Genomic DNA, 71,521 nt, shown 5'->3' on the forward strand with positions numbered 1-71,521 from the left:
AAAAATGGAGGAAGTATAAAGTACGTACATTATTACATATGCTTGATTTAAAAACTTGCTAAAGGAGTAAAGGCTACGCACATTGGCAATTTTGGGGCTATTTGATCCCACTTAATTGATAGGCCTAATGAGTATTTTTTACAAAAATTAGATCATACGTACTTTCTCTGCTCTATTTTATGTAACTTGTTTCTTTTATCACTTTTGTTAATGCAAAAATTTAATGATCAATAACTTTAATTCTCCATAAGAAAAAAAAAAGTTATATATAATGATAGTACTTATTAAGACGAATTCAAAAAAATCCAACATAAATATGTTTTTCCTTACATATTATTCACAAAAGACGTACGGTCAAAGGAGGAGTGGTGAATAGTGTAAAATTCAAAGCGGGTCAAGTAAAAAGAACAAAAAAGTATTAAAAAAAATTTACAAGATTTTTTTTAAAATTTTGATTAAAGTAAATATATAAATGTGAAAAAATTAACAAGAATAATCTCAATTATTTAAGTTCTTTTTTCATCTTAATCAAAATTACAATAAAATTTTAACTTAAATTAATGTCAACTATGTGGGGACCCTCCCAAGATTACTTGCAATTTTTAGACATTTTAGAACAAGTTAACACAAAAGAAACTACTTTGAGAAGTGTCATCACATCATAAAATGTAATTGGATTACAATGAGAAGAAGCTCAATACTTTGGATTGTTCATGTTAATTTTAGCTATATTTTCAAGACCCGTCATTATAATTATGATGGGATTGATATTGGTGTCATCGTCAATAGTCATTGATGTTGTTTAAAAGGGTACAGATAAAATTAGACACTTATAGAGCATTCCATTATGTTGCAACGGCCTAAAAACGAAAAGATAAGCTCTTTAGTTAAACACAAGAGAGTTTTCAAACAATGCGCAAGTTTTTGGGTGGAAAGTTGATTAGCAATTTTGCTTAGAATTCAAAGATATACTTGCGTCAAAGTTAGATAGTGCAACAATATTTTATGGAGGTATCTTGTGGTAGTCGTGTGAAGGGCACACTCCCTTGATTATAATAAATATTAAACGCAGCACTAATCAAGGATTTTAGTGCGTCTAATCCTTGTTGAAATTCCATTATCCAATAAAACAAGTAACCTTTTTGCAAATGTAATAAATTAAAGTTTAAAAAAGATTAGAAAGATTTTATTTGTTGAATTATAAATGAATATGCATTGTTCTATCTTTTTACTAGCAAAAGTTGTCCACCATGTCTATTAGAATATTGGCTAAAAAAATTCAAGTTGTTTACTTAGAGCCTTAGAGATCTAGAGTATATTCTTGGTTGTATTCACCCACCTAATTTCTTTTATTAAAAAAAAAAATAAATAAATAAAATTTAAATGGGGGTGAAGAGTTAATTTTTAAACTCCTTTTCTTATCATTTTAGCTAGGATTATGTTAATTTCAATGAAGATTCTTAGGTGAAACTTGACCTAGGTTACTAGGTATATACAGTACATATTTTTATGTTCATTAATTATCATTAATTATGTTAAGAACTTCATTATCATTAAAGTTTGAGTAGATGATTGTGATAAAAAAAAAAAGTTGCCCCTTTTCACTATCGCTGCATCTTTAATATACAGTGTATATTGTTTCGGGTTCAGTAAATATTTAAGGCCATGCATTTGTTTAATTCAATCTGTACCTTCACGTTTCATGAAATTTAAAGTTTTTGTTTCCATAATGCTTACTTGAGTTGTTGATTGAGTTTAGTATAGTACAAATATGACGTATATGTTAATCGAAATTATAAGGTGCCGAAATATATTTAAATAATCAATTTTTAATACAACTAGATGAATTATATGGAAATCACCTTCACTATTACTAATTGACAATAACTATAACATTATAGTTCTCATTAAATAATTGATAACAAAACACTTTGTATTTTAGCAATATAAAGTTATGGTGTCAACCAAAATTGACCTAATTTTTTTACAAGCAAAATTTACCTAATTAATTAGCCAACTCTTGAGTAGAGTAATGTATTAATTATATCTTTTAGACTAAAGAGTAGTACATGAATCTCAAAAATTTGTTGCGTACAATTTTGTCATACCCGTAAGAGTGGACAAGGTAAGTTAGTTATTTTTTGAGAATATATAATTCATGAGAAATATATCAATTAAGGACACTCCAAAAATTAGTTGGGTACAAGTTAAAGTTGGACACTCCAAAAAATGAATCAAATAAGGGGACCTTCGTGGTGTTCGTGTGGATAACACACTCCTAGTTGATAAAAAAATGCTTAAAAGTTGCATTTGACTTGGCTCCTACTATTAATTTGGTGCTCTCACACTCAGCAATCCATCTCTAGTATGTCTTTTTTCTGTTATTAGTGGAAATTTAAAGGAGTATAAAGAATTTAAAAGAATAAATACAACTTACTAGGGCTTGGATATATTTAAGTATCTCTTCCCTTGGTTTGTTGAATCTTTTACACCCAAAAGTGGGATTACTTAGCTTACATCATGCTTACTAATACATGTTTCAAGTTGGACATTAGTTATACGGTTGTTATTCGATTTAGAAATTGTTATTCGATTTAGAAATCCATTTCAAGTTTGTGTTATGTATGAAATTGATAACTTTTTTAGAGTCAATTTAAGGCTTTCTCGGAGTAGAGTCGGATTACATATAAATCAAAAGACGTTCTAGTCTTCCTCTCAGCTCATTCAATCACCAATATATACTCTCAACATGTGCATTGTTATTAGTTGTATATCTTACTCGTATTATTTCACCTTAAATCTTCTAGCTAATTAATTAAGGAATTTGAATACTAAGAATCCATTGAAACACATAAAGTTAATTCTTAGCCATGAGTTGTCAAACAAATACCATTGTTTAAACAATGAAGGAGGTTTTAAGCAAATAAATAGATTATTTGTAATAATAAGTGCAATTATGGTTTTCCTTGAGAGGAAGAAATATAATACCTTTGCTGAAATCCCATGTTCACAAATGTGATTTGTTTCACGTCGGATACAATGAGAGATCAGATTAGATATAAACCATTTAGATGGTTCTGTAAGAAGCTACGTAACTCCCTTCATTGCATGAATTGGTTATAGGGGTGTAACTACTTATAAGCTTGTAACTTGTAAGTGTGTGGTCCATTTAACTCTTCCCCTTGTTTTTGGATATTCCAAGCCCATTTTCAATATTATTCAAAATATATATATAATACTTCCTCAGTTTTTATTTTATTTTATTTTATTTTATTTTTTTATTTTTATGTTTGCAACACATCTTTTATCACGCTTATCGATGAGGTGATTAAACTAGGTAAACGAATGAATTAGCTAAGAAATTTAAACTGTAGCAACTTATCCATTTCTTCTTATAAGTGTTAAAATTTTGTAAATTAATTTATCCGTTTACCTAGTCTAATATCTTACTTAACATGCGTGTCAAAGGGGTGTGTTTCAAGTAAATAAAAGCGGAGGAAGTATGATAGTAGAACCAATGTTAATGTTTTTCCCCCCCTTAAAATCTAACCTTAACATAAGCAATTATGGTAGACGATAGTAATTTACCTCAACATGATGTCCAACCCCTAAATATAATGACCTCACATTTGATTTGAGAGGGTGGCCTTGGGATCAGAGAGAGCGAGTATAAAATACATGTTGTGCAGTATGTGCGCCTATGACTTATACTAAGTGAAAAAAAGAGAAATTGTTAAACCAACTATATCATTATATGTTTGAGGAGATCATAATTTATTGTTGCTAAATAATTTCGGATGAATTTTCAATCAATTCTATAAGACTATAACTTAAAAACCTCAATTTGCATGATTAAGTGAAAAGCTAAGCATAAAACAAAGTGTCAAAAGGAGAAACCAAATTTCATTACTTTTCCATTTACGTTATTCAGAAGCATTTTCCATGCAATTAGTTATCTTAGTGGACAACTCAATAACCACCCACTTACGTAGTTTATATATTATCAAATTATCAACCTACAAGTATAAATAACATGGTTTTAGCCATTTACAAAGCACATTCACTATTACCTTTCAACTCTTCAAAACCTACAATTTTCAAACTTATCTAATAACAAAACAATCACTTATTTTTCTTCCTTACAAATGGAGCCTGGACAAACCGTGCATCGTAACACCGTTGAACTAGAAACAATTCGAGCAAACAGCGTGTATGAAGACAACAATCAAGGTCAAAAACGCGCTGACAAGGGGGAAAACGACGACTTAGACTACACGAAACGAGCTCAGTGGCTACGTGCTGCGGTCCTAGGGGCTAATGATGGGCTTATTACTACAGCCTCTCTAATGATGGGTGTAGGTGCAGTGAAGCAAGATGTTAAGGCCATGATACTCACTGGTTTCGCCGGCCTTGTTGCCGCTGCTTGCAGCATGGCCATCGGAGAGTACGTGTCGGTCTACTCGCAAGTAGACATCGAGCTAGCTCAAAGGAAAAGAGAGAAGAAGGAGAAGGATGAGGAGGAGGAGGAGAGCTTGCCAAGCCCTATACAAGCGGCGTTTGCTTCTGCCCTAGCCGTTGCTGTGGGGGCCGTGGTGCCGCTTCTGGCGGCATTGAGTGTAAAGAATCATAAGGTGAGGCTCGGGGTTGTGCCGGCGGCTGTTACGGTGGCTTTGGTGGTATTTGGGTGGTTAGGGGCGTATCTAGGAAAAGCTCCTATTTTAAGGGCTTCTTTGAGGGTTTTGTTGGGTGGTTGGTTTGCAATGGGTATTACCTTTGGCCTAACTAAGTTGATTGGGTCCCATGGGCTGTAACTTAATTACTACGAACCCCTAGCATCGCGAGTTCTTCAATAAAAGTAGCCGTCGTAAGACCTTCAGAAGGGGGCATTGCGTATCCAAAAGAGTCGGACTTTGTTTCAAGCAGCAATATTTGAAAAGAAAGATACTTATTGTCGATTTAATGTGGGATAGTCCTTATTTTTTGGTCTAGATATTGTCTAAATGTATTTTTTTATGGGAAAATCCCTGTTTCTCATGGTAAGAAACGAAATTTGTTTCTCATAGTGATATTTTCGTGAATAAATCAACAACTTTTTCATTATTGTGGGCTCCACAATTGAATAAAGTTGTTGATTTATTTACAAATATGCCATGTGAGAAGAAACAACTTTGTTTCTCACCATGACAAAATAGGGCACCCTCTTTTTTTACCAAATTGTCGCATACGGTCTTTGTTTTAAAAAAAAAAAAAATTTTAAATTGTCGAAAGAGAATTATTTCTTTATGAATGTTTTTAATACCATATAGATAACAATGTTGTGATAGTATGTATTATTTCTTTATGGATGTTTTCACTGATGTATTAAGGTAATCTATGGTCAAAACTAAATCACAAATAATGAAAACGACATTTAGCTTGGAAATGCATGCATAAATTTGATTCATCTTTAGTCCTATATATATTACTCCATCGTCCAAAGCTTATGGTTGGGGGTGACCCAATTGTATAGGCCCATTCTTTTGGTTAAGTATTTATGTGTGTTCTAAATTTTTCTAAACACATCTTGCATGGTTAGTACAACTCATCATTTTCCCGTCAAAAAAAAGTATAACTCATCGTTTCTCTAGATTTTTCTATTAACTTGTATGATGTAAGCCATTTAAATGATTTAGAGAACTTTTGAAATTCAAAGCAACTAAAAAATACTTGTATGATTTGTGATAGAATATTATGACTGGAATTAAAGAATGATGAAGAGAACTCTATAAAATTCTAGCCATTTCTTTCAACCTTCATTTTTTATAAAAGCCCCAAGCACCAAGACTGTAGCAATTTTACTGTTCCTTATGAACAGGAAATTGACGGTTTTGCCGTTCCTGCCCCTTAGCACCCTTCTCTGGTTGACCAAGTTGACCGGGCTATTTCGGTCTTTTTGCTTTGACATTGCATGTGGTCTCAGTGGGCTGACGCGTGGCAATTCCTCTTTCTTTGTCGGTGTTCTGCAGCTTACTCTCTTTCTTTCTTTCCTGCTTTCTTTTCCCATTAGCTATGTCTTTCTTCCTTTCGTTTGTTTTTATATGGCTAGGGTATTTCTTTTTCGTTTTTCCTTTTTCTTTCTTAGTAAATTAATTGTTGATTTTTGATTGTGTGTGGGTGTTGCAGCGGCTGTGTCAATGACGGAATTTCAAGGAGTTGGTGGTGGTGTAGTTGCGCGATTTCGAAGAGTTAATGGTGGTGTTGTTGCGCGAATTTGCGGAGCTGATGGTGGTGTATATGCCCAATTTGAAGGACCTGGTGGTGGTATTTGTTTGGATCTGGTTGTTTTGTGCTATAAGGTATTCTCCTCTTGAGTATTTGTCAGTAGGAAATTTGTTAAATCAAAATCAAAATATCAATTCAAAATCAAAATATCAATTATAAAATAAAGACGTGAGAAGTGTTTTTAAGCAAATCTAATTATAGAATTAGTACCATTTCAATTTACCTGTAGTATCTCATTGATTAAAAACATGAGTTAGCTAATTTAAATAAAATTAGAATTAGCATTGTGTAATAAAAATTAATTTCTCTTATAAATTTTGTTTAAGGATTTTATAAAGAGATTATGAACGAAATACAGTGATATCTCTTGTAAATTTGTCTTATTAGTTTATTATTTAAATATAAACTTAGCTTCAGAAACTACAGTGATAGGGGAAATTGCTTTTGGAGAGTTTGGTGTTGTAATGTGTATCTATGTGTATTTAAAAATTTATAGAGGGGTTTTAGTGTGTACTAACTTCCTTTTTTTCTGAAGAGATAAAAATACCTTTTTTTTTTTTACTATAAATAATGCTAAAAATAAACTAGAGTATATTTCAGATGTCTTTTTTGGTTGCAATGTATTATTTAATAATTTTTGAGGAGAAGATATTTTTTTATGATGTACTAGAACAATTTATATGGTCTGGTTTTTTTGGCTAATAAAATATATGGGATATGTTCTTTGCTTTATTCTTTATTATATATGTGTTCTGCATGTTTGGTTTGTTTCAATTTTCTGACTTGCTTCTTCTTTATCTTCTGTCTGAAAGAAAAGGTTTGTATGTGAAACTTTGCTGGGGTAATTGGTTAATTAGATTTTGATAAAAATATAATATCATGGGTTTAATTCCTTATGGATCTCATTTGTACAGACAACATTGGATATTGACTTAATGAATCTTGAACTTTTATACACCATAATTTCCTGGACATACATTAATGTACAATATTTGAATTTACAGTTATACATTTTTTATAGGAAAGTAAATTAGAACAATTACTTGAAATTAGTTGTTTATGCATTTGTGTTATTTCTGAAGCATTCAATTTGGTTACATAGCTTAATTTTTTTTGCCCTTGTGTTTTTTGTTTTTCTTCTTTCTTTTTTTTGGATAAAAAAAAGGGAAAAAAAATAATAATTGTAGGTGTATGCACTTGGAGCTGGCTGTGCTGGTAAAATTAATTGCAGCTACTGATGGTAAGTTTATTGTTAGTGATTTAACTTGGAATATTATAAGGTGGCTTGGTTTTCTTACATATGTTACCTTAGTTGTTGCACTTTGATTGTAGTTTAAGTTTAGAGGATGTATATGTTAATTTTTTTTTTCCCGGTTACAGGTTATGGCTATTCAGTCAAGCAAAATTGCCATTCCATTTCGACCTCTTTTAGGTCAATTGATTGATTGTTTAAATTTTCCTAAACCGGTTTATGGTTTCATAGATAGGGATAGGAATAATGCTTGTGTTCGTATTAAGACTGAATGTGGGAAGTCTGAATTTGTATTTTTCAGTGGGGAAGCTAACACAGTTGAGGAGTCCCAAGAAAGAGCAGCTCAAAAAGCTGTGCAGAAATTGATGAACCAGTTTGGGGTGCGGGTGAATGATTTTACATCCGATAGAGCAAGGATGTATCAGCTATGCAGTAAGCTTTTTAAGCATAAGGTGGTTGAGTTATGTAGTGAAAAAGGGATAGTGATGCCTGGTGCACAGAAGATTTTGGGCAAAAAACCATCTGGTGATGTTGTTCATGTGACGATTGACTTTGTAGGCTTTTTAGGAGCTGTTGTTACAAGGACTGGAGCAGAGGTGAGTCCATTAGAGACTATTTGGGTTGAAAATTTGGGCTTTGTGTCTTGGCTAACAGTGTCTTGCCCACATAATGGAGGTGAAATGGAATGCATATATAGTGATGCTTGTCCTGAGTTAGCTGATGCGAGGCAAAAGGTTGCCAAAAGAACTATTCATTACTTGGTGACTAAGTATAATCTAGAGATCATTGATGCTAATTATGGTGCAATTTCGGAGAAGCATGTTGCTTGCAGTGCTCTAAAGAGAAGGTTTTACCAATTAAAGGAGCATTTGGCTGCCAGAGAGGAAAACTTTGCTACTGATGAATGCTTGACTCCTACTTCTGAGAGGTTTCAGATCCCTAAGATTGGTTTGCCTCCAGCTGCTCCAGTTAAAAGACGTTCGGTTACAGCATTAGATGCAGCATCTTCTTCTACTGTTAGAGTTGCTGAACCTTTGGTTTCTGGCATACCTGAATTAGAGACTGTATGGAAGCGGGCAAAGTTTGTTTAGCCTATATGGAGACTTACATTAGTATTTTGGGTAGAAAGTTGTATGCCTGGATATAGGTGTTTAGATTTAGCATTGATATATGCTTATTATCTTTCCTTTTGTCTTAGAGCCTAGGTCTATGAGTAGTAATGGCTGAAATTTTTCATTAGAAAACAGACTTGAAGGCTGTAATTGAAATATAATGTAATGTGTATCTTGAGTAATGAATGGATTAACTTTTTATTGTAGTTCTCATGACTTCTTAATTTAATATTGCTCTTTGATTAATTTTATTGTTAATTGTATGTCTTCTTAATTTGACAATGCTCTTTCATGTTTGGTGTTAAATATGTTCAGTATTTTATTTTTTGAAGCTACATGGAAAATGTAAATACGGGTTTTAATTATGCATTAGCTTTTCTGTTTGCAGTAAATGGTAGCTATGTATGTATACTGATATTCAAATTTCGATTGTATAACTTAGTTCATGTATGTATATAAGCATGTGAGGGAATAGGGAGAAAAGGAAATCTTTAAAGTAGGATTAGAGTTAGAGGAAGTAACAAGATGAGGTAATGACAAGCTTCAATGGCTTTATAAAATAATACAAAGCAAGTATTGTTAATGATATGCACATGCTCTTACTAAGGTACAAAATAATGTAGTAGATTAGTAGAATTCATTTATTTTGTTTTGTGGCAGTGAAAACAGGGGGATATTGCAATTTCAACTCGAGATCAGTGTAAAATTCAGGAATTATTGTTATTGGCTTTAATCACAGAAGTTTACGCAGAGCAAATATTGGAACAGGTAATTGCTTGAGTTGAAGGAGATATGCAAGTTAGTGTATTAGATTGATCAAATTTGTGAGGATTTAAATTGCAGAGCCTTTTAAATTGCTCCTTGTTTTTTATTAAAAAAACATCTTGCTAACTGCACCTTCTGAGTATTTCTATATATGTTCTTTTTACAGTTAATGACATAAACTGGGATCATTAATAACTTGTGCAAATTGTTGAGATGTGCATGCAAATGGTTGACATGACTTGGTCTACAGCAAAGTAATATGGGTATATCTGAAAATTTTGCATGATGCTTATGATAAGTTTTTCAATTTATATGCGCATTGCTATCTTCATTTATGATATTTATTTTATGTTCGAGTTGCTGAGTTATTGTTTTAATTGTTTATATGATAGCTGGTGCACCTATTAATTTTAAGAGACCATTATTTCAAGGTCGAAAATCAAAGCGAATGAGTGCTTTGGTATCAACTCATAATTCTACTAGGTAAAATAGATGATTTAAAATAATAAAATTATTATTTTGGTGAACTAAATTCATAGGTTCTTTATTCTTTGTACAGTCAAGCAGAACAACCAAAATCGAAAAAGCCTAATCAAGACCTTCGAAATATATTGTACTTGAAAGTGGGTCCTTTGCCTTACATTGAGTTACCAAAGTGAATATATATAAGGTTTAGTAGTAATTTCAGTTTATCTATTTAGCACACATACACAGTTGCACAATCAAATTATCTCAAATATCCTTTAATGCTATTACAGAAACCCCTGCGGCAACTATAGGAAAACCATTACCTAGGCATCCCCTAGAATTATCTCCACCTACTTACTGTGATAAGTGTGGAGCTAAGAAGTTTGAGTTTGAAACTCTACATTTTTGCTGTGGCAATGGTGATATTAAAATAACTCAAAATGAATATCCCCCTGAATTAATGAGGCTTTTTACTTCAAGAGATGAAGATGCTCTCCATTTTAGAAAATATGCACGATTATACAATAACTTATTTGCTTTTAGTTCAATTGGAGGTAAAACTAATAGAGAAACATACAAAGGTATATATGTCTTTAAACTGCATGGCCAAATATATCATTCTGTACCAGACTTATTACCAGATGAGAATGGTCCAAAGTATCTGCAACTTTATTTCTATGATGGGCAAAATGAATTGAAACACAGAACAGACTGCTTTCCTGAATTAAGACAAGATGTTATTGACAAATTAATGCAAATAACTAAAGATAATCCATATGCAAGATTTTTCCGCTCTTTGAAAGAAGTAAATGTTGATGAGCGTACTAACATTATAATAAATTCAAACACTGTACCGGATCAAAGAGTATATAATTCTCCCACTTCAGATGAAGTTGCTGTTATCTGGCCTGATAGTGTTTCGTCAAGTCAGAGTTCATGGCCACATGTTCTTGTAACAGCAAAGTCTTCAAAATCTCATCGGATTGCTCATTTTTATGGGTGCTATGATCCTTTGCAGTATCCCTTGCTATTCCCAAGAGGTGAATGTGGTTGGCATCAGGGTTTAAAGAAAACTTCTTATGGTGGAGACAGACAAGTGGCAACCGAACCTGATCCGATACAGTCCTGCACAGTGCACACTCCGGCAGATTTTCTAGATGCAGAGGCTGCTCGTAAGTTCTTAAAAGAATAATGGTATTCTTTTTAAAGCTGTTTCTATTCTTGTGTTTCCTTATCGTATGCTTAATTTGAATTTTCTCTGGACTTTAATGTTTGTAGGAGCTTCTGGAAAACATACCAAAGCTGATAAGAATATCTCTGCAAGGGAATACTATTGCTATAAGCTTCAAATTAGACCAGGAAACATGCTGTTAAGAGCAGGCCGTGCATTTTTGCAGTATATCACAGACATGTATATCAAAGTTGAAAACACAAGGTTAGATTTTTTTCGGCAAAATTAAGATACAATAAGAGCGGATCTTTATAAAGGGATTCTAGACACTGTAGAGAGTGGCCAGACAAGTGCAGCTAATGTTGGTCATAAGTTCATTTTGCCACCATCATTTATAGGAGGCCCTCGTGATATGAAAAGGAGATATTTGAATGCAATGGCTCTTGTGCAGAAATACGGGAAACCTGATCTCTTTGTCACTATGACCTGCAATGCAAATTGGCCAGAGATAAAAGCTGAGCTAGAGCCTGGTGAGACCGCACAAGACCGGCCAGAATTAGTTGCTCGTATATTTCGAGCAAAGTTGATTGCTCTGAAAAACAAAATAAAAAAAGATGAAGTATTTGGTAAAGTGGCAGCAATGATATATGTCATAGAATTTCAGAAAAGAGGATTGCCACATGCTCATTTCCTATTGATTCTAGAGCAACATCATAAGATGAAGTGTCCTGCTGATTATGATAAATATGTCTGTGCAGAAATATCTCCTGTTACTCAGCCTGAGCTGCGTAAAATTGTGTTAAGGCATATGATGCATGGACCATGTGGCCACTTAAATCCAGAGTGTCCTTGTATGAGAAAGAAGGATAATGTTGTTTCTTGTAAAAATGGGTACCCAAAACAATTCACCGCACAAACAACAACAAATAAAGATGGCTATCCTTGCTATAAGAGAACTGATACTGGAGAACAATTGAAAGTCAGAAATGCTCAGTTAGATAACCGATGGGTTGTCCCTTATAACCCCTATCTCACAGCACTCTTTGATTGTCATTTGAACGTAGAAGTTTGTTCAACTATTAAAGCAGTGAAATATTTATATAAGTATGTTTACAAGGGACACGATCGAGTGGCCTTCAATATTCTGGCTGAAGATAAAAATTGTAACGATGAAATTGCTCAGTTTCAGTCGAGGAGGTGGGTGTCGCCATGTGAGGCAGCTTGGAGAATTTTTGGATTTGATTTATTTGAGATGCATCCACCAGTCTTACCTTTGTCAGTTCATATTCCAGACATGAACACAGTTTGTGTACGCCCTTATGAACGTCTGGATGTTGGTATTGCAAGCGGTGTTTATGGTAGGACTCAATTAATTGAGTTCTTCCGTATGAATGCAACTACTGATAATGGTCTTGGTTACTCATATGTAGAATTTCCTGAACACTATAAGTGGGATGCTTCATCAAAATCATGGTCCAAACGGCAAAATAAAAAAGTGATGATAGGGCGATTAACTTTTGTCGCTCCTTCGGAGGGTGAACGCTTTTACCTTCGGCTTCTATTACTGAATGTCAAAAGTCCAAAATCTTTCACAGACTTGCGCACAATTGAAGGTTATGTGTGTGCAACTTTCAAAGAAGCATGTCTAAGAGCTGGCATTTTGGAAGAGGACGATGCTGCAAGCATTTGTTTGGCAGAAGCAACTGAAATTCAGCTCCCTCGGGCTTTACGCCGGCTATTTGCAACTGTTCTTATATTTTGTCAGCCGAGTAACCCTGAAGAATTATGGTTTAAATATTATTCTGCATTATCAGAAGATTTTGCACGCCAATACCCTGGTGTTGAAAACAAAGTTAAAAGATTAACTGTCAGATCAGTAGAGCAGCATTTAGAGGCCATGGGCAAGTCATTATCTGCTTGTGGTCTGGCTGTTTTAATGGAAGACAATGATAACCAGATTGATAGAACAAAAGACATTCAAGATGCCTTAGATGCTCCGATTCCTCAAAATTGTATAGAAAGTCGTGGCTTGCTTAATACCGCATAAAAGGAAATTTTTACTTGTATTATGTAGCATATCGTAGAAGGAAAACCAGGGGCATTTTTCGTAGATGGTCCTGGTGGAACTGGTAAAACGTTCTTATATAATGCACTATATGCTGAGATCCGCCTTATGAATAAGATTGTTTTACCTACTGCTACGTCTGGAATAGCTGCAGCAAATATTCCATCAGGTAGAACAGCACACTCAAGATTCAAAATTCCATTGGACAGTGATGCTTCATTAGCTTGCAGTGTTTCTAAGCAAAGTAGCCTGGCAGCGTTAATAAAAGAAACAACTCTTATAATATGGGATGAAGAATCTATGGAAAACAAGCAAAATCTAGAATCTCTAGACCTTTTATTACAAGACATATGTGATAGTGATGTGATATTTGATGGGAAGGTAATTGTCTTCAGTGGAGACTTTCGACAAGTGTTGCCTGTTGTTCCTAACAAGACTATTAGAGAAGCAGTAGAAGCAAGTATAGTGAGTTCTTATATATGGCAGCATTTGCGGAGATTCAGGTTAACTGAAAATCTAAGAGCTAGGGAAGATCCTTCATTTTCTCAGTTTTTACTTGCACTGGGAAACGGTGAACTGCAGACCATGGAAAGTGATTTTTTTGAGTTGCCACCACAGATAGTGCAGACTTTCCAGCCTGATGCTGATCCAATAGATGAGTTACTCAAATCTTCTTTTCCAGAACTTGGTTCGGGTGCTCTGGACCCTCAAATCTTTTCAAGAAGGGCAGTTCTAACACCTATAAATGACGATGTAGATACTATAAATTCGTTCATGATTGAGAGATTCCCAGGACAAGCCATATCTTATACAAGCTATGACAGTGTCCTAGATGATAGTGGCAGCGTATATCCTACAGAATTCCTGAATAAACTATGTGCAGGTGGAATGAGCCCTCACAATCTTGTGCTCAAAGAAAACTGCCCAGTAATATTGCTTAGAAATCTTCTGCCATCTTCTGGTTTATGCAATGGAACGCGCCTTATATGTAAAAGGTTTTTCCCTAATTTAATTGAGTGCGTGATTTCTATCGGACAGTATCAAGGGGAACATGTATTTATACCCAGAATTAAACTCAGACCATCAAGTTCTCAGAAATATCCTTTCCAATTTCAGAGGAACCAGTTTCCTATCAAGCTCAGCTTTGCAATGACTATAAACAAGTCACAGGGGCAAACTTTAGATCAAGTGTTAATATATCTCCCTCGTTCGTGTTTTTCACATGGTCAGTTATATGTGGCTCTTTCACGTGCACGGTCTGCAGATAAAGTGAGAGTTGTATCAGTGGCTCCTACTTTACAGCATTCAGAAAACTCCGTTAAAAATGTCGTATCTTATGCTGTCCTAAAGCTAGCAGGAGTAATTTAGGTGATTATACATTGACTAAGCTTACTAAGTTGATTTTTCGAAATATATAATGGCAGTCCTAATTTTCGTGTTTTTCTCTTATTTTGCAGGAGTAATCTAGGTGCTGTTAGATCATTCCTAAAATAAGCTAAGTCATGTGCATTCACTTCAGCAGTGGTCCAATGTTGAATTCCATGTATGCCTTTTCTTTCCCCTATTTGCTTCATATAATATACTCTATTTTGCTGCAATCCATTTGAATGTGAATATACTAATTCATATATGGCATTAACTATGGGTGATATTTAATGACAATAATGGTTGGTTAGTGATTGTGGGTCATATCTTTCTTGCTTTAGATTGAGACTGTATATTATGTGTGTGTGTGATTGTTTTAACAGGGCTTTATGACTACTGTAATAAATTAATATGCTAATTGATTCTAATTATGCATTCTGAACTTTAATACATGTGATTTTTTTCAATGAATTCTTTTATGGGCTTTATTCTATAGCGTATGAGAAAAGATTACTTTTAGTAAATGTAGACAGTTAATTTATTACTCTAGATCATAACTTGTTTTAAAATAGGTGTTTTGTATTATATGAGTTGTTATTTGGAGAGTAATAAGTGTTTAATTTTGAGTAAATTGCTATTGGGTTTTCCGGCTTTGACATCACAAGGAAGGAGTGAACAGAAAATCTGTCTGGACTTTATTACATGTCTACTGGCAGAAAAAACCTGACTCAGGATTTATTGCTGAATATTCAATTACAGGTCTTCAGATGTACTAAATATTAACGCCATATATTTTGATTTCAAGTCCTTCAACAGTTCAGAAGATTCCTCCACAGCAATTTTGCTGGCATGGTTTTGTGATAACTAAAACATCAGACTCTGGGTTTAGAAACGAAATGTATAAGCATCTTGTTAATTGTTTCTTGATCATCAGGCAAACCATGCATAAATTGGTTTTCTGTCAAGCTTTCGCCTTACATGTTTTGATGTAGCATACACTTATAGTGGACACGATACTTTTAATAATAATTCTCCTTTGATTATAGCTGGTATTGTTTAGAGCAATTAGAATGATTGATGGTTGAAATTAAACTATGTTTGCTTCACTATTTAACATTATTGGTTGTAAGAGCAATTAGAATAATTAATGGTTGTTTCTGATTTATTTATTTAACTGAAGATCTAATGTGATTTCAAACCCTTTATTTCTTTTGCTCTATTTTGTCATGCAAGAAGATACCCTTATTGTTAGGCTTCATGGATCAACGTCAATCAGCAAACGACATAAGCAGGTCAGTGGTTTTAGTGATTTTTCAAAGGTCATTGCTCTTATTCCCTTAATACATCATTTTTATTCATGATCATTCTTTCTTTCTTTTTATTTATTTTTCATTTTTTTATTCCTGAATAAGTTAATTCATAATGCTATTTTAATTGTTAGCTGGTGCTTTATTTCTATTTTTATACAATTAATGGTCATATGGCTTTCAACTAAAATATCTGGTTTTGATTAGTTGGAACTCTGGTCTCACTCTTTCAGTTTAATACTAAGGCAGCAATTGCAGCTCATTGCATCAAGCGGATAAAGGACAATTATGAATTCAAATTCAACAGGTAGCTTAGGTAGAATCTAAAAGTTTAAATCTATTGAATTTATTTTAGACCTACTGAACTTGTACTGTAATGCTTGGGTAGAGTGATCGATGGTGTGCTTATTCATAGTACTGGTATGTTTGCTTGTAGGTTGCTGTAATAGTTTGAAGAGCTGAACAAAAGAAGAGAGTATATATTTTTTCAGATTTCTGAGCTCTGGAACCATTGAAGCCCTTAAGAAATGTGATGCTGATAGCATCATGTGGTCTACAAGTTCGTAAATCTATGGATTCATATATTTGAATTTATTCAATGAATTCAATGACATATTGACATGGAGTATTATATATTCAACCTTAGTTCTCTAAGAGTTTATATTTCTGCATGGATTTTAAACTGGAGTATTTACTTGCAGGTATTATTAGACAATGGCATTGCTCGAGTGACAATATCTAAACCACGAGAAATTGTTACTGGACTAGCTTATAATGGCATTGACAATTTGCTTGAATCTCGAAATCTTGAGGACAATAGAGGGTAAACATTCTATATAATCAGATTTGTACAGTCATTTTACTTAATGAAATCAATACTTCAATCAGTCTCTATATACAATCTAGAAACAAAATTCAAGATAATGAAAGAAAAGTTGATCATCACATGTGGAGTTTTTTATTTTTTCCGCTTGTTTAATGATATATTTAACTGTGTTATGTATGCATGTATTGGGATCTTGTTTGGAATGATGCTAATACACCAGGGACATTTGACATGTTTGTTCCTCTCGCCTTTTTCTTTCTTAGTTTACCAAAATTAAATGGATAAACTTGTAAATTTTAGGCTTTGTTTTACAGATTTGACTAAGGCTATTTGCTAACTGTATGCAAGATTAAAGCAACAACTTTTCAGGTGATTATGTCAGATGATGATCAGGTGGAAGTTTTCTTTTGTAGACAGTGGGATCCTTCACTCAAGGGCAAGTTATTCCCATTGAATACTGATAAAAGGTAGTTGCTTTAATCTTCACCATATTATATAAACTTCTACTTTTTATAGAGTACACTTCCTCCTTTATATATTAGTACCCCTCTCTCTTGAATTAGTTGTCATGTTAATAATGTAATTTAAACCAATAATCGTTAAACTTTTAGGTCTATAATGCTGCGTGGCTCATCCAGGTCATATACCTATGCAATCTATGAGCATATGAAAGATTGACCGGGCTTCAGCTTGGGTGAAACTAGGATCACATTCAAGCTCAATAAACAGTGGTATAAAGAAACTGATTTCTTTGGACAGGTTTCACGGCAAACCAAATTAATTAGAAGAAATTTAAGTAACAAAGCATGATATGTTTTGTCCTGAGGCTGTTCTGTTGACAAGCCCTGCAGAACCAAACATTAAAGGAGAGGTATCATAATTTCTTATCTCATGTAGATAAAAGTTGATTATGCATTGATTTTAAGTATTTTTATGATTTGTTCGATCATGTTTAGTGAGTATATGAATTGTTATATTATATAGGTTGATGACAAATATCAGTATTCATGTGACAACAAAGAGATAAAAAACCATATACGCTTAAATTACAGCCTACTAAGGTGAACTGTTTAAATTAAGCTTTCTAGCATAAAATAAAAGTTAATATTAAAAGCTGTACAATATTTCACATTTCTATATATATATATATATATATATATATATATATATATATATATATATATATATATATATATATATATATATATATATATAGGTCTAATTTGATTATGACTTATTGTATAAGCCAATCCCTTAAAAAAAGGAAAATTGTACTCCAACATTTTTCTAGGCTACGGTTATCTATTATATAAAATCAAGATATTATTACTTTATTACTTATAAAAACAATAAACTTTTGCAATCTTTAAAAAGTAATATAAAAGTACAATGAGCAGCTGGAATTCTTTACCTAAAGTATGGAATGAACAGTGCAAACAGTAAGAAGAAAGAAAAAAATTACCATAGTTATTCTAAACACTATTACCAGAACCTTCCCCAATTACTGTATTCTAGCTATTTCCTATTTTTAAAATTTGTACTAACTCATATAAAAAGTGTTTCATCTTTGGCATTTCGTTTTTTTCACAGAAGAAATCAAACACAATAACAGTGACTTACTCAGCCATGGCAGGTATGGTCCCTTCTTTTACACACTGCTTCCATTATCCTTTAGCTCAATTATTGTTAATGTTTTTCCTATATAAATTCCTGATTGTATGCTTGATTAAATAATATTTAATATTAAATGTTCTAGCATCTTACATTATCATCTAAAACTACTTCTATACAAAATAACAAGAAAAACATTTGTATACACAGATCAAAAATACAAAACAGCTAGACAGAAGCCAGAGTATGTGTACTTGGATCAGTTAAATGCAGAAAGCAAGACTTATATAGTAAGAGTAGTTGTTGCTGAAAAAGGAAGGGACACACTATCTTCCAAAAAAACAGTTAGATTCCAAACTTTACTTCTAAGGGATGAAAAGGTATGCATTTATTACTTTATACATGTAAATATCACACTAGCTTTATTACAATTATGATGCAACAAAAAGAATATTCCTAACTGTAATCTAAATCATATCAAGCATTAGGGTAGGATTAAAGAGTTATGGTAGACAGTACAAAAATTACATTAACTACTCTTGAAATAATCATGCTTATGCTATAATCGTACTTTTACTTATGTTATAATCTTGGTCAGATTAAGATTTAGTTAAATATAGTACACATAAAGCTAGAATATAATGCAGCCCTAATTATGTCTGAATGTTCAGGATTCAAGTGAAATATAATGTATATAGATTTATTTTACAATAAAATCTAAAACATCTTATAAGTATGCTATTCTACAAAGCTTATTATACATAGATCTTTTGTGTGACCTTTTCATACTTCTATAATATAAACTACATCAATGTTAAAATCACTTTGTTTTAGCCAAAATAATGTTAAATAAAGCACATATTCTGTGGCACTTTAATTATATCTCAAACAAAAGATGCCTTATTCTACATATATAATAGCAAATTATATATAATTAATAAGTTTAAGGACCTTATAATGTAGTTATTAAGCTCACCTTGTTTCACTATCACTTTCTGCTTTATAGGGTAATAGGATGTGTGGTACTTTATTTGGCGATCAAATTGAAGCATTTGAAGAAGCATTACAGTACCTAGGTGAATACGACATTTCTGCTGCACCTATTAAATTCATTGACGAAAAATGGAGAACTGAACTTGATCAGTTTCCGTACCAAATGGCTTTTGGTAGTAGAACTGTGATCCAGCCAGTTCATCCAGAGCTTGGACCAATTCTGCCTAACTATCAACCCATTGCAAGTATACCTCGTACAGTTGATCCTGATGAGAAATACGGTATATTGCACTCACATAACAGTTTCACATAAAAATACAATTAAAAAACACTAACAAACTTATCTGAATTCACAGATATCGTGGGTGTGGTGTTATATGTTGAAGAAGAGCCAAGGAAAATTGAAGCCAGAGATGGAAAGCGAGAGAGCTTCGTACGAGAAATAGTCGTTACTGATGAAAGGTTAAAATCAGATCACCTAAATGTTCAGGATTAGTAAAAATAATATTTGATATATATTACAATTTGAAATCACTAACAATAAGTATTTCATGTAACAGTTGCGATCAACCGCTCACCATCTCATTGTGGAATGATCTAACAGCACCCAAATTCTTCGACAAATTACCTAATTGGGCAGAAGCATTCCAGGTTATAGGTTTTAGGGCTCTTAAACCATATACTCGACGTGGTAAGACAAAAACTATTGTACTTTAGATCCTGGGTGATTTTTTACTATGACAAAATTAACACTATCTGTTTTATTTAGGTTTTTCAATGAATTCTGGTATGTCTACTCGAATAATCTATAAACCTGAAGGGGATCGAGCACGTGAGCTGTTTGACTGGTAATCACCAAAACTTAGCCTAGCAAAAACAACAACAATTACAGTATGCTGATCATCTCTATAATGAACAATGTGCAGGGCTAACCTCTTCCACCAGAAGATATTAGATAGGCAAACTAGAGTATTAGAGGTTAAGTACCCAGGTGAAAATAAAAAAATTGTTTCCATTGCTGAACTGAGACGGAAAAAGGTGAAATATAATTCATTACAACCTCTTCCAAGGTTTACAACTCACTAAAAATTAAGTGTGCATGCTCTAACTGATATTTTGTGAATTATAATACATTTGTAGCCAAGCAACACCATACAGGAAGAACTTCTATGGATAGAGGTAACCATTCAAACTGCTGGAAACGAACCAACCTTCCATTGCAGAAGCGTTATTCTTGCACTTCTTGTTATAAGAAAGAATGCATATGCACTGAGAGGTATAACACTAGCTCTTTTTAAACACCAACCTTATCTGTTAATATTGTACCTAACAAAAATTCCTGTGAATTCATGCCAGGACAACCTTTAAGTTTGAGGCTAGCGATGGCACAGGAACTATGGCATTCACCACTTTCAACGATGACACAGAAAGACTGTTTAGGAGAAGTGCAGCTGAAATTTATGCCATAAAAGAAGCGGTAAATTACAATTACCATGTACCTACCTTCTAATTTTTGAAACAGTTTATATATGCCATGTAAATTTCCAAAGAGTACTTGAAAGTTCTTACTTCATAAAATTAAAATTATAAGTAAGAAAATTAATAAGATTAGATAAGCTTAAGATAAATCTAGAATATAGATTTTCCAATAGACAATCACCCATGAGATGTTTAAAGGTCCAGTAGACTTGAAAAAGTCAAGCACTCTTATCTTATGCCTTAGAAACCAAGAACACAAAAAAACCATTATTAGTAAAATTGTCAACAGTGAAAATGCCATGCCTCAATTGACAATGAATTGTTGAGTAATGTTGCTAATCAGTCCCGCCTAGAAAGATTTATAAATAAAAAAGAAAGGTAAAAAAAAAAGCAGAAAAGAAATATAGTCATCTAATTAGATAATATTAGTGTAATACACGGTCAAAGATATATATTATAATGTTTACAAATTTTGATCTAATACTAATACTTGCCATGATGATAAATACAATGCAGGATGACCACAATGCATTCGAGGCTATTCAAGACATGCTTAGCAGCAAACCGTTCTACATTAAAGTAGGCCCTACATCGCATTTAGGCCAGAACAATGTTCTAGAATGGACTCTCAAGGGTATAGAACTTAAGGAAGATCCTGAGACACCAGAAGTTTTGCAACCATTTGATGGCACCTCCAACCAAGCAAAAGATGCAAATGAAAAGGAAAAACGGCAAAATATGGAACAAGGGAATCCAGAACCAGTCATTCCAACCCCAAACATGAAGGGTTCTTCAGAAAAACATACACAAGATAGCCCTTTCACTCAAACACTAGAGTTAGCTCAGGGAGATATCGAATCGCTTAAGCGCAAGAAAGCTTTAGGGAAAACTCCTGTCCAATTCCAAGATGAGGAAACTGAATCCGAGCCACCGCTATCACAATTCCATGCAAAAAAGAAACTTTGCTTCGGCGGAATGACTCCAGAGAAGAACAAGACAGCCCAAGGACTAGAGATATCACCAAGAAAGGATCAAGCTCAAGATGAACCTGTCCCCCTGAAAACTGACAAGAAGCAAGCCAAACCTGTAACTGTGGAGTCTGAGAAGCCGAAATAATCTTCCATCAAATCTGCCACGACAAATGATAAGGTGGTGAACTACAAAAAATATATATAATAGCCTAATGGAGTACTGCAGAACAACAATCTAAGGTGCACTACCTGCACATCATCTAAGTATTAAATATTTTGCTAGATTACAAATATATGGACAACTATAAGAAATTCTCTTTTGCTCAGAATGCTAAGCACAATAGATAGTTTCCCATGTATTTATATAAAACTCTAGCATCGTGTAGTACTTAATCTTCAACTTACTTTCAAAATTTCATGTATATAGAAGTAAGATGCTGTAGGAGTTGCTCTTTTGAGGGTTTCCCAGGAACAGTAACAACAGTTAGTGTTCCTGGCAAACACCATAAATAGATCAAGGTCTAATGTATTGCTATATTACAACGGATGTTAAATTATATCTATAAAAATATAGTATTTTATATATGTGGCTTATTTGAAATTTATTATTATACTGTTTTTTTAAAGAACTAAGTGAAATTATAAAAAAAAGGGATCAAGATAAAGAAAATAATCATCTTATGAGAATTCAAACTTAATTTATAAAACATCAATACAGATAAGTCGCATAAGCTATAAAATTCAACAATAAAAAGAAAGAAAGGAGAAATTCACAAATAAAAAGAAAACTCCTTTGAAACTTGGTCAGTGAATTTCAAACTTACATACCTATTAATCAAATCACAAATACAATAACTCCTTTGGAATTTATCAAAGTACAGCCTGATAAATAAATACAAGATAAATACTCAAATTAAAATATTAATGTTACTGCTCTATATAAAGCCAAGTAATAAAATTCAGCCACTACAAAACAAAAGCAGCATCATCAGCAATATTTAAAACGTTCCAGCATATGAATAAAGCAAACAAATTCAGCAGTAAATCTATATAAACTCAACAGTTATTAGTATTCAATAGCTATAAACTAAGCTTAAATCCTCATAAAATAATAAAAGACATTATCAAATAACAGATAATGCATCACATAGTAATTACAATTACTAAAAGATAAAGAGTACATTGTACATTATATGAGTACAATAGATAAAAACTGTAGCCATGTGAATCAAAATATGAGAAGGCACTCTTCATGGACTGCAAATACTTCAGCTTTGCAGTATAAAATCAAATCACTGTACAAAAGCTTATAAGAGATGTACACAATCTAAAATCAATCCACACACATGTATCTTCTCAAATAAGTCATACAATAATAAACCATCTAGAATTGCTGTTATATTTGTCAATTGTTTAGAAGTTCATTCAGATGATCACCCAACTAAGGATTAAAAACACAACCTTCAATCCTAGCCAGGGTAGTTGCTTAGATGAGTCTCAGTCATAATCTGACATAGCATGAACATTAGTGTAGCTAACCATGTATGGTAGTAGCACCATTCCTTCAAGATTTTGATGGATGCTCTTTAAATTAGGACAGTACAGACCTTAATAAAGCTTTAGAGTCGCAATATGAAATGTTAAAGTTTAAAGCAGCAACTTGGACTATCAAAATGGCATCAGTTAGATTTAAAGTTGGAAAAAATCTTTGAAATATTATACAAGACAAAGGAATTATAACACTTTAACCAAAATTGGGATAAATATATAAAAACTCAGAACAGAGACTAAACCCCTGATTTTAGCAATGTAGCATTGTAGTTTATAATACATAGTAATTAAATAAACCCAGTAAGGAATTGTCAAAATACACTAATGAAAAAAAATCCCAAAAAAGCTTGAAGTTTGCAAACTGGATGAGATCTTGGTGAGCAATATGGACAACAAAAAGTAGGCTGCACCTTTGGGTGCTAAAACTTCCGATGGTATGATAACGTCAAATTCTCCTTTGCCACATCATATTTAAGGCCGTCAGTTGCAATGTAAATCAGTCACTTTTGCTCACTTAATTGTCTTATGAGATCGGGACTAAGTGACCTAAATACCAAGTAGCTGAGATTGAGGCATCCCTTTACCATCAAGAAGTCCTCCAAACGAATTTATGCTCGATAAGCAGAAATCAATGGCTTCCATACATAGATTAAATCCAATTCTGCTAAGTTCCTGTAAGAACTATTCAGTAATCAACATTTCAGAAGCTCATACCTTAATTTTATAAAATCCCAAATATATCTATGATCATAACATTTATGAATTAAATCATCATCAAGTTGGAAAAATAAGCAAAATTTTAGCAAGGCAGTATAAAAATACTGAAATGTTACACTACATGATAGTTAATTCAATACCCATATAATTGACCAATTTTTTTTCCTAAGAGCCAAAAAATAATGGACACAGGTACACTACAAAGGACACATCATTAAAGTAAAAATCCCACTCAAACTACCCAGTTAATATCATGTATTATCAATACAAACAACCAAAATCACTTAATTGAAGTTCATACTTAAATATCAAAAGTCTAGCTCAATTAGCTCATATGATCCCATAATCAGAATTGAGCTATAAACATTAAATTACTACAGTATCACTCCTCAAAAACACTGATTAATCTTGATATCAGATCTTGATAGCTAATAGTGATTATATGATTTCTGATATAATCATACTATCCTTATTATTATCTCTCCTTATACCAACCACACTAATATATTAAACCACAAGTAAACTGAAACATGAATAAAGTATAGACGGAGTCCATTTCATGCGTAATAGACATAACCTATGGTTGTATGTCAATTTCGCTGAACATTCTTTAGAAATCAAAACTTAATTTGAAATGTAATGTCTTAATCCTTTGAAGTCTTATTTATTATTATCTTACACCCAATTTAAATGAACCTTTAAAACCCTCAGTATAGTTAACTCTTAAAAATAATTCACAACATTTGAACATCCCACCAAAATATACAACATAGCTAACTGCAATGGCAATATAATTTGTTCAAGATAAGACTCAACATTGCAGAATCTTGACAACAAAGTTGCATCATTAATTCCAAATTGTGAAGAAGCATGCATGTTCATACTGCAGCAAAATAAACAAGCATGCATGACACTTATTCAGAGATGACAGCAATTGCAATTTATCATGCACCATTCGTTTACAGCTGTAGCCATGTGATGCTTAAAGTGAATGCATTGTAAAATATCTCTATGAAGCAGAAGCACTATGCAAGGTATTATCAAAATAAAGGTGATGCTTAAAGCTACAATTTTTCAAAGAGAATAGCCGTAGTACTTTTAAGCCATTGAACTTTTAAACTTGCTCAATTTAATTTGAACAAATTATCAATTCATTTGCTTGTTAAAGTAAAGCTAAATTACTTATGCTAAACAAGAGTATACTTTTGGTAATGCTGATAAAGTAATCGTATCAATCGTTCTTTATGTTGAACTTTATATGGTTACTACAAGTTACATGATCTCGGAAGGAGATAATCTAAACAAGGTATTCCCGGAATTTTCAGTTGGAGTATTTGGAATCCCAATCGAAGGCAAATCATGCTTCATAGTAATCATTGCTCTAATTCTTCTCCCAACTGCTTTGTTGGATAGTCTAAGCATTTTGGCTTACATTTCTGCGGTTTATAATTAAAAATCTATTTAAAGTGATATAATTAACAGACCAATCACATAGATTATAACTGTCAAACGAACTTCGTATCATGGTGGTTCTCCAAATGCTTAAGATTCTCAATGTAACTTGTAAGTATGTAATTTCTTTAGTAATTGTTACATTATTGTATTAAGATGATGTTCTTTTACAAGAATATCATGCTGCTTAGCAATTTGATATTGGTGGGCCGTTCATACATGCATGCAATCAAATAAAAAGCAATAATGAAAGCACTACAAAACAAATTGCTCACCTAAAAAAAATTTTACCTGTAAAAAAAAAATAATAATAAAAAGGAGCATTTTCTTACTATAAATAGGACTTAACATGAATATGAGCAAACACAAAATACTTCATTCCAACACATTGCAAACCAAATAGAAACCAAAAATTCTCTACAAAAAGAAAAACACAAATTCCTTATCATCCTAACTTAAAAAATGCCTCAAACAATAACTACCAAAATATATCGACTTCCCCTTCCTATTATAAACCAAAAAACAATTTCAGTTTACATAAAAATACCGTTACATCTACACATAAAAACACAATCAACAGCAAAGTTCGTGGTAAAACAGGGAATCAGCACCAAAGTTGGTGGTAACGTATTCCCTTAAAATGCACTTTAATATAATTATGTTGCTGGTGGTTAAATTCACTGCAGAAGTAACATATTAATATTAAAGTGTATAAATAAATCCCAAGTTATGCATTAAAGCAAATGGAGTGGGTGTTTATGTCAAAGAAATGGAATTAATTTCCATCAGAAGAATCCAACTCCAACAAATAAACTTGGGAGAAGTGTGCAAATATGAGAAAATCTATAATTTTAGATATTTTTCATATTACGTACACGTATATATATCTGTTTAGGTGAGTTGTCACTAAATAAAATCACTAAAAAATGGACAACTAAACACCTAAACAGAATCCAAATTGGCCGGTAAAGCCAATGGTGTTGGTGTTTACATGAAAGAGATGGAAGAAAACTCCATAATAGAAGATCAACACCAACCGACCAACTTCATTTTGGAGGATTTTACACGTTAGATGGCTAATAGCGAAAAAAGTTTTACATATCATTAGAAAAAATTGTATCTTAAAGTATATAGTGTAAAGTCACGATATTACCATGTAATATAATTACTATTACTTAATAAATGTAATTTAATATACTTTTAAATTATTTTAAATATTGTTGGAAATCATAATAAATATGAAGCTATTTTTATGGATCATTCCACCAATAAACGAAATATTTGAAGCAATTACTCACTAGAAAAATTCGAAAGGATCTACTATTACAAAAAATGACCAAGGTAGATACATACAAAAGGTTTATAAAAATTCCACTACAACACTATACTACTGGTATAGAAAATTATTTGTCTATATATAAATTGTAAATTAGTAGCTAACTATATATAAAAGAACTAATCGCGTGAATTAAGAAGTGAACACCTAAAACTGTCCTTTATTCTAACAATATAGACAAACTTATAGTTACAATGTATTAGTAGCAAAGTGTATTAATTAATCAATATTTAAAAAATTAAACTGTCCTTTATTCTAACTATTAGTAGCAAAGTGTATTAATTAATTAACTAATTAATTAATTAATTAATTGTAATAAAGTTAAAGTAATGCTTTGCATACGTCAGTAGGTATGTATTTGTTTAAGTTTGATTTCCTTTTTAATTATTCCTTAAAGCATGAGCAAGTGACCATTATTATTAATGTATTATTTATGATATTGTAACTATTAGTTGGCGAGTTCCTAAATTTAGAAATATTATTAGTTTGAAAGTTACAGATCCAGTAATCAGGACCACTTCACCAACTCGTACTTCATATATATTTTTGTCATAATTTCTCATCTTCAAGCTAATAGGAACATTTATATATAATGTTCAACATTTTTTTTTAAGACTTAAATGCAATCATTAGTAAAAATCTAAGTGAGGTGAATGGACTATAGAGAAACACAAGTTTAAATGATGATTCTCTATTTTTTAACAAATATAACAAACGAAACTCTAATACAATATTAGCAAAATGATGATTTTGCTCCATCTATACGATGATAATCTGAGTTAAATAGTCTAAGAAAACAACACCCACCAACAATCAAATTACGGCAAATTACATTAAAGGATAAACAGCGACTAATTAGACACTAATCACCAAAGCAAAATCACCGTTGGGGGACCGCACGCGTTGTGCGCGGGCCAACAACTAGTTCAATTATAAATATTGGTGATGGGAATTCAATCAAGATCTACACATAAGAGCCATACCCATACAAAAAGTCTTGCTCAACCCTAGCATCCTTGTATAATATCCAACTTCTCTACTACGAATCTACTTTTCATTTTGTACTACTCCTTTGTGAGAGTTATTAATATACTACTATCAATAATCACTTCCTAATATTTTAGGAACTTATTTTTGTGAATTCATCTTTCCACGTTAAATAACTTTTAATAATCTCTTAAAATTTCAAATGACACAAACATTTTAAAACGGAGATAATACAAAAACTTGTCGTTGACTACGTATTTTAATAAAGTACACAATACCTAGATATTTTTACATTAATTTGAACCTATGTAAAAGAAAATATTGACATGACACTTGTCACATTGCGATGAAAAATTTTCCTTTCTATTTGTTTTTTTTTCTACAAAAATAAATTATTTTTTATGTTTAATATACTTCATACTTTTTAATAATTGGCGTTCAAATCTTTATTTTTTATTATCAAAGAAATATTTAGCATGGGTTTAACCTAATAGTAGGTATATATATATTCATTCTTGCTACATAAAAAGCATAATAAATCAAGCAAGGTTATTGAGAGTATGGATACAGCGGAGAACTCTCAGCAAAGTGGTTAGAAGGGTTTGCCAGATCATCAGAGTTTGTTACAACTCTGCTAGCTCAGCAAAAGTTGTTACAACATATTTCCTCAATTTGTTATAAGTTTATTCTAAAAGTTTTTTATGTAATAAGATCATATATAAGCTGAATTATGCTGTATTTTTCATTATTTACAAATACAATAAAATTTCTCTGATTCTAATTACATCATTTAACATTTTTCTCTCTTTTTATCTGAAACTTTCATGGTATCAAGAGTAGAATATCTTGTTTCTGCATATTTCTTGTTTCTAGATTTGATTTGTGTTTGTTGTTTTTCTCAAAATGGGTTTTATTCAATCCAAAAATGAATATAGTCTTTTCATTCAAAGAAGAAATAGCCTGATTTGCGTAGTTGTTGTCTATGTGGAAGATATCATCCTTACACGAACTGATATTGATGCTATGCAAGAACTCAAAGCAGCTTTACATATTCTTCTTAGCATCAAAGATCTTGGGAAGCTCAGTTACTTTCTAGGTATTGAGGTTGGATATTCTGATGCAGGAATTTTGCTAAGTCAAAAAAAATTTAAAAGAGAATTAATTCATGACTGTAATATACCCTTGAAGAACAGAGCTGTTACACCTTTGCCACTGGGTTTGAAACTGCAACAAGAGCCTGGTGAACCTTTGCTAGATGCAGAAGTGTATAGGTCACATGTTGGGAAATTGAACTTTTTAATCTATACAAGCAGACCTGACTTATCTTTTGTTGTCCAGTCTTTAAGTCAGTTTATGCATCACCCTTACACTTCACACTTGCAGGCTCTTATACATACTCTGAGCTATGTAGCTCAGACTGAAGTCCAAGGAATTTTACTCAGTGCTTTACCTAAGCTTTATCTTCATGCTTTTTCTGATTCAGACTAAGCAGGATGTGTAGACAGCACAAAATATGTGACATGTTACATATTGCTACTTGGAAAATCTCTTATTGCTTAGAAATCCAAGAAGCAAAGTTTGGTATCTAAGTCCTCAACTGAGGCAAAATATCGAGCCATGTCTTCAGCAACTTCTAAAGTAACATGGACAATGAGGTTATTGGAAGAAGTGGGTGTCACTAATTTGAAGCCTGTTACTCTATATTGTCACAATCAATCTGCTTTGCACATTACTCGAAAATCCTGTATTTCATGAGCGTACAAAGCATATCGAAATATATTGTCACTTCACAAGAGACAAGGTATTGGAAGGCCTATTGCAGTTAGCTTATCTTCCTACTGAAGCTCAATTGGCTGATCTTTTTACCAAAATAATTCCTTCTCCTAAAATACTTGCTGTTTTTTCCAAGTTGGGAATGCATTCACCATCTCCCAACTTGAAGGGGGGTATTGAGAGTATGGCTACATCGGAGGACTCTCAGCAAAGTGGTTATAGAAGGGTTTGCCAGGTCATCAGAGTTTGTAACAAACTCTGCCAGCTCAGCAAAAGTTGTTATAACAGATTCCCTCATTTTGTTATAAGTTTATTCTAGAAAATTTTTATGTAATGAGATCATATATAAGCTGAATTATGCTGTATTTTTCATTATTCACAAATACAATAAAATTTCTCTAATTCTAAATACATCATTCAACATTTTTCTCTCTTTTTCTTTGAAACTTTCAAAGGTAGTTCTCATATTTCCTCTGTTTTTTTTTACTTGACCTGTTTCTTTTATCACGCTTGCCAATGCAAAACTTTAACGATCAATAACTTAAATTCTCCATAAGTAAAAATTATAAAAGTTATATATTATTGTTAGGGAAATTCTCTTTGGTGAACTCCAACTTTTTAATTTTCCAAGTGGTAAACATTCTTAAATTTTATTATCAATGGTAAACTTAAAATTTTATACTAAGTCAAATATAACACTAATGATAAATATTAACTAAATATCTAACCATAGTTAGCTTTTTTTTTTTTAACATTTATTTTAGAAATATTTTTTATAATAAAAAAAACCCTCTCCTCACCGACAGCAACCACACCACCACCCATTACCCCCGTCGGCGGGCAGAGGATTTACTCGGTGCCGGCGGTACACTCCTGACCCAAAGCCCGACCGCCCAGCCCCTCCCCTTCCCCTAAACCACCTATTGAAATCCCAAATACACCACCAATGCACCACTCCTCCAACCACCAGCGCTCCACTCAGCATCTCCAACAACAAAACCACCAACTGTTGCTGCTACCCACGAAACGCCTAACCATTTTCACAGCCGCAACAAAATCGCAGCCCAATACCACCAATCGCAACCACAATTCCCACCAATCTCAACCGCAATTCGCAAAGCACCCCTATTCACAGCCACAATCACAACCAATGAGGAATTTGCGGGCATCGTTTGTGAGTGGTGTGTTTGCGAATAGAAGAGGAGTAGCAGTAGAAGCGCTAATTTCGATGGTGTTGTGGGCTGGTGCTGGGGTTGGTGGTTGTTGAAATCGGGGAGGAAAAGGGAGGGGATGGCAAGAAATGGGAGGAGAAGGGAAAGGGTGGCCAGAATTAGGAAGGGGAAGGGAGTTAGTGGTCAGAATTGGGGAGGGGAAGGAAGAGAGAAGGTAGGGCGAGGGAGATATCAGGATGGGAGAAAGAGAGAAGGTGGGGCGGGGGAGGTTAGGCGTCGCTGAACAAGGAGGGGGAGGTCAGGAGTCGTCGGCGGTGGGGGAGGTCGGGTGTCTCCGGCAGAGGAATGGCCGCCGGCAGGGGATCAGAGGGGTTGTCGCCTACTGGTGGCTAGCTAGGTTGGGTGGGGGAGGGGTTTGGTTTTTTTTTTTTTAAAAAAATTACTTTTATAATTATTTAATCATTAAAAAAAAAACTAACTAACCATAGTTTAGGATTTTTATTAAAATAACACTTATAAATGGTAATCAAAATTTTAGGTTTACCATTGATAATAAAATTTAAGAATGTTTACCACTTGGAAAACAAAAAAATTGGAGTTCACCAAAGAGAATTTCCCTTATTGTTAAATTGTGACTCGAAATCTAGTATGGCTGACTTTGAACGATTATATCTCTCAAACTACAACTGATTTTGAGGTGATTCAAGTTAGAGGTGATAGCTTGGTTCAAGAGCTTTCCAACGATAGGTCATATGCCCAATTCCAATAAGAAACGAGAAAGTTATGACCGTTTTACAAAAACGTGACGAAGCTGGAAATTTTCAACGAGGCTGCGAGCTATAGCTCTATGCGAGTGAGCTATAGCTCGGCCCTATGAAGACTTGCGGCAGGTATGAGCTAGCTGCCGAGCTATAGCTCGGTAGTTAGGTTATTCTAGGATAATTTATGGAATATTTCCTAAAATTATATCTTTTCTATGACGGCTATTTGAGTACACTTGGGGAACAATTTTAGGGTTTTATTAGGGTTTCCTTGTGTTATAAAAGGACCCTTTACTTGATCAATTAGATCATACCTTTTGAGCCATTAGATTTAAGACTCCTTGTATTATTCTCTTGTTTCTTTCTCCATTATAGTGAAGAAGCTCTCGAATTCCCCACCCGTGGATGTAGGTCTATTTTGACCGAACCACGTAAATCCTTGTGTTTTTTTGTTTATCTTCTTTATTGTTTTTCTCAATTCTTAATTTCATTGATTTGTTCCGCATTAATCAAACACAATTACACCCTAATTTCCTAACAATTATGATAGTACTTATTAAGACGAATCCAAAAAATCATACATGGATATATTTTGCCTTACATATTATTCACAAAAGACGGTCAAAGGAGGGGTGGTGAATAGTGTAAAAGTCAAAGCGGGTCAAGTAATAAAGAATGGAGGAAGTATTTCTTATTCCTCTATTTATCTTGTTTAATCCATCTTGATTTTAATACTTCAAATTAAAGATTATAAAATTAAAGGTGATTACGGATTTTTGCATCATATCATAGGAATTTTTATGAGAAACTACCAAATAAAGCCTAAATTTTGTGAGAAACTACTTAATAAAAAAAAAATGTTGTAAGAAAGTACCTGGTAAAAGATAAAATGTTGTATGATTCCACCTTTGACAAAAATTCCACCATTTACTTAATTTTACAACATCGATTTACCTTAAAACACACTTGAAACCACCGTGAGGGTTAGTTTTCAATGTGGTAAGGTCATGTTTAGGGTGGTTAGAGGATATTCCGAGTTGGAGAGGTAAATTAGTGTTTCGGGATGGTGGTTTTCTGGGTTAGAGGTGGTGGTTTTGGGGTTAAAAGGTGGTTTAGATGTGGTGGATATGATTTCAAGCAAGTTGTGTTAATTTTGAAAATGAAAGCGGTGGTTTTGAAAGTGTTTTGAGGTCAATCAACTGTGGAAATCTGGTTTAGGTAGTATTTTACAGCAATTTAACTTTTCTTAGGTAGTTTTTTTTACAACATTTTATCTTTATTAGGAAGTTTATTTCAACTTTTTTATTAGGTAGTTTCTCACAAAACATGAGTTTTATTAGGTAGTTTTTGACAAAATGCCCTTTTTTTTTTATTTTTTTTATTTACATCATAACATGAAATTTGATAAAAAAAATTAAATGTATATATTTTAGACCTCATATTTTACGTGCTAATTGAATGTTTGTTTGATGTAATTTAAATTTATTTTTTGATGCAAATTGTAATTTAAATTTGTAGGTATATATGGATCGTTCTATTAAGAAGAATGTTTATAGAATTTTGTTAATTCTACTCGTCAAGTGAAATAAAAGTAGATAAAATTTTCTAAGTGTCACTATATTTTTACTATTTTTGGTCCAAAATTATGAATAAACTGGTTTAATTAAAAATAAATATTTGGAAAATTCTCATCGGTGAATTCCAATTACTTAATTTAACAAGTGGTAAACATTCTTAAAATTAATTGTCAATGATAAACCCCAAATAGAATGATTAATCAATTGGTAACCTTAATTATGATTTAATCTAATTATTTAACTATAGTTAACATTTAAAAATGTTTTTTTTTAAAAACCCTAAAATTCCTATTTTGCCCTAATTTATTTCACCACTCGCCTAGCCACCTGACCCACCCGCCTAGCCACTTGATCTACCCACCTAGCCACTTGGCCACCCACCACCCACCTAGCCACCAGAATCACCTGCCTAGCCACATGACCCCACGCTGGCACCGACCCTACCAGCGACTAGAATTAATTGCTTTAAAAAAAAAAATCAACCCCTTTTCTGCACCCACTTAGCCACCTGACCCCTTCCCCCTGACCGACCGACGCCTAACACCCCACCCCAGCCGCTGATGCCCTACCCATGTCGAATCTCCTGCAGAATCAAAACACCAAATTAAAAACACCCAAACCAGTTGAGGGTTTTGAAACCAAAGCCAGAAAACAGGTTTGGGTTTTCAATTGATTTTGGGTAGGGTTTAAGGGCTGCGCAAAAAGGGGAGGGGAGGGGAGTCGTTGGGGAAGAGCGTTGAGATGTGGGAAATAAGATTCGTCGGAAAAGGGGAACGAATGGCTGTGAGGCGTTAGGCGGGGAAATGGGAGGTGTTGAGATGGGGTAAAGATCGAGAGAAGGTGGGTGGGGGAAGCTTGACATCGCGGCCAGTGGTGGGCCAGGGGGGTCGTGTGTTGCCGTCAGTGGCCTTGTCGCCGGTAGGGGGGAAGGGTTGCTGGTGAAGTAGTGGCTAGGTTGGGTGGAGGAGGTTTTTTTTTTATTTTTTTTATAAATAAAATTAATAAATAAAAACTAACTATAGTTAAGAATTTTTAGTAAAATAACACTTATCAATGGTAACCAATAATTTAGGTTTACCATTGATAATAGATTTTAAGAATGTTTACCACTTGTAAAATTAAGTAATTGGAGTTCACTAGTAAGAATTTTCCATAAAATTTAATTAAATATCTCATCTTATCATCTTCCCAATAAAAAGAAAGCGCCAAGCGGCATTTCAATAAAATTCATATTCTTCTTTCTTCTCTCATATTAGTCCTTATGACTTTGATTTTTAAACCTCCTAATAAAATTACACCCATTATTATCTAACTCTAATTCACCTAGTTTATCAAATTACTACCATTTTTAGAAAACTTTATAATGTATCAATTTACTCTCTATGGTTATAATATGATGTCGTCTATTCAATTAATCTGACGTCTATTCAGTTTATGTCAATGACCAAATTATTTTTCTATTTATATCGGTATCATCAAAATCATTCAACTCCCACAAAAATTTCAATCTTCAATTTATTTTTAATTTTTAATTTGGTTCACCCTACAAGTTCTTTGGCCAAGAATTCTTGCACCGGAGTTCATAGGCTTGGAGTTATGTTCTTTGGAGTGAAGAGGTCAACTAAATTTATGAGAAGAGCAAGATTAACGCAGTCTCACCTTAAGACTTTAATTCATAGCCACATCAGCCTTTTAGATTAAATTTAATTATTTTTCTAATTTATAATTATGTAAGACTCCTTAAGACTCGATAAAATTTATCTCTTCAATCGCTCAGACTCATTTTTTACATATAAATTAAATTATTAAAGTTTTTTTTTTAAAAAAAATAAATTAATTGAGTGCTTGAGTCTGAAGTTGAGTCTTGAATTTTCAAGACTCCACTTCAGATTTTATTAAGACCAAACTAACTTCATAAATGCTTTAAAATAATAAAGTCTTGTCTTAAGGCCACAAAATTTGAAAATGATGATGTCATCTAGAATCTTAAGACCTAGGGCTAATCTTGCTCTAAGAGCAAGTTTAGCCCCAAGTCTTAAGGCTTGGATGTGACATCATTTTTGATGGTCCCCATTGAAAATGATGTCATCAAATTCTTGTTAAGACTCACTAAGATTTACACAAATTTATCACTTTAGCCCTAAGACGACTTAAATATTTGACATATTATATGTAGAAAAGTGTAAGGAAGAAAAAAAGGGATAACAAAAATAAAAGTGAGGTGTGAGTAGTGGGTCCCAATCTCAAGTCTTAAGTTGAGTCTTGAAATTTCAAGACTCATTTTGAGACTTGCTTGAGATTTTTGAAGAAAAATGAAAAAAGTCTTAAGCATAAGTCTTAAGACTTAAAATGATGATGTCACCCCAAGTCTTAAGACTTGGGGCTAAACTTGCTCAAAAAGGACCCAAGTTTCTGTAAAAATTAGTAATGGTAACAATGTAACATAGAGGATTCAATTTTAAATCAATATTATTTTTTATTCTTATTGAATTACTATAGTGATAACTATTAGTGATAAGAACTTTTTATATATATATATATATATATATATATATATATATATATATATATATATACATTAAATAAACATTTATCACACCAATATACTAGTGAATTGTCGATAAATTTTTAACTTAATACTAATAAAGAAAGTGTATTAAATGAAGGGCTGCATATAACATTACATTACCCTATAATAAATAATAAAGGTACCTTTGCCTATAAAAAATGGTTCTTTAAAAAAATTTAGCCCTAAACTTTAGTGATTATAACAGGCCTCCAAATCATGGGAGACAACCTGCAACATAGCAAATAAAGACAGAATATTCATACTTGTATTCTCGCATCTATACTTAGTATTTAAAAACTCTAACCGGAAAATACACATGCCCCCATTTTATTACACTTTTCTAGCTTCTTTTACACTAGATGTGCCACATGTCTTCTTATATATATATATTTTTAATTTTTTTATTACACTATTTTAATTATTTCATTAAACTTACATTTTCATCTCTCTCATACACGCTTCAATTCATATTCATCTCCCCTATTCAATTCAACCTTTTCCTTTTCTCTCTTTAATTTTAGTCCCTTCACCTTCTTTTTTTTAAAGCCTCATTTTGAATTAGAGCCCTAAAAATCTAATTTCTTTAATTATATTTTAGATTACACATTATACCCATAATGATTTATTGGTATTTCCTCGATCATTACCTTTCAATACAATTAATTTCTATAAACAACCCGTGCATTGCACGGGTTAGAAGGCTAGTTAGTCTTGCCAAGCGTCGGTAGCAAAGCTGACAAGGTATGAGAATGGAAAACTGGAGAATTTTCTGCATCGGTTGATGAAGAATCGCGAACATCCAAATTGCTGGTTAAGCATGTTCTCAGAAAAAAGATACTTTCGAGAAACAACGAGCGATCTGGGCTGTTTCCCTCCCGACTTTGGATCTTAGGACCAATTGTTCTACTCGTAACTCTTTTCTTATTGATCGTTTGCTTAATTATTTGCAAAACTTAATGAAATTTTTTTAATGTAAACATGTACTACCTTTGTTTCTTTTTAGTTGACACGTATTCTTTTTTAGGAAGTTTTTTTTAGTTGACACGTTTCCTGTTGACAGGGTAAAGTCGTATCCCCTAATCAAAAATAATTACCTAAATCACTAACTAAAGTAGATAGGGAAGTAGGGTCGAACTCCACAGGGAAACATGTCTTTTTAATTCTAATTTATTATTATAATCTAAATTATCTAAGTAACCAATGGTTTTAGGTATGAATTCTATACTACGAAGAATAAGTTTAGGGAGAAAAGAATCAATAATAAGGAAACCTAGGGTCACAGGTTCACCAATAATTAATATTCCGGGATAGAACGAAGTAATTAATAATTAACAATGCACATATAACATGATTAACAGGCTCTCGCAATTTATTAATCAACAAAGATCTAACAGGCTCTCGCAATTTACTAGACCTAAGTTCCTATTAAAAATAGCCTTTAACATTAAATTAACATCTGCTCGATTCATCAATTCAATATTGCTAAACATTCACAATCAAATTACATCTGCTCAATTCATAATCTAATTGCAAAGAATTAAAACAATTCAATAGGAAATTATCATGCAATATCAATAATCAATAATAACAAACTATCCCTTCATATTAATTATGGATCCCCATAAACCCTAGAATGGAACTACTCACTAATCATCATAACTAAGCCAATCAAGTAAATAATTAAAAGCATAATCAAGAAAACAATTAAAATAGCTGAAATTAAAAAGGGAAGAAATTGTACCAAAAATAAATCTGGAATTAAAGGAAGTATTAAGAACAAAAGTTTAGAGAGAATTTAAGAGAGAGAAAAATACTAAGTAGAGAGAGAAAGTCTAAGAAAGAAGGTAAGCTAATTATTCCGTACATAATCGTATTTAAACCTTTCCTAAAACAAGAATTAAAACTAAACTAATCAGCTACTAAGAAAACACGCGCCCGATCGGGCGAAGGGCCACTCGATCGGGCCCGCCTTTTTGCCTTTCCCGCTGCTGGTGTGCCGCGCCCGATCGAGCTTACGCTCACCCGATCGGGCGCGCCTCTTCCTTGAGGGTCTTTATGCGCGCAGCCCCCCGATCGGGCGTATGCTTGCCCGATCGGGCCCGTTCTTCTTCTTCGAGGCTTGGATTTCGATTGGGCTCAATTCCTCGGCCCAATCTAAGTTTCCTCATTGGGTCTTGATTAATCGATCCAATAACCTCGGTATCACATACCGAGCCCTTAATCACCGGCTCTCACCGATCCTGGGCTTCAAGAGTGGTCGTGTCCTTCTAGCTTCCGTAGTCGATCCATAAAGCCCGGGAAAATGCTCCAAGAGTGAAATTTCCTGTAAAATACAACTAAAACTACGAAAACACTAGAACACACAAATTAGTAATAAAAGTGGCCCGAAAGAGCCAAAAACACTACTAATAACAACCAAGGGACGGGGATAAAACACTATATAAAATAAACATATCACCTGTAGGGGTAAATGTTTTACCTTGCATTTACAAGGTACCCCACTTAATTTTTTCATTCTCTCTCACTCTCTCTCCTCTCCTTAATAGATGTGCCTAAATCAAACGCGTCAACTAAATAAAAACTGAGTAAGTATATTAATAAGCTCATAAAATTATGAAAATTGGTGTTATTGATGACAATTTATACTAGGAGAGTGTGCCAATTATGATTCTATATATAACTGAAATAGTGTATTTAGAGGAAGAACAAATCCGTGGACAAGACACAAAATGGTTGAACAAGGCTTAAAGGTTGAATCTAAGTGATAAACGGGCCTGAGCCACACCCGTCACAACTGTCCACTTTATACGACCAAGGAGCTTCCACCTCAAAACCATATGATTATGAGGGGAGTAGCCCCTTAGCCTTATAAAGTGGACACAACTTTCGTATTTTTCTTCAATGTGGGATATACATGCCCATACAAAATCTCACTTATAAATTCAACCAATGCGGGACAACACACCACGCACTCACATGTGAGTTTTTCTCATGGACTCAACATTAAGGCATCAATTTATTTAATCAATTGAAAGCATTCCTTAAGGTTTTAATAAGCTGTTTTTTCCAGAAGTTCATGTGATTACTAATAATTTAAGTGGAAATTTGAATAGGATACTACAAAGATGTATGTAGCATGCATTAATGTTTAGGAGTGTGAAATCAAAGGATTTATTTATTATTTTTTTTTTTTTTTGCACAAAGTTAATTTATTATAGTTAATGTCTAGAGGTGAAATTTATGGGACTTATGTAAAGGAGTTTGGAGTAATATATTCGATCGTGTGTAAAGTACAATCCTTGATTAAATTATCATTCAATATTTTTCGCTTTCCATTATGAGCATTTGAGGATAAAAGGGTATTCTATGATATTTTATTAGGATAATCTATTTAAAAAATTTAATATCAACTGAATACATACAAAAATTTGAATATAATTTAAACACATATGTGCATGCACGGATGCACCGTGTCATCACCTTTCGGCCCCTAAAACTAAACAAAGATGAATTCATGAGACATGCATAGAGCACGCCACATTTTAACACCAGCACCATTGTAACAAACTATATTTGTCTCTATATATTTATCAATTTATTTACTAATTAATTAAATAAATGGCCGCATAAATTAAAGATATATTGAATAAGTTTACAATTTTTTTTTAAACATAATTAGAAAAAGTTATTTGATTATATCTAAACTTATACTTAGCTTGCCGTATATAACCTATTTAATTTAGTTTTAATGTACTTATTTGAATTTATCAACTATGGAGTATAATATAATTAAACCTATACGTATTCAATAAGGGGAAAAAAAACATCTATGATCCACATTACCAAGATTTTATTTTAGTTATCTTTTATCCCACCATATGATCAACCCATACAATAATTTAAACTTAACAGCTTTCCTACACGCCAAAAATTTTAAAAAATAACCTAAACACAATCTTCACTAACTGTCCTGTTTCCTTGGTGTATATAATAACATAGAATAACTCAAGGAAATTAGCCTAAAGATAACTACCATTTCTAAGACTTTTGTAATTTTGTTTGTGCATGCATAGTTTTAAGAAGAGTTTTGAACAACATATGAAACTGAATAAATTAATTAATACAAGTATGTTAGTAGACTAATTACTGTCAATGGGATTAGCTTGCAAGAGCAAAAAACATTATTGAATTAGTGCAAGAGAAGCTAGTGGCCTGGCCAAAAAACAAAAACTATACTTCGTATATAACAATAGTTACATGTCGAAATAAAAAGTGATATAAGTTTTCAAAATGGATGAAACAGACAATTGTTGTAAGTATTTAAAAACGACTCGAGTAAGTGTAACTAACAATCAATCACCGCACACTTATGAGACAAATTTGTAGAATAAGAAATTCAGAGGCAAGGAAAAGACCATGAATTTAAAGTTAGTAAGTTGGATTTGGTGGACTCCAACACTATTTTTTGTTGGTTGAATTCTTGTGAAGAGCACACTCTAATTTATTATACTAATATATTTGTAAGTGTATTCTCTCTCAGCAGTCCATTTCCTAACTAAGAAAGTTATGATTTGATGTTTCTCAGTATTGGTCTATTTTGGGTTCATTAGTTAGTAAAAACTAATGTCCTTTTATTAACATAATTGACCATTTATGCAATATTTTGTTTAGGGAAAATACTGTATTTACGTAGATGACCAACAAGGCAACAATTGTTTTGTTTGCTTTTTATCGTAGAGTGTGGCATACACAAGCTCTCCATTAGTCAATGTTGTTAAAAGAATTTAAAAGGATAACATAAAGTAGAGAGAGGTAAACATTTTATAACAATAAGGGGCTACTCTTTTTCCTATTATCATATGGTTTTGGAATGGAGCATTCTTAGACTTGTAAAGTAAACTTCTCTTTTGATTGCAGGTGCATCCTAGATGCAAGTTTAGTAGTGTCATAAATAAAATTTGGACGTGTAATTATAATCGCGGTATCCGTTAGGGAATCCTTGTCCCAACTTCCCAAGCAGCCTAATCACTTGACAAGATACAAACCCCAAATCTTGGACTTCTCATGTTAGTTCCAACACGAAGTTTTTTTATTTTCTCACGAGCCTTGGACATGTTTTTCTAGGCATTATAGTTGTCATTTTGGCCCGGCCGAAGAGCCCGCTCCAATATTGTGGATTTTGGGCAAGCACTTTTCGCCAGAACCTTGGTCTTGCTCGATTTGACCAGACGAAGCTGACATACTTTTTAACTGCAGCCCGACCTTGTCATGCCCACCCTCTTATCACCTCTACCAAATTTCTAGGATTTGAGGTAAGAGTAAGGTAAGAGTAAGCCAATACTTTGTTGGGGTCTAGCATGTAACTGAAACATAAGATTTTAAGTCAGTGAGATATACATATACGTAACAACATTGATAGAGTATAAAACACATTCCTAGGCATCAAACATTTTGCATGTGAAATATATAGTACTTTGTCTAATTGAAGAGGTAGGTTGGTAGTAAATTTTAGAAACATTGGCGTAAACTTACATTAAATAACTGAAATTTTGGAACATAATTGTGCGGAATATATCATCGATCAATAAGGTTTGTAATTAACTGTTTCTGTCTGGATCCGATTACCCGAGAGTCCGAACCCGAGATCCCGATACTCCTATCGGCAAGCTGAGAACCTACACAATGAGAAGAAGTTAGCTAACCCCGGGGTGATCCGGGGATAACCACTCCGATGATAAAGTTAGAATGTGTTTAAGAAAGAGAAGATAAGTAAAAGAGAGAAAGTAGAGAGAGAGAGAGAGTAATAAATGCCTACCATTAATGAGGTTTAACCTACTATTTATAATAAATATCAAGACAGGTGGCTACAAAGCATGCAAAACTTTTCTTGCCAAGTGTCAAGCTATTTTTGCCACGTGCCGAATACCGACAAGCCGATATGTCTGCTTTATAAAACATATCAGCCTATTTACCAACTATAATGGGTTCATATCCATATTTATGAAAGTTGTCATCCCGTTTCACATATCTTCCCATACAACTAGCCCCCCAAGTGAGGACGTTTGATCATAGGTCGACGTGCCCACTTTAGGACATTGAATAAACTTTGGTTTCTATTTATTTTATGATATGTTCAGGCTTTCTATTTCTTGTACTCGGTCGAGCATTTCGCCGAGATTATGCACTACAATATTTAGGATGACTTCTTGGAATTTGCAACTGAATATTATACTGTAATTTCTTGGCATGTATATTGTTAACGTTGTATTTAAATTTTGCAGACAAGGTGTACTCGAAAATAATTAGGAGCGGAAAAAACTCTGTTTCCCCCCAACAAGTGACCTTGTTTGCCGATAGCAGACAAGGTCTACTTGAAAATAATTGGGAGCGGAAAAAACTCCCGTTTTCCCCCCCAAGTGACCTTGTTTGCCGATAGCAGACAAGGTCTACTTGAAAATAATTGGGAGCGGAAAAAAATCCGTTTTCCCCCCCAAGCGACCTTGTTTGCCGATAGCAGACAAGGTCTACTTGAAAATAATTGGGAGCGGAAAAAACTCCGTTTAACCCCCCCCCCCCCCAAGTGACCTTGTTTGCCGATGGCAGACAAGGTCTACTTGAAAATAATTGGGAGCGAAAAAAACTCCGCTTCCCCCCAAGTGACCTTGTTTGCCGATAGCAGACAAGGTCTACTTGAAAATAATCGGGAGCGGAAAAACTCCGTTTCCCCCCCCCAAGCGACCTTGTTTGCCGATAGCAGACAAGGTCTACTTGAAAACAATTGGGAGCGGAAAAAACTCCGTTCCCCCCCCCCCCAAGTGACCTTGTTTGCCGATAGCAGACAAGGTCTACTTGAAAATAATTGGGAGCAGAAAAAACTCCGTTTCCCCCCCAAGCGACCTTGTTTGCTGATAGCAGACAAGATCTACTTGAAAACAATTGGGAGCGGAAAAAACTCCGTTTCCCCCCCCCCCCCAAGTGACTTTGTTTGCCGATAGCAGACAAGGTCTACTTGAAAATAATTTATTGGAATCTAGCAAGCGGAAGTTGAAGGGTTTTATGTCATTGGGCGGGAAAAATTGGAAGTTAGAGACACGTGTCATTTATCCCACTGTTGCTTTTTAAAATGTTGCTTTTATCTCGTCTGTTGGATCTCTGAACCGCCTTTCACTTCAACAGTTTCTTCAACTTCCCTTTTTAGATTAAAAAAAATTCATTCAATTTTTAGCTTTCACTTTTTCCTTTTCTTCAATCTTCTTCGTCCATTTTTCGGTAATTTATTGACGAGTTTTCCTTGTTTCTCAGTGTTCTATTTCTCTATACTGCATCCTTCTTTTTTCAGTAGTGAGTGTTTTCTTTTGTTCGTCACTATCGCTTTTTCGTCATTCTCGCACTGACTGTTGTCGAAGGTATTCTCAAACTCTAACTTTAATTTGCATGTTATTTTTCTTTGCTCGATTTTTGGGTTATTCTTCTTTTTTTTTTTAAAAAATAAATGTCTGAAAATAGCATGAGGAAGAGTTGCCTAGTCTTAGCACTGTTAGGCGTCGTTTAATTAGACAATCTTTAGGCAAAGAAGTCGGTAGGGATCAAGGTAATTCATCATCTCTATCTGATAACATTAATTACCCCTTTGAACCTTTAACCTCCGAGGAGCAAAAACGTGCCTATATTCGTCATAGGATTATTGCTTTTCGTGAACAATATATGAATCCGAGCAACCCTGATATCCCTGCCGATTCTGAAATTCTTGATGTTGAGCTTGTTAGTGTTCGTTATCATTTATGCAGCTTTGCCGAGGAACGACATTTTGATCAATACGACACTAACGTTGGCAATATAGGTATAAGCACTATGCTGAGAGTAAAGCATACCATCTATCAGCCTGAGGTCGCTGCCCATGAGGCTGTTGAAGAAGCTGAATCCAGTAAAAAACCTGGGCAGGCACAAGTCGTGAGTTTTTTCGAATCAGGTGACAAGGAAATCCCTTCAAGCCCACAGAGAAATCAGCCCTCTCCTGTGCACGGTTCTGCCGTTAATTCTGTTCTTGGCGATGATGCAACTCAAGAAGGTAGTGTCAACATTGAGAATAGAGAGGACGTTGTTGACATGACCGCGGAGGTTATCTAGGAAGAGAGTTTGGACGATGGGTACAACTCTGAGACAGATGGAGCGGAATTCCGACAACCCCTCGTCTTGGCCGACGACGGCAAAATTGCAAAAGCTAAAATAAATGAAACTTTTAGGAAAACGACCCTTGAAAAAGATTACTGTCGTCGAGCTAAAGCATTCTATAACCTCCCTGACGAGTATGAGCTGATAATTCCTCCTTCCGGATCTTCAGTACTAGATTTCCCGGCAAGTTACGTTGCCGTTTACACAAAGCATTTTGATTTTGGCCTTCGTTTTCCTCTCCATCCTTTTGTTGCCAAAATTTTAAAGGCCTGGAATGTTTTCTTAGTGCAGTTAACTCCTCCTACTATCCATGTCGTTATTGCCACGGTATGGGTTATGTTGTACAGAAATTACCTATTGACTCTTAATGCGTTTAGACGATTGATTACCTTAAAAAGGGATGGACAATCGGTAGGGTGGTGGTCCTTGTATGCCCAACCTCATAAGTATACCGTGCACCCTAAGTTGTCAAGCTGTAAAGGCTGGCAAGACAAATTTTTCTTCATGTTTGTTCCTGATGATTTCCCACTCAGAATGACATTTTTCCAACCTCACCCAAGGTTTGATTCCCTTCCCGAGAGAGATCTCGGCAAACACGAGCGCAGGGCTGTTAATCACTTTGATATTTTGGAATATGACAATGGCGATGGCAAAATCCGTCTAACTCCCAAGGTGTGGGTGTCGAATGTGAGTTACATTCCCGGCAACGCGCCTCTATCTCGTGTCGGTCTTTGCTGAACTGACCATCATGGTATTAATTTATTTATAGTTATTAACTTATACTCTTTTTTCTCTTTTTTTTTATTTTATTATTATTATTACATATATTTGTTTTGGTGTACCACTTTTTATTTTAACTCAAATTGACATTCTTACTCATCAAAATTTCAGGTATCGACAAGCTAGATAATAAACATCTTGGGTTGTCTGCTGACAAAAGTAAGGTTATTAAGCATTTTCCAAGAGCTTCAAAACCCTCTTACGACACTCTTGCCTCATATTGTAGCTGTGCTCCTGCCGTTAGTGCTAAAAGAAGGGCTGAAAAGATGGATGATTATAGCGCAAAGAGAAGGAGATTAACTTCTTTCGCTAACCGACGAGGTGGGGGTGCTGGAGCTAATAGCCGTAGACAACCTGATGGGCGCGCTGCCAAGAAAAATCAAGCCGAGGACCAGGAGTTACCCCCTTCTCCCAAAGTTCAGGACAAAATAGTCGTTCAAAGTCTTGGACCTACCATTAAACAGATGACAGAAGGGGTGGAGATTGAAGACCTCACCAACACTCCTGAATCTCCTCACACTCAGCCCAACACTACCAGCCAGTTGATAACTCAGCCCATTCCTACTGTTGCCGGCGGTTCTGATACCAGCATTCCTGGTCTCATATATCGAGACAAACAATGGATCAAGCGCCCTGATGGGAGGTTTCCAGAGGAAGTTCTTAAAGGTTTTACTGCGCCTTTCGTCCACTCTGGAGATCACTGGCAGCCCGGTATCGATGCATACCAGAATGAGTCGATGATTATCGATGATCCAATGCAAGGTGGAACTCTTGGATATCGGCTTCTTAGTAATTTGACTCTTCCAATGGACAGACCTGCCGGCGCCATTGGTCCTCTTGCTGCCCTACATATGCACAACATGATGAAGGTACTGAATCATCGCATTCGTCATCATCATCTATATTTTTATTTGCTATTATTTTCACTCGTTCACTTGTGCTGACTTACACTCGTTTTATTCTCATTTAGGCTGTTATGTCTGGTACTGAGCTCGTAGAAATGTACCGATATTATCAAGAGAAGCATTATCAGGCTTCTACTAGCAAAAACTCGCTGAAAACGGCCTTAGACAACTCTAATACGACTCTAAAGAAATTAAAAGAGATAAAAGCAAAAGATGATCTTGAGATGACTGCTCTAAAGACAAAAGCTGCTAAAGTTGAGGGGCTTGAGCTGGATTTTTCAACAGCTTAAAGCCTAGTTTACCGAGAAGAATCAAGCCATTGAGCGCCTCTCTACCCTTGAAAGGGATCTCAATGGTGCTAAGGTAACCATCAACAATCTCGAAGAGAAAGTTCAAAATCTAGAGGCCGACAAGCCCAGATTCCGACAGAGAGTTGTTGGTCGATATCTGGCCTCTCAGGAATTCTGTGCGCGGCTTTAAGACCGCTTCGATGGAGGATAGACTGCCGCCCAGAGATGCATCGCCCATGCTGCTGGTTGGAAGAAGAAGGACTGGGCTAAAGTTGAAAAGGCTTTCAATGAGGAAGCTTACAAAATTCCTTCCGGCTTTGAGGAACAAAAGTTTTCTGATGAGGATCTTTTCAACTTGGTGCCGAGTGTTGATGACGACCCTAAAGACCCCAGCATTTTGAATTCCCCAGTGCCTGAAGATACACAAGCTTGAAGGGGCGGGCAGTCATCACCGACATCTTCCTAGGGGTCTTGCGTAGTTGAGCCTTATCAGCTATAACGTGTCATATGTAATACTTTGTTTTTTACTCAACTGTTTTTTGACAATGCTGTTTCATCGGCATGTACCCTTTTTTGTGGTGATGCCTGTCAATTGTCATCTTTAATTATTGTGGACATATTGTACTATTCGCACTTTTAACTATCACGTTATTTCTAATTATCAACTTTTTTTATATTTTTGTCAAAAAGATTTTTACTTGCTAAATTTCATATCTTGAGCAATCTTATCGGCTTTCATCTTTATATATATAGTTCTTTATCCTTACTCTCACCACATCTCCTGCACCCCCCTTGTGTATATGTTTGCTATGCAACCATATGCACTAGGGCAGAGATATGGTTGCTAATTCAAAGTACGATATCGGTCACCTACTGCTTTATTTTTTTAGCCAGTCAGGCACCCTCTCGGTGATCAATTATTAAGGATATGCCTCTTGTCGGCCTATACCTTAATTGATTTTACCGGTATTATATTTTAAACCAGCAACCTCGCAAATTAATGATTACAACTGATCAGGTTATAAGTTCATTAATTTCACGGAAGCGGTTTTTAGCTGTCTGTCCCACTTAACGGTGGTCTGTTAAGTAGAGGATGCCTATTTTCAACACAAGTTGTCTGAATCTTCTTATATTTATTGCTAATATCTTTAAGACGATATTAGCTTCAGCATTTACAAAAAGACTACATTTATTACACATAGTACTTCTTTAGTACTGCCGTATTCCAACATTTTTCAATGGTTTCCATCCATTGTTTCTAAGTAATAAGACCCTTGCCTTACCATATCCTTAATTCGATATGGCCCTTCCCAGTTTGCTGTTAGCTTTCCATCATTGTTTCCCTTTCCAGTTGCTGATGTTCTTCGCAAAACCAGATCTCCAGTACACAAAGGACGATAATCAACTCGCTTATTTTAGGCTCTTGACATCCTATCCTTGTAGGCAGCCGATTTAACTGTTGCCTTTTCCCGTACTTCTGGTAAGAAATCCAGCTACTGTCGTAACAACAAATCATTTTGATCTTCACAAAAATGCTGAATTCTGAATGTCGGTAATCCTAATTCTGCTGGCACCAATGCCTCCGTACCAAATACCAAGGTGAAAGGTGACTCTCCTGTTGCTTCTCTGACCGTTGTTCTGTTAGCCTAAAGGATTTCTGGTATTAAATCAGCCCATAAACCCTTCGCATCTTCAATTTTCTTTTTAATTGCCTTTATGATTTGCTTATTTGCGGATTCGACCTGGCCATTCGACTGTGGATGACATACTGCTGCATATGCAAACTTGACTTTGTACATTGCTAAAAGATCTTTGACTGGCTTACAATCAAATTGCGACCCATGATCAAACACCATTGCCATCGGCAAACCAAACCTGGTGAAGATACTCTTCCAGATGAACTTTTTTACTTCAAATGCTATTATATTTGCTACCGGGTCTGCCTCTATCCACTTTGTAAAGTAGTCAACCCCCACTATAAAAAACCTCCTTCCTCTTGTTGCTGAAGGAAATGGCCCTACTATATCCATCCCCCATTGAGTAAAAGGGATTGGATTAAGCATCGGAGTTATATCATCTGGTGGCAAATTGATTACAGGCGCAAATTTTTGACACTTTTCACACTTTTTTACATATCTGACGGCATCTTCATTCATAGTCGGCCAGTAAAATCCCCTTCTCATTGCTTCTCGTGATAGAGCTCTTGCACCGAGATGATTGTTGCAGGTGCCTTCATGTATTTCTTCAACTAACTTGGCTGACTCAACATCTGTTATGCATCTCTGCAACGGTAATGAAAATCCCCTTTTATACAATTGACCCTGATGCATAATAAACCACACACTATCTCTCCGCAACTTCCTTGATTCCCCCTTATCAAGCGGTAACGCCCAATACAGGAGATATGCCACAATTTTATCAAACCACTGGGTGCTGTTACTGATACACAGAACCGTTTCCAATTCTTCATCTATACTCTTTTGGGTTAAGATCTCCACCATAACCGTTCTCTCTAAATCATTAAAGCTCGAACTGGCCAATCTTGCCAACGCGTCGGCCTGCGCGTTCTGCGCTCTTGGTACCAGCTTTATTTCAAAATACTGCAACTGCGCTATTAACTGTTTCATTTTTTCAAGATACTTTATCATTGTTGGCTCTCGTGTTTCATATTCTCCGGTATACTGACTGGATACCAACTGTGAATCAGTTGTTAGAACTAGGCGTTTTGCTTCTGCTGCTACTGACAACTGAATCCCAGCTATTGTAGCTTCATATTCAGCTTCGTTGTTAGTGGCTTTGAACTTAAATTTCATTGCATATTCAAAAAGTTTGCCATCTGGAGCCGTTATTACAACTCCTGCCCCTGACCCTGTTGATGTTGCGGAGCCATCCACTGACACTTGCCAAGTTCCCAACTCTTCCTCTTCATCATTGTATGAGGTTTCAACAATGAAATTCGAAAGGGCCTGAGCCTTGATTGATGTTCTAGGCTTATAATGTATCTCGTACTTTGATAACTCTACTGCCCATGTTAATAATCGGCCCGACGTATCCATCTTTTGCAGCGACTTTTCCAATGGATGATTAATTAGAACATCTATAGGATGAGAATCAAAATACGGCCTCAACTTCCTTGCCGCCATTACCACTGCCAACGCCAATTTTTCAATTAACGGATACCTGCGCTCTGTCGCATTCAACACAACACATGACTGACAAAATATATCGGCATCTATTGTCTTTTTCTCTCGACTAGCAACACTGCTGCAGTTGTTTTTGGTGAGGCAGAGATGTAAAGTTGCAACAACTCGCCTCTCTCCGGTCTTTCTACCGTCGGGAGAGATCTCAAATGGTTTCTCACCACTTCTAGTGCATCGATTTGCTCTTTTACCCATTCAAATGTTTTATTTTTTCGTAAAACCATAAAAAACGGAAGGGCTTTATTAGCCGACTTGCTAATAAACCGGGTTAACCCTGCCATTCTCCCAGTTAATCTCTGTATGTCCCGAATAGTTTTCGGCTGCTTCATTTCCAGTACTGCATTCACTTTATCAGGATTTGCATCTATTCCCCGTTCGCTGACCATGAAGCCCAAAAACTTCCCTGATTGAACTGCGAATACACACTTCTCAGGATTCAATTTCATCTAATATCTTCGCAATGTTTCAAATGTTTCTTTCAAGTCCGCTATGTGATCTTCCTGCTCCTTACTCTTCACAATTGTATCATCCACATACACCTCCACATTTCGCCCCTTTTGCTTTTCAAAGATTTTATCTACCAACTTCTGATATGTAGCTCCCGCATTTTTTAACCCAAACGGCATTGCTTTATAACAATACACTCCGGCATCCGTTATAAAGGTTGTTTTGGCTCTATCTGCGTTGTGGAGACTGACCTGATGATATCTTGAGAATGCATCTAGGAAAATTAGCATTGCATGGCCGGAAGTGGAGTCTACTAGCTTATCTATACGAGGCAATGGATAGAAATCTTTCGAACAAGCTTTGTTTAAATCGGTGAAATCTACGCACATCCGCCATTTTTCCTGTCGGTTTCCTTACCATCACAACATTTGCTAACCATTCCGGATAGGTACATGGTTCAATAAACCCTGCTGCCAAGAGCTTGTTGACTTCAGCTTGTATAGTTTCTACTTTCTCAGTTGAGAAATTGCGCTTCATTTGTCTTATCGGTCTGAACTTCCTTTCTACGTTCAACTTATGCTCCATCACCCCTCGATGTATTCCTGGCATCTCACTCGCCGAGAATGCAAAAACATCTGCATTCTCACGCAACAGACTTATTAAGTGACATCTCATATCCACATCCATATCCGCCCCAACCTTAACCGTCCGACTCGAATTTCCTGGTTGAAACTCAACTTGCACTGTCTCTCCACCTGGCAACGACCTCGGAATCTCCTCTGGCCTTGCATCAACGTTTTTCATGGCTAAATCCTGCACTGTTGGTTCTTTTTCCTTCCTTGGATTATTCGGTATCGGACCATTCACAACTGGATTTTTCAAAGCCGTTATATAACAAGACTTTGCCATCACCTGGCCCCCATGAAAATTTTCAACTGCCCCCAAATTCGACACATAAGCTATTGTGAGATGATAAGTTGACACTACTGCCTGCACATCATGGATTATCGGTCTGCCGATAATTGCATTATACGCTGATGACACATCAACCACCAGGAACTCTGCCATCATATCCCTTGCCTTCGGCCCATCACCTAGTCTGACTGGTAACATTATACTTCCTTATGGCCTCACCGTTGACCCATTGAACCCAATAACCGGATAAGACACCGGTGTCAGATACTGCCTTCCTATTTTCATCTTAGTGAAAGCCTTCATAAACAGAACATTTGCTGAGCTACCCCCATCAACCAATACCCTTTTGATGTCAGCCCCATTTATCTTTGTTATCAGAACCAGCGGATCATCATGCGGGAAGACAATTCCCTTTGCATGTTCTTCTGTGAACACCACGTCAGGAATCGAAGCTGGCCGAGGGCGGCAATCAACATCCAAGGCATACACCAAATGACGATGTTCAGATAAGTGTTTCTTAGCGCCACTGATCGTTCCTCCATGCACTGGCCCTCCCGTTATCACATCTACTCTTCATGTGGGTAATGGTGGCATTCCTCCGTCACCTTGTCGAATTATCCCACCTTGTGGTCTTTCCGGCCTTGCTCCTAATTGTTGCCTTTCAATCTGCCGAGTGGGCGGCTGACCTCCTCCTGCATTTAGCCGATATTGAGCTAAATGCCCCTTTTTTATCAACTCCTCAATGTTATCTTTCAATTGTGTGCACTCTTCGGTATAAAGACCCACGTCTCTATGAAACATGCAATACTTTTTGACATCCCTAGGCCTTGCCTTCATCGGAATTGGCCTTGTCCATCCTTCTCAGTTCTGATTCACCGAATAAATTTCCACTCCAGGTGTATTTAACGGTGTATATGAACTGTACCGCATCGGCGGTTTTGCAGCCCTAACTTCCTGCCGACTTCCCCCTCCTCTGCCCTGGGTCGAAGTTCTCGGCCTTCCTCTTCCAGAGGTTGCACCCTCAAATTGATACTGACCCCTACCGGCGGTCACGCTCTTGTTACTTGTCTTCATCAGTTCCTCACTCTTGATGTAATCATGAGCTTTGTTAAAAGCAGTTGCCACGTCGAGAAGTTCTTTCGTGTAAGATAACGCTTAAACTCTGAATCATTTAAGTCGTTCATCAGAGCCATAACAACTATCTCTTGCTGCAACTTTGGAATTGTATTTGTCTCGTTAAACCGTCTAATATAATCCCTCAAAGACTCATCCGTCCTTTGCTCTACTGCCATCAATTCCCCTGAAGTTCTCTATCGCACACTGTTACTTACATATTGCCCCACAAAAATCTCAGTCAACCTCTCGAAACTGTTTATCATCCCATTTTCAAGATTATTGAACCAATCAGTCGCAGCCCCAATTAAAGTAGTCGGAAAGACTTTGCACCAAACAACATCCGAATTGGTGTACAACATCATATGTCCTTCATAGGACGTTATGAATCTACTTGGATCTCCTCTTCCATCATACCTACAGGTCGACATTTTAATTTTTTCCATTGGTTGATCCAAGATACTCTGTGCAAACGGTGATGCCCTTAACTGAACCACAGTTCGTGTCACTTGCCCCTCTACCTGGGAGCTTCTCTGCTGCTGAATTCTTGTACTAATGGTGTGACTTGAAGATTGACCTTCTGTCTGCCGTGGTGGTGTATGTGTTCTTAATGGCGACTCATTTTCGCGTCTCCTTGTCGAATTTGTTGCCAGATTGTGCTACTCATCCCGATTAGTTAACGACACTCCTCCTCCAACTTGTGCCGTTTCAGCCTCTTTCCTTTTCTTACTCATTGCACTCATCACCCTTGCTGCTATCTCCAAATCTTGTGGTGTGAACTCGGCCATAGGGTCCTCTTCCACTTCCACATTCCTTGGCGGAGTTAACGACATATGGTATCGGTTATCTTCTAGAGTGTGGGTTTCATCCTCTATCTCAATTTCAGGTTGTGTTGTAATCGGTCGATTTACTGTTCTACTAATTATTGGTGTTCCATTATTTTCGGCCATAATTGTTATTACTTTGTGTGTTAGGTTCTTAGGTGACAGAAGTGATCACTGTACTGTTGGCAGCTATACTGGGTTCATATCCTATAAACATATCAGCCTATTTACCAGCTATACTGGGTTCATATCCATATTTATGAAAGATGTCAGCCTGTTTCACATATCTTCCCATACATTAACATTCATAAGAATAGAAGTATAGATGACCAAAATAAGGTTAACCAAACAATAGGGTGAAAGACCCTTGTTCTTAATTGGAAAATACTATCCTACCTTTCATGTTGAAATTGTTCAAATGAAAATGGGACATGATTGTTGAAAGCTATCTGTTAAATGCAACTCTAATAAACGGGTCTGGGCCACACCCGATACAATTGTCCACTTTACACGACCAAGGAGCTGTTCCACCTCAAAACCATATGGCAATGAGGGGAGTAGCCCCTTAGCCTTATAAAGTGGATGCAATTTTCATATTATTTCAATGTGGTATACTTCCACATATAAACTCTTACTTATAAACTAAACCAATGTGGGACAACACACTACTCACATGTGGATTTTCTCATGGGCTTAACAAACTCTCTTGTATTCTGATAAGTGAGATCATGAAAAGATTGAATAAAGCCTTCATCAACTATAACGAAACTAATACGAGTATAAACCGTAGAAGTCAAGTGGGACAGATTCTACGCTTTATATAGCGATTGATTTTAGGATGAAACTACATGATCGAGAACTTTTCTCTAATATGGACTAGCTTAAATCTAATAACTAGGTCTATCTTCGACTATGTAGAAAAAACACCGTTATTATTGATCCAAAATTGTAGATTTCATGTGACAAATAATGAAAGATAGTTATATATGCCATGCTTCAATATAATAAAGAGATCATGAACTATTTCATATACTTTTTGAGTAATATTAAATAATAATAACTCACGTGTATCACCACCTTTAATCATCTTACTATATACATTTTTTTTTTTTTTTTTGCATGTTAGTTGATTAATATTCAGTTTAGCTTTAAATTGATTTTGGTTGTTGTTCATTATTTATTTTGGATTTTTGGTCATTGGTTTGGTACGTTACAAATAGAGTAGTTTGTTATTAACATTTAAGTGCACTTCAAATTATATTTGTCCATAATTTTTTAACATTAAAAAAATACCTTTCATTATTTAAATTTAAACAATCATATAATTGAGATATTCCCTAATATTCTTTCTCTAGTGACCAGCATATCATTTAGCACACAATGATAAATTTATTCAAAAAATAATACATTTAAAACAAATTGTCTTTTTTTTTTTTTTTTTTTTTTTTTTTTTTTTTTTTTTGACAATAGCAAAGGAACAATTTAAAACAAATTGTCGATGTCATGTTTGATCAAATCCAATTTTCCATTAGTTTTTTTAAACTAAACTATAATGGAATATTTTATATCTTTTTTATTCTATATGCTGCTAATAGTAAAATTGGTTTTAAGATCACTAAATGAAGATGGACTACTAAAATCAAGAACTCAATGAATATGTTTAGTTACCTGAAAATTACGTAACAACTTTCGCAAGATATTGTCGGCCTCAATAAACATCAACGGTTTAGTGGTAGCACCCTTTTTTTTTTTTTTTTTTTTTTTTTTATAAAGTTAACTTCGAGTTCTAGTGGCAAATGACTTCTAGAATTAACTATTATGTGCTCAAATGTTATAATATTTCCATACAAGATTACAAGTATTATACTTTTATATATGTATATATGTAATTATACATTGGTACGTACTTGTAATTACTGGCATTTTTACTTAAATTTATTGATACATAATTTAGAATCAAAAGAAATGATTTTATAAAGTAAAAAATAAGGTGGATGTATTAAAAAAAAATGTGAAATGCAAAGAACGCATAAAATAAGATGACACATGAGATTATTTTAAGTTTATTTATAGACAAAACAATAAGGTATAAATATAATAAATCATTGTTGACAAACTCGAATGAATTGAAACACGAACACAAATATGTGCACGGATATGAAATAAATTAAATATGAATATGAACACGAACATGAACATATGGATTATGAAGTGTATAATCAATTCTTCGACCGAAATTAAAAATACTAGTGTCATTGATGTTGTGGTTTTGTTAGGTAGATGGTTCTATTATGAATATAATGCCTAATTACAGGTTTTTCGTCATCAACATTAAACTATATAATCTTGATTAATATTTTACATTTCAGTGGGCAAAGCACCTAAACTAAACATTTATAAATAGCATAGTTTAATTTGTGTAATGACCTAACTCATATTATACATCCCTTTTTTTAGTAACTCCTCCTAATTAAGTTCTAATTACACCAAAAAAATGGAGCCAAATCAGTTAGTAAATACTACCATGAAGCATGAAACAACCCAACATAAAACCAACCCCGACGAAGAGATGAGCCAACGTCGCATTGATCGATTAGCCAACGACGAATTTGAGTACAAAAAACAAGCTCAATGGCTTCGAACCATGATCCTAGAAACAATTGACGGGTTGTTTACTACTACCTCACTTATGATGGGTGTTGGTGTGATCACAAAACATTATCATGTCAAGAGTATTGTTGTGCGACAGCGGAAGCAAAGGTCGAAAACAAACAAGAAAACAATAAAGAAATTCAATGCAAACAATAAGAACAACACCAAGAATTTACGTGGTTCACTATCGATGTGATAGCTACGTCCACGGGCACCGAGATCGAATGATTTCACTATAAACTGCAAAGATTACAAAGATGATTCTTGTATTTCTCAAGAACGGCTCTCACTCTGTCTCTCTTTTGACCCTAATACTGATATTAGGGAGGTTTTATATTAATCCCTAAAATAAAAGATACTTGGGCAAAAAGATAACATAAAAGATAACTTTAAATCGTAAAATCCGCGTCTCCGCATTTTTCCTTCTCCGCCCGGTCAGACCGGGCAAGGTCTGCCCGATCGGGCGCGAGAAGAAAACTCCATACGAATGCTTCAACGTATCCAACCCCCACCGCCCGGTCAGACCGGGCAAGGTCTGCCCGATCGGGCGAAGGCTCGCCCGGTCGGGCGAAGGCTCGCCCGGTCGGGCGCGAGAGCAGCTTCTTCAACGAATTTGCCAGGCACCTCTTCTTCTTCCGCCCGGTCAGACCGGGCAATGTCCGCCCGATCGGGCGGACAAAGCTACGAAGTACGAGTCACCTAATATACTTATCAACAATCTCCACCTTGACGAGAACTCGTAGTCAGCAAACGACCCCATCAAGACATAGTGAAAAAACATCTCAAGCCAAACCCGATGCAAGACTCATGCATAAGCCATACATCCCGATAAGTCTTCAACCAAGACCCATCACATACTCGTCTCCAAGTATAACAACTCATAATGCTCCACCTGCATCACAAGCCCCGGGCAAGCTCCACCTTAATGCCAACACACCTACACCAGGAGCTCCCCAACTTCGCCCCTCAGGGCCTACTACATCACGTAGTAATCAATATTTAGCAAGTCTAAGCAATGTTTAAACTTGCTAAACGGAACAGGCTTAGTGAAGAAATCAGCCGGGTTGTCAGCAGTCCCAATCTTCTTCACCTTAATCCTCTTGTCAGTACGCAAGAAATGATACCTGACATCAATGTGCTTCGTCCGATCATGGTGTACTTGATCTTTAGCTAAGCAAATCGCACTTAGACTATCACAATACACTGTAGCAAAATCCTGTGCAATACCCAGTTCACCTACTAGGCCTTTGAGCCAAATAGACTCCTTAGCTGCAGAAGTTAGAGCCATATACTCAGCTTCAGTAGTTGACAACGTAACTGATGACTGCAATGTAGACTTCCAACTAACCACAGAACCACCCAAAGTGAACACATAACCAGTCACAGACCTCCTGGTATCCACATCAGCTGCATAATCAGAATCACTGTACCCAGTGACCAAGCATTCCTTACCATTCCCGTACACAAGACCAATATCAGCTGTCCCTCTCAGGTAGCGAAAAATCCTTTTCACCCCTTGCCAGTGTTCCCTCCCAGGTCGAGCCATAAACCTGCTTACAACACTAACAGCATGCGCAATATCCGGCCTAGTACAGACCATAGCATACATCAAACAACCAACCGCGTTTGCATATGGAACTCTAGACATATAAGACAACTCCTCCTCTGATTGAGGTGACATAGACAAAGACAACTTACAACTAACAGTAGTTGGCGTACTTATAGGCTTCGATTTTTCCATCCCAAAACGAGACAAAATCTTTTCAATGTAGCTTTTCTGAGTCAAGAAAAGCTTACCTCTAGCCCGATCCCTGTAGATCTCCATACCCAAAATCTTCCTAGCTGCACCCAAGTCTTTCATGTCAAACTCCGAGTTAAGCATCTCCTTTAATCTAGCAATATCAGATTTATTCTTTGTGGCAACCAACATGTCATCAACATATAACAAAAGATAAATCATGGAACCATTATCCAGCTTACTATGATACACACAGCAATCATATGAATTCCTGTCAAAACCTTGTGAAACCATAAAAGAATCAAACCTTTTGTACCACTGTCGGGGGGATTGCTTAAGTCCATACAATGACTTTAGCAATCTGCAGGCATAGTGTTCCTTTCCAGGAGCTTCGAATCCTTCGGGCTGCTTCATCAGAATCTCCTCCTCCAAATCGCCATGAAGGAAGGCCGTTTTAACATCCAACTGCTCCAGCTCAAGATCAAAATGTGCTACAATTGACAATAACACACGGATAGAAGTATGTCGAACCACAGGTGAGAATATCTCAACAAAGTCAACCCCTTCTACCTGACTGAACCCCTTAGCAACTAGCCTAGCCTTAAAACGTATTTGCTCAGTTTCCGACAACCCTTCTTTCTTCTTGTAAATCCATTTACAACCCACAAGCTTCCTCCCTTCCGGTACCTTTACCAGTTCCCACACTCTGTTCTTGTAAAGGGACTGCATCTCTTCACCCATTGCGGCAAGCCATTGCGCAGACTCACTACAACTAATTGCTTGTTTATATGTGGCAGGTTCAAATGACTCTACATCATCAGCTACACTCAATGCATAACCTGTCATCGCATCAACACAGCAATTTCTTCCCTCCATCTCTTCAATCAATCTAACAGGCTTCTTGATAACTCGTTTAGGCATCTCAAGAATGGTGTCAGGTTGACTAGATGACCCCTGATTAGATTGCTCCACCTCATCCCCAGAGTTAGAATGAGTAGGAGTAATCTCAGGTTCAGGAGTACCCGGCACTGGAACATCAGCATCATCATCAATATATTGTACCCGAGGTAAATCAGCAATGGTAGACTGATGTACCTCAAGTACCCCATCTGTCTGTAATAAATTGTCTCCTTCCCTTCTCAAATCTGAAATCTCTGCATTTTTAATTGAATACATGGTGTTTTCATCGAAAGTAACATCCCTACTAAGAATGACCCGACCCTCCGAAGGTGAAAAAATTCTAAACCCCTTCACACCATCCCCGTACCCAACAAAACACCCCTTCTTGGCTCGTGGATCCAGCTTACCCTCAATAACATGATAATAAGCAACACAACCAAAAATCTTCAAATTCGAAAAATTAGGCAACTTACCACTCCAGATCTCAAACGGAATCTTGGAATCAATTCCAGAATGAGGGCCCCTATTAATGACATAACAAGCTGTTAACACAGCTTCACTCCAGTACCTCCTCCCAAGCCCTGCATTAGAGAGCATGCATCGAACTCTCTCTAGCAGTGTCTGATTAACCCGTTCTGCTACACCGTTCTGCTGTGGTGTCTTCCTGACAGTATGATGCCGACCTATACCCTCATCTGCACAGAACTGATTAAACTCGTCTTTGCAAAACTCTAGCCCATTGTCCGTTCGTAGCTTCTTGATCTTCCTTCCTTGTCGATTTTCCACCAAAGCTTTCCATTGCTTGAAAACTTTGAAGGCCTCATCCTTTGACTTAAGCAACCTAAGCCATGTGTATCGGGACTTGTCATCAACAAATGACACAAAATAGTGGTAACCTCCCATACCTTCAACTCTAGATGGACCCCAGCAATCTGAATGGATGTAATCGAGCACTGCATCAGTAATGTGAGCACCCTTGCTGAACTTTGACCTGTGTTTCTTACCAAACACACAATGCTCACAAAATTCAAGGTTGGCAACCTTGACCCCGGATAGAAGACCCCTCTTGGACAATAGCTGCATCCCCTTCTCCCCCATATGACCAAGCCTCATGTGCCAAATCTTAGTCATCTCCTGGTGAGATACAGATGCGCAAACCGCAGAACTAGGCAGTGTAACACCCTCAAAAACATAGAGGGTGTTCCTTTTGATACCCTTAAGTACCAACTCAGAACCTCTGAAAATACACAACTCCCCATCTGAAAACACACCATTGTACCCCAATTCATCCAGGGTACCCAATGAAATCAGATTCTTTCCTAAAGCAGGAACATGCCGTACATTAGTCAAAGTTAACCTCCGCCCATCAACAGTCCTCAACCTCATGGAACCAATACCTGTGACCTTACATGGAGCATTGTTACCGACTATAACCATACCCCCATTGCGAGGTTCATATGTATCAAACCAATCTCGACGTGGACACATATGGAACGAACACCCCGAATCTAGAACCCAGTTATCAGATAAATCATCAGACCTAGCAGAACTGACTAATGCTAAATCTTCCTCTGAATTATAGCTCTCATTCGGTTTCTCTTCAACTACAGCAGCCTGGGACTTGTTTTTCCTCACCGGACAATTATTCCTAAAGTGACCCGGTTCTTTACAGTAATAACATGTTTTAGTAGTAGTTTTACTAGATCCATCCTTGCCGTTTCCAGCACCCGACCCAGCATTGTTCCCCTTGTTAAACCCCTTATTCTTTTTAGACTTTCCGGACTTAACAAATAACCCACTACCATTATCCCCATTATCACTCGTAGCTTTCATTCTGAGTTCCCTAGTATGAAGTGCTGCCTTCACTTCTTCTAAGGTTATAGAATCCTTACCAACAACAAAAGACTCTACAAAATTCTCAAAGCTAGACGGTAGAGATACAAGTAAAATCAACGCAGCATCCTCATCATCAATTTTAACATCTAAATTACGTAAATCAAGCAAAATAGAGTTAAGTTTTTCTAGATGTTCCCGTAAGGAAGTACCTGACTGCATCCGGAGGCTAAACAACCGCTGTTTCAGTAATAATTTGTTGGTCAACGACTTAGTCATATACAATGACTCCAGCTTCAGCCACAATCCAGCCGCCGTTTCCTGATCAGCAACCTCCGTGATGATTTGATCATCAAGACTAAGTAATATGGTAGAGTGTGCCTTCTCTTCCATAACTTCTAACTGCGAGTCAGTCGGTCCGTCTCCTGACTCCGAAGTAGTACTCTTTGGAGCCAACGGACGCCATATCTGCTGTTGTTTTAACAGAGCCTTCATCTTAATTTGCCATAGCCCGAAACTATTTTTCCCGGTAAACTTCTCAATTCTTATTGTTGAATCTCCTGCCATTGTTATCTTCAAGAAACTCTCCAAGGATTGAACCTGAGCTCTGATACCAATTGTTGTGCGACAGCGGAAGCAAAGGTCGAAAACAAACAAGAAAACAATAAAGAAATTCAATGCAAACAATAAGAACAACACCAAGAATTTACGTGGTTCACTATCGATGTGATAGCTACGTCCACGGGCACCGAGATCGAATGATTTCACTATAAACTGCAAAGATTACAAAGATGATTCTTGTATTTCTCAAGAACGGCTCTCACTCTGTCTCTCTTTTGACCCTAATACTGATATTAGGGAGGTTTTATATTAATCCCTAAAATAAAAGATACTTGGGCAAAAAGATAACATAAAAGATAACTTTAAATCGTAAAATCCGCGTCTCCGCATTTTTCCTTCTCCGCCCGGTCAGACCGGGCAAGGTCTGCCCGATCGGGCGCGAGAAGAAAACTCCATACGAATGCTTCAACGTATCCAACCCCCACCGCCCGGTCAGACCGGGCAAGGTCTGCCCGATCGGGCGAAGGCTCGCCCGGTCGGGCGAAGGCTCGCCCGGTCGGGCGCGAGAGCAGCTTCTTCAACGAATTTGCCAGGCACCTCTTCTTCTTCCGCCCGGTCAGACCGGGCAATGTCCGCCCGATCGGGCGGACAAAGCTACGAAGTACGAGTCACCTAATATACTTATCAACAAGTATAATAGTACTTTGTGGGTTAGCGGGCATCCTTGTTGGGGCTATTATCACGGCGGTGGGTGAGTTTCGGTCTATTAGTAGTAGGAGAAGAGAGGCCGAGAAGGGATTAGTGCATCCATTACAGGGTGCTGTTTCGTCGGCCCTTGTGTTTTCGACGGGGGGCATGATCCCTTTGATGGCCAGGTTGTTTGTCAAGGGTTATGTTATAAGGTTTGGCGCGGTGGCAGGGGTGATGAGTATGTGTTTCGCGGTGTTTGGGTGGTTGGGGGCGTTTTTGGGTGGTGCATCTTGGTTTAGGGCTGGTTTGAGGGTTTTATTGTTTTGTTGGGTGGCTATGGCTTTTACACTTGATTTAGTTGTTCCTCAATGGTAATTGTTTTAGTTAACATGTTAGTTGTTCGTTTTCATATGCTATATCATTATATATACTCAATATATAGTATTATTGAAATTTAATAGCAGTATATGTTATTTCGTTATAATACATATAGTCGATCACTATAGCTTGGACACGTGGTGTAACATCATGTCCTACCTAGACAAACAAAATCGAATAATAATTGGTCATATCGGTTTTAAATTTTTAATGGATCAAGTTTAAGATTGATTATGATCCTTATTTACAAGGGATTGATACATAGAAAGTTTATAACAATTTGTGTAGATGAAATAATATTAGAGGAGTTTGAATAATCTCTTAATTATGTCACTCTTGGAAATGGCCTTACTAACTAATAAGTACTCCTAATTATAAGAAACTCCTGGCTAAGAAGTAAGGATTTATACAATAATTGTGGATTAATGGAATTTAACAACTGTGGTTCGTTGACAAAACTTTACTTGCTTATTAGCTTTAATAAAAGGGGTGCAGATCGTTTCTCTCCCGTGCAAATTATGCAATAGCAATATAGCATGTCCCTTTGCATGTCACAAGTTTCCTTGTAATATTTTGGAAATTTTGACAATTACCACCTTTTGTTTAGTCCATTTTAGCAATTACCACCTTCTATTTTTTTTTTGAAAATTATCAGCTTTTATTTTCAAAAACATCAAAAGTTACCACCTTCTTGCCTCCCAACTACCGCATAACATCATTTTGGGCTCATTCTTTCCCTTTCCTCTCTATTTCCCTCACATTTCTCATTCCTAACTCGATTCTCATCCCCCCTTTCACTTTTTTTTCCCCCAAACAATAAAAAACACTTCAATTCACTCCTCCAAATCAAAATTGACGAACAATTATTGGTGGTTTGGGGGAATAAAAGTGAAAGGGGAGATGAGAATCCAAATAAGAATGAGAAATGTGAGGGAAATAGGGAGGGAAGGAAAAGAATGGACCCAAAATGACGTCATGTGGTAGTTGGAGGGCAAGAAGGTGGTAACTTTTGATGTTTTTTAAAGTAGAAGGTGGTAATTTTCAAAAAAAAAAAAAAAAAATACAAGGTGATAATTGCTAAAATGGACATAACAGAAGGTGGTAATTGTCAAAATTTCCTAATATTTTACCAATAACTAAGTGAGAAATTGACAGACCTTTCAAACTTCAAATCATTAATATCATGTATCTGACTATTCTGGTTATTATTTGTTAGTTATAGTTGTCATTACCATTAGTAAAAATTCATTAAAAAAAAAAAAATGAATTGAGCGAGGCACACTCCTGGTCTCCTGGAGCTCACATCCTTTAAAGATTACACAAATTTATTAATATATGAAGTTAACGGCGATTTCACGGATGCCATTGAACTTTTTTAAAATTCATCGAATGTTATTGCGTTATTTAAAATTGACCAAATGCCATCTAATTTTGAAAAAATTTACCAAATGATATTAATGATTGATTCTCCATTAGTCATTAGGGTTAATGATGACACATGTCATTTTATGAATGATTCTTTTGACATACTATTTTAATTAAAATAAATTATTTCTCAATTTGCATATTAAAATATTTTACGTTAAGGTTTTGGGGATTAGATTAACCCTTATAGAAGTACAATTAAAGCTCTAAATTGATTAAAAAAAAATAACATAAATGCTCCATTTTATGTGTCAAGAAAATCTCGATTACATGTCGTTATTTTTTAACTATGAAAACTATACATGTAAGGTTTTGAGGGACATTTGGGTCCTTTGAAAGATCCAAATAAAGCTCAAAATTGGCAATTAATGACATAAATGTCTCGTTTTACATGTTAAGATTGTTAATTTTTTTACTGTGAAAATTGCAAAATGGCCCATTCACTTTATTTGTACCCAATTCTGAGCTTAAGTTAGATCCACAGAGGTCAAATAGCGACACGCAAATTGAGATATTTCTCGACATAAAAAAAAAAGAGTCGTTTACATTATTATTTTGCCAATTTCAAGCTTTATTTGTACCCATAACAGATAAAAAGGACCCAAAACCTTACCCGGGCAAATTTTTCCTAATAATATATAATTACAAATTTTTTTTTATAAAAATATACAAAAATTATTTACATAACAATAATATATGTGTTTTTATATATTGATAAAAAGTAGAGTCAAAGTAATCATATAAATAGTGTAAAAGACAAAATAATGTTGCGATTATTATGCAACAGATAGAGTAGTAAACAATGAACTTTAAATTATGTTGATTGTGTAAAAAAAGCAAGAAGTTGATAGGTAAAGACACCCAAAAAAAAAAAAAGTTTGTTAAGTGACTTTATACCCAAGCATTGGATAGTGAAATACGAAGTATATTATTAAGGGTCTGTATGTTCTGATTTATAGAATTGAGTTGAACTGAACTGAATTGATTGGAGTTGAACTGAACTGAATTGATTGGAGTTGAACTGAACTGAATTGATTGGAGTTGAACTGAATTGAACTGAACTAAATAGAGTTGAAATGAATTGTTTATGAGATAAGGAAATTAGGAACTAAAATGAACTGAACTGAAATAATTGGAATTGAACTGAACTGAAATTAAGCTTAAAGAAAACACGCGCTAAGAGGTAGTGGGTGGCGTATATGTGTGGAGGGCATAATCTTTTAATTTACTATTCCGTCATGTGTATGTGTTATCACACCGTAAGTGTTGAGACTGTATAATAGGGACACACTCTTTCCTAATAATAACTATTACGGACTTCAGTTGTGCTCTCCGTATTATTATTATTATTATATACCCTAATGTTTTTTATGCTTTCTGCCTCAGCAATCCATTCATATAGTTTGATAGTAATTAATCAACTTCTGCTATTACCTTGTCGGATATAGTTGTTAAAATCTCGAACCTGATCTTAAGGATCCTACAATTTTACAATCCAAATTTACGTGATCGATTCGGATCTTTGTTAGGAACTTAAAGTTTGTAGGATCTTACGATCATACTAGGATCTCAACACAACCCTAAGATTTTATTACGATCCTACAATCCGATCTAACATTTTACTATATTATGAGACTTTAATTTATTTTGACATATATATATTTTTTTATTATTACTCATTAGGTTATATGCAGCTCAATTTAATGCATTCAATAATTATCGCTAATAAATTAGCGAATCCGAGACATTAATATGATTTTATCAATTGATAACTTGTAATTGTCATAGTTAAGGTCTTATTCTTGACAAATTTGCACATAATTTATCAATTTTAAACTTGTGTTATTAATCTCCTAATTACCATACGGACAAAGCTAAATGAAGATCGACCTTTCTTAAGCAAATCAATGTCTTTTATCATTGAAACCCTTTAGAAAAAAATGTTTGAGTAACAATGTATGTTAAAGTCAGATCGTGTCAATTAATAAAAAAAATGAATAAAATATTTATAAATCATTAACATGATAAAGTATAATATATAATATTATTTGTTATAAATAAGTAGGATCTTACGATCCTACGATCCAATTCTATCGATTCGATCCCACCTCCCTCATCGATCTAAGGTAGGATCCCAATTCTAACAACCTTACTTTGATTGTACATAAAATGAAGTGAATATGATAGACTCTACATGACTATCATAATAACTGTTGTGAGTAATAATGCATGTTAAAGTCAGATCATAACGTGTTAATTAATAAAAAAATGAATAAAATATATATATATCATTAACATGATAAAGTATATAAATTGTGTATAAAGTCAAAAAATAATACTAAGTAAAGAGTAACAAAAGCCTATGAAAACTATTAAACCAATCATATCAACTAGCATGCATCAAAGCCAAAAAAAAATCCACCTTCCTTAAATTATTGAAATAGTGATTTTAACCACAAATTAATAAAGTTAATAGCTAGTGTTTTCATAAACATGTACTACTACTTATCCATGCATCTTTTGCTTTTCCATAAGATAAGTAGTGCTCATCCCCACTATTATTGTCCCTCTCAACTTCCTATAAATCACCATTTTATTTGTAGGCGTGTGTTCACCATACTCTTTTAATTAACTACAAAAATCATCTTATCTCATCATATTAAAAGTATTTGAACTCTTTTTTATTACATTAATAAATATATATGGCTACTAAACAAAAAGCTCTTCCTCTCACCCTAGATGAAGAGAACCAACATGAACAAGTTATTGTTGATGATGAAAACAATGGTTTCGACTACTCGAAACGTTCTCAATGGCTAAGAGCCGCGGTCCTAGGGGCCAACGACGGGCTTGTTTCGACAGCCTCGCTCATGATGGGAGTAGGTGCAGTTAAGCAAGATGTCAAGGCTATGATACTTACCGGGTTTGCTGGCCTAGTTGGTGGGGCTTGTAGCATGGCTATCGGAGAGTTTGTGTCCGTGTACTCCCAACTCGATATCGAGGTGGCTCAGATGAAACGAGAGAATATGAGAAAAGGAGGTGTTTCGGGTGAAAACAATGGGACCTTGCCGAAGGTCCGCTGAAACGGGGAAGACTAGATTTGGTCCAAGTAATGTTGGGCCGAAGGTTTCCTGCACAGTAAACACACGTAAACTAGCCTCGGGGGTGTTGCCGAGGAAGGCCCCTCCGATGCTAAAGTCAGTACAATGTGTAGAAAGAGAACACTATGCAAGAGAATTAGTTGCTTGAGGCTTTGCTTGAATATATGAGAATATATGAGAATCTATGAGAATATATGAATGAATGAATGAATGAATGAATGAATGAATGAATGAATGAATGTGAATATCTGAATATTGATGGATTTTATACCTCTTCATACATAGAGAAGTTGGGCCTTAGCCCAATTGGCTTGCTTTGAGGGCTGACCTTTGACTTTAGCACAATTGGAGAGTTGAACCTTGACCTTGGGCTTTTAATTGGATCATTTAATGCCTAGGCCCAATTTGACTAAATTGGACCCAAACAACTTGCCCCCCATACCCGATTTGGAAGGATGATGGGTCGGGTTTGATTTAATTCAGAAAAGGAGGGAAGTAAATGATTTAATTAATCCAAAAGTTTGAATTTAAACCGTAATTAATGAGATAACAACGGTTAAGGCGGATGATTGTGGAAGTTGGACGGATAATGGGCAGTTTAATCACAAGGTCGTGTGTTTAACGGTTACTTAGTGGGGTATTTAAGAGAAATTGAAACGCGGACTCCCCGTATTCCCATTTCTGGAGATATAATCAGAGGCGCGTCATCTCTCCTCACTTATTCACCAACACAAACCCAGAATTCTCGAGAGAACCCAAGAACCCGCATCAAAACTTCGCAAATTCCCCGAGCATTAAGCTTAGAAACTGAGACTTGCCACTACGAACTTGTAAATCGACAACTTTCGCTTCAGATTAAGGTAAATTCCTTTGATTTCAGTTTATTTTTCTTCGAATTCGAACTCCTTCCCTTTTTTTCGACTTTTTTCTTCGAAATAATCAATGGCAAGAGGAGTTAGAGGTAGAGCCCGTGCTCCAAGAAGAGCAAGGCCAATTCCCGATCCTAGGAACAAGATTGGGACCTGGAATGGACAAAGGCCAGAGTCTGACCCTGCTGAAGGAATTAGGGCGACTCCAATTTCCTCGGCTCCTCCTTAGAGAACGGAGGGGCCGAGCGCTTCTGGACGGGACGATGAAGTTCCCGCTGTCCTTTGGGATATCCTCCCGAGTTTTCAGAATGGGAGAATGCCGAAGTTGCTTCGGCCATGATAAAGAACCGCCCCTACTCATGGTGGGTGGAGAATGCCGAACAATATCGGTTTGCCGAGCAAATTGAGTTGCATTACGGCATTTTCGAAGCTGATGGGTATTGGTGTCGAATGCCCGTGGCATCCGATAGAATCCATCGTCCACCCCCGGGGTACGTGGGGGTGTACACAAGACAGCTTCAGTATGGGCTGAGGTTCCCTTTGGACGTATTCGTCCGAGACTTGCTGATCCATTACAATATCTCCTTATGTCAGCTAACTCCCACCAGCATCCGAAGGGTGATGACATACTTATGGGTCTGCAAGTTCTTCAAGTATGTGCCGAACCTGCACTGCTTCAAAAAGCTTCATCGGCTAGTGCCAAATATTCAAAGTGGGCACAGAAGCCATGGTTCTGGGTGGTACCGAATTGAGTCTCGGCCCCAGTACCTGACCATGTGGCCGAACGACTCTTCAGACAAGGACTGGAGAGGTCAATGGATTTGGGTTAGGGCACCCACGGATCCGGGCCACCCTTGCGTCTTCAGCGCTCCCCGGTACCTTGCTGAGCCTAATCCCGACATGGGAAGTCTAGGTCCCCCCGCAGATAACGGGCCGGATCCGAACCTTGATCAACAAAATATCTTCGGCAAGCTGCCGAACCGGGGGGGCAGCGGCCGAATGCAGCATATCCCGGAGACTTGGCTCCCCGATACGCATTATGTTTTCCAAGAGAACATGCTAGCAGCTTTCGGCCTCAGCCGAAAGTTTAAGGATGGTAAGCTTCTTTGGCTGGGGCCGAGGCCTTTTAATTATCTCTTTTTCTCCTCTTTCACTTTGCTTTTTTATGCTGTGCCAACCTAACTGAACTGACCTTTCCCCTTTTCTTTTTCATAACGGGACGAGACCAACGTTGGCATTAACTACGCTCGTCTTTGCGTCAATCGAGAACGAGTTGTAACTGATCGGGCCCCGTCTATCACTGAACCGAGGCATAGGGAAGTTCATCTAGACTCTTCCCACTTCCAAATTGAGGCTATTGTTCTGTATCAGAGGCAGAAGCCTTGGTGGAAGAAGAGAGACCCCTGGTTTCAGCTGCTGGACGAAGAAGCTGAAGCTGCCCGTACAGCCGAAGAGGTTACACGGGTTCTCGAAGCTTGCGAAGGAGGAGAAGGGTCCTCCAGAGCTGCTGAAGAAGAAGCTGCAGCTAGGGCAGCTGAAGAAGACGAGGCTTTGCTGAAGACCTCGGTGAGCTTTCAGACTTAACTTTGTCTTTCTTTTTTCTTTTTTTTTTTTTTTGTACTCACATTCTTCCTCCCCCCTGTCTGTTACAGTCTGAAGAGAGTAACAGACACAGGGAAGGGAAAGCTCCTGTTCGTCCCAAAGACCAAATACAAGAAGAGTCTTCAGACTCAGACATGGACAAGCAGCCGCTTCAGAAAAGGCGCCGAAGAATGGCCATCATCGGCCCCCATGACTTTCAGCGGAGGCCGATGACCATCGGCGTCGAAATAAGGGAACCCGAGGAAGGCAATGGATCGCCGAGGGTTCCCCGGCCCGCACCCCAATCACCTCAAAAGACCCCTCCGCCACCTCCTGAGATGGAGGTGGATCAGAGAACTCCCGAATCTAAGGGAGGGGTCCAAGAAGAAGTTCAAGAGAGTGCTGCTGAGCACAAGAATGAGGATGTCGTGATGCCCAGTGCTGAGGGTTTCACGGCAGACATTGCAAGAGAGGTTGAGGCCTTCGTCCTCACCCCTGAAGAAGAAGAAGTCATAATAATTGACTCTTCTGAGAAGAAGGAGGATGCTGAGCCATCCAAAGTTAAAGAAGCTCCATCGTCATCCTTTCCTTCCTTCCAGACTCTGCAATCTGGAGAAATGGGTTTCTCGGCCCCCCGAATTCCAATCCCAGATCACATCTGGGACCTCATATGGGGTCAGAACCGTGAAGGTGCTGCAGCCTACTTCGGCGATTTTGCTGGCATGTCCGAAGTAGATAGGGCAAGAATCTGGTCGCTGAAGGCCACTGCTGGGATGGGCGAATCCAGCAGATCATTTCCTGACCCAGCCAGGTCTAACCAACTGCTGATGATGCAGGTGATTTTCCTTGCCTTTATTTCCTCTAAAATTCAGCTCTATTTTTATTTATATTTTTTTTTTAACTTGTGCTCCTGTTTTAGGTTCGTGCACAATCAGACTCTCACTGGAGAGCTGATAGATACCCTACAAGATAGGGTGGACGCTGCCGAGCACGACAAAAAGGTAGCCGAAGAGGAGTTAAAGCTTGCTAAGCTGAAGCAAGCAGCAACTGAAGAGAAGCAGCAGAAGGGTGAAGAATATGAGAAAAAAGCTGCTGAAGCCCTCAAAACCTTCTGCGTTGCTATGGAGAAGGAAGTTTTTCCCCCACTGATGGAAGGGGAAAAATTCCTCCAAGAGCACATGGGAGTGGACATCTCCGAATTCAAGGCTACCATTGAGAGCCGAATTCAGGAAGGAGCTGTTGCACAAGCTGAAGTGCAGCAACAGCTAGAAGCTCTTGAAGCCAGCAGAATGGCTGCTGAAGAGATGCTCCAAGCCAGGGATGTCCAGCTCTCAGAGGCTGCTGCTGTTGCTGAAGCTCAGAGAGCTAAGCTCTAAGAAGCTAAGGATCAGCTGATGGCCAAAAAGGAAGAAGTGGCCCAGGCTCAGACAGAGGCTTCCCAAGTTCAGCAGGAGCTGAATGAGCTGAAAGGTTCCTCCTCCAAGCTCGCCGATGAGCTGAAGAAATCCAAGGAAGACTTGTGGAGACAAAGAAGAAGTTGGCTGATGCTGAGGCTCTACTCAAAGTCTGTGTCTATACCCAGGAAGAATATGAAATAGGTTTCAGAAACGGGTTCAGAGTGTGCCGAAGAGTCTGCCTTCATGCTGAGCCGAAGTTGGACTGGTCCAAATGCCCCAGTACCTAACCATGTGGTCCAAATGTGCTGAATGGGTCCAGAATCCCGAAGACCCTCATATGAAGTATGCAACTCCAGTCGAAGCTGAAATTCTTAAGGCTGAGGAAGCCGAAGAAGAAGCTGAGAGAATGGATTTGGAGGCTGAACAGAGGGAAAGGGAGGCTCGGCAGAGTGCAAAGCCTGCTTCTTCTGCTGCTGGGGTTGAGGCCACCATGGGGCTCAACAATGCTGATCAGTCTGATCTCGGGCTGAAGCATAGAAACTCGGGCAGTCGTCTTCAGAATCTTGCGGTTCATCATGTGCTTAACTTTAGACTTGCCGCTTTCTGAATTTTTTGCCTTGTTTTTTGCTTCAGCTTGCCTTGTCGTACAACAGTTTATTTTTTTGCTTATGTACGTATTTCGGCAGCTGTTATTTTCCGCTTGTGGGCGGCTGCCGATACAGTTTAATTGAACTTGTAGCTCGATTTCTGAGCATAAATTATTAATTTGATGCTCTTTTCTTCAGTTGCTTTGTTTTTGAATGCTTTACTGTTTCTTCAATTCTGCCGAACATACTTGCACTGATAGTGCTTCTTGCCCCCCCAGAAATTGAAGTATGGCTTCAGTTGAATAAACAATTTCTTCACTTCTTCAAAATGGGTATCCGAAACATAGGGCCAACTGAAGGCAATGCTTCTGGGATACAAGTGTTACTGAAGATTGACTTCAGCTGAAAGACTAGAGTTATTTAAAAAATGGATATCCGAAACACAGGGCCAACTGAAGGCAATGCTTCGGATAATAGCTTTCTGGGATACAAGGCTCAGTTAAGGCAATATCCCAGAATTGTCCATGGACTCATGTCTTTGGAGAACAAATCTTACTGAAGTTGGACTTCAGCTGAAAGACCAGTGTTCTTTAAAAGACGCATATCCGAAACACAGGGCCAACTGAAGGCAATGTTTCGGATAATGGCTTTCTGGGATACAAGGCTCAGTTAAGGCAATATCCCAGAATTGTCCATGGACTCATGTCTTTGGAGAACAAGTCTTATTGAAGTTAGACTTCAGCTGAAAGACCAGTGTTCTTTAAAAAGACGAGTTTTGTCAGCAATCTGAAACCCAGTTACCCGAAGGCGAAGGTTTCAGACGAGGCTGATTAAACAACTTTCAACTGTTGCTGTTATCTTTGATTTTCTGTCTATCTTTGAAAAATGGATACCCGAAACACAGGGCCAACTTAAGGCAATGTTTCGGATAATGGCTCTCTAGGATACAAGGCTCAGTTAAGGCAATATCCCAGAATTGGCCATGGACTCATGTCTTTGGAGAACAAGTCTTACTGAAGTTGGACTTCAGCTGAAAGACCAGTGTTCTTTAAAAAGACGAGTTTTGTCAGCAATCTGAAACCCAGTTACCCGAAGGCGAAGGTTTCAGACGAGGCTGAATAAAAAACCCTTAAAGAGTAGATAGAACGAAGAAAACTTTGAAAGGATAAAAAGTTGTAAACATTTATATAAATGGCGGCTCCAAGGCCTTTCATTAATTCAAAATGTACTTACAAAGATTGTTCTGCCCCGAAGGGTTTACACATGATATTTTTTCAGTACATCAGCGTTCCAGTGATTTTTCAACTCAGTTCCATCCAACTGCCGAAGTCGGTATGTCCCTGGCTGAAGCTCATCATAGATTTCATAAGGTCCTTCCCATGAAGCTGAGAGTTTCCCATGGATTCGGCCTTTCTGAACTGCAGCAGCATTCCGAAGGACAAGGTCTCCAATTTTGAGAGGCCTTGCATGGACCCTTCGGTTATAAAATTTGCTGATTCTCTGCTTATAAGCGGCCATTCTGTCTCGGGATGAGTCTCTTACTTCGTCGAGGAAATCGAGAGATTCCCTCATCAGTCGCTCATTCTCAGCCGAGAAGTGGTGCACTCGAAGGCTCTCAGAGC

The 71,521-nt window shown here is 36.3% G+C and overlaps 9 protein-coding genes across 11 annotated transcripts in view; 8 read left to right on the forward strand and 1 right to left on the reverse strand.

The window, feature by feature from the left end:
• Positions 1-4,048: 4,048 nt before the first annotated feature.
• Positions 4,049-6,336, forward strand: LOC110725855 (vacuolar iron transporter homolog 4-like). The gene is made up of 2 exons (XM_021905318.1): positions 4,049-5,990; positions 6,163-6,336. The coding sequence occupies exon 1, from the start codon at positions 4,146-4,148 to the stop codon at positions 4,809-4,811; it is 666 nt and encodes a 221-aa protein (XP_021761010.1). The 5' UTR covers positions 4,049-4,145; the 3' UTR covers positions 4,812-5,990; positions 6,163-6,336.
• Positions 6,008-8,836, forward strand: LOC110725854. Of its 2 annotated transcripts, XM_021905316.1 has the most exons (4): positions 6,206-6,335; positions 7,427-7,501; positions 7,642-7,693; positions 7,815-8,836. In XM_021905316.1, exons 2-4 carry the CDS (start codon positions 7,453-7,455, stop codon positions 8,602-8,604), a joined length of 891 nt encoding a protein of 296 aa, XP_021761008.1. In that variant the 5' UTR covers positions 6,206-6,335; positions 7,427-7,452; the 3' UTR covers positions 8,605-8,836. The 2 variants fall into 2 exon arrangements, with proteins under 2 accessions (XP_021761009.1, XP_021761008.1); XM_021905317.1 differs by lacking the exon at positions 7,642-7,693 and having other exon boundaries at positions 6,008-6,335.
• A 2,290-nt stretch (positions 8,837-11,126) lies between these two features.
• On the forward strand, positions 11,127-14,631 carry LOC110725856. Of its 2 annotated transcripts, XM_021905321.1 has the most exons (3): positions 11,127-14,089; positions 14,211-14,462; positions 14,552-14,631. In XM_021905321.1, the coding sequence occupies exon 1, from the start codon at positions 11,442-11,444 to the stop codon at positions 13,074-13,076; it is 1,635 nt and encodes a 544-aa protein (XP_021761013.1). In that variant the 5' UTR covers positions 11,127-11,441; the 3' UTR covers positions 13,077-14,089; positions 14,211-14,462; positions 14,552-14,631. The 2 variants fall into 2 exon arrangements, with proteins under 2 accessions (XP_021761013.1, XP_021761012.1); XM_021905320.1 differs by having other exon boundaries at positions 11,127-14,462.
• LOC110725508 (ATP-dependent DNA helicase PIF1-like) lies at positions 13,203-14,462 on the forward strand. Its single transcript, XM_021904975.1, has one exon. The coding sequence runs from the start codon at positions 13,203-13,205 to the stop codon at positions 14,460-14,462; it is 1,260 nt and encodes a 419-aa protein (XP_021760667.1).
• A 1,551-nt stretch (positions 14,632-16,182) lies between the features above and the next one.
• Positions 16,183-21,287, forward strand: LOC110725857. Its single transcript, XM_021905322.1, has 13 exons — positions 16,183-16,325; positions 16,468-17,059; positions 17,204-17,463; positions 18,183-18,225; positions 18,414-18,583; positions 19,210-19,477; positions 19,553-19,658; positions 19,757-19,887; positions 19,966-20,044; positions 20,123-20,234; positions 20,337-20,472; positions 20,553-20,673; positions 21,192-21,287. Exons 3-12 carry the CDS (start codon positions 17,404-17,406, stop codon positions 20,663-20,665), a joined length of 1,218 nt encoding a protein of 405 aa, XP_021761014.1. The 5' UTR covers positions 16,183-16,325; positions 16,468-17,059; positions 17,204-17,403; the 3' UTR covers positions 20,666-20,673; positions 21,192-21,287.
• A 7,305-nt stretch (positions 21,288-28,592) lies between these two features.
• On the forward strand, positions 28,593-29,177 carry LOC110725509 (uncharacterized mitochondrial protein AtMg00810-like). The gene has a single exon (XM_021904976.1). The coding sequence runs from the start codon at positions 28,593-28,595 to the stop codon at positions 29,175-29,177; it is 585 nt and encodes a 194-aa protein (XP_021760668.1).
• An 18,157-nt stretch (positions 29,178-47,334) lies between these two features.
• Positions 47,335-49,083, reverse strand: LOC110725510. The gene has a single exon (XM_021904977.1). It carries the CDS (start codon positions 49,081-49,083, stop codon positions 47,335-47,337), a length of 1,749 nt encoding a protein of 582 aa, XP_021760669.1.
• Positions 49,084-54,352: 5,269 nt separating this feature from the next.
• LOC110725475 (vacuolar iron transporter homolog 1-like) lies at positions 54,353-61,185 on the forward strand. The gene is made up of 2 exons (XM_021904946.1): positions 54,353-54,919; positions 60,563-61,185. Exons 1-2 carry the CDS (start codon positions 54,682-54,684, stop codon positions 60,934-60,936), a joined length of 612 nt encoding a protein of 203 aa, XP_021760638.1. The 5' UTR covers positions 54,353-54,681; the 3' UTR covers positions 60,937-61,185.
• Positions 61,186-65,066: 3,881 nt separating this feature from the next.
• LOC110725511 (vacuolar iron transporter homolog 1-like) overlaps positions 65,067-71,521 on the forward strand; it is a 12,805-nt gene continuing 6,350 nt past the window's right edge. The window contains exon 1 of the mRNA XM_021904978.1: positions 65,067-65,403. Coding sequence (XP_021760670.1) covers positions 65,067-65,403 — 337 coding nt within the window. The remainder of the gene's footprint in view (positions 65,404-71,521) is intronic.

This window comes from Chenopodium quinoa, unplaced genomic scaffold (assembly GCF_001683475.1).
Source record: "Chenopodium quinoa cultivar QQ74 unplaced genomic scaffold, ASM168347v1, whole genome shotgun sequence".
Classification (NCBI taxonomy): domain Eukaryota; kingdom Viridiplantae; phylum Streptophyta; class Magnoliopsida; order Caryophyllales; family Amaranthaceae; genus Chenopodium; species Chenopodium quinoa.

Bases quoted from the DNA above. Each gene is read 5' to 3' on its own strand.
- LOC110725510 (XM_021904977.1), bottom strand. From the start codon at position 49,083: ATGGGTAAAAGAGCAAATCGATGCACTAGAAGTGGTGAGAAACCATTT.
- LOC110725855 (XM_021905318.1), top strand. From the start codon at position 4,146: ATGGAGCCTGGACAAACCGTGCATCGTAACACCGTTGAACTAGAAACA.
- LOC110725475 (XM_021904946.1), top strand. From the start codon at position 54,682: ATGGAGCCAAATCAGTTAGTAAATACTACCATGAAGCATGAAACAACC. The intron at 54,920-60,562 runs GTATTGTTGTGC...ACTTATCAACAA, and splicing joins AAAACATTATCATGTCAAGA to GTATAATAGTACTTTGTGGG.
- LOC110725509 (XM_021904976.1), top strand. From the start codon at position 28,593: ATGGGTTTTATTCAATCCAAAAATGAATATAGTCTTTTCATTCAAAGA.
- LOC110725857 (XM_021905322.1), top strand. From the start codon at position 17,404: ATGTTTTGTCCTGAGGCTGTTCTGTTGACAAGCCCTGCAGAACCAAAC. The intron at 17,464-18,182 runs GTATCATAATTT...TTTTTTTCACAG, and splicing joins AACCAAACATTAAAGGAGAG to AAGAAATCAAACACAATAAC. The intron at 18,226-18,413 runs GTATGGTCCCTT...TTGTATACACAG, and splicing joins GACTTACTCAGCCATGGCAG to ATCAAAAATACAAAACAGCT.
- LOC110725508 (XM_021904975.1), top strand. From the start codon at position 13,203: ATGAATAAGATTGTTTTACCTACTGCTACGTCTGGAATAGCTGCAGCA.
- LOC110725854 (XM_021905316.1), top strand. From the start codon at position 7,453: ATGCACTTGGAGCTGGCTGTGCTGGTAAAATTAATTGCAGCTACTGAT. The intron at 7,502-7,641 runs GTAAGTTTATTG...TCCCGGTTACAG, and splicing joins ATTAATTGCAGCTACTGATG to GTTATGGCTATTCAGTCAAG. The intron at 7,694-7,814 runs GTCAATTGATTG...TGTATTTTTCAG, and splicing joins TCCATTTCGACCTCTTTTAG to TGGGGAAGCTAACACAGTTG.
- LOC110725856 (XM_021905320.1), top strand. From the start codon at position 11,442: ATGAAAAGGAGATATTTGAATGCAATGGCTCTTGTGCAGAAATACGGG.